Genomic DNA, 72,089 nt, shown 5'->3' on the forward strand with positions numbered 1-72,089 from the left:
CGTGCGATAGAACCGAGTCATAGAAAGTGAAATTCCTTATAACTAACCTCTGATTTTAGCAGAAGGACAACATGGATAGAAGAAAGTGACTGACAACATTGGAAGTTACAAAGCACACAGGTAAGCCAAGGCACAAAATATATGTGTTAGGTAAGGTATTGAAATACGATTGACATGTAAAGTCAAAAATTAAAAGGAAAAGTACACGGAAAGTCTGACAGATGCAGTTCAAGCTAGACACACGAGGTAAGTCTATTATTTTATACTATTGTTAATATTGAAAGCCCTGTGTGGCTGTGGTATGATATGATATAAATATATTTGTTGGCCCTGTGAGGCCTTGTTGGCATTTTCTGCGTGCAAGGTTTGAGATAGTTAGAAATACAGAGAAAACTCTGCCCAAATTTTCCCAAGAATGATAAGTCTTGGAAGTTGATACCGATAGGGTGAACTTATTATGTTAAACTAAAGCTGAAAGATGTACTGTCCAGGTTATCAGTGAGGGGAACTACTTCTACTTGGGGAGTATTATTTCGTACAAAGCCTATGTGAGCAGCAAAGTTCAGAATTTATTTGAGCAGAACCAAGATATTTTCCAGCCGTATTTTGGCCTTAGGAAAAACTCATGTTGAAGGGAAAAATGTCCAGCAGTTGAGTTTCACTTCCATGTAAAAGTACAAAGCCCTCAACCCCTAGTTGTGAACTTGATAATTTGTTCACAACTCAAGAGTGAACCTAGAGGGAGACAATGTGAGTCAAGCACTAAAGAGTACTATGGTTCTTATTGGATTCTAGTTCCCTTCAAGCGGTGGTTGGAGAATGCTTCATGGCAACATCTTACTAGCTCTTCGTCCACTAATTGGAGATGTAACTGCGAACTGAAAACATAAATTTGTGGGCTATTCAAGGTCATGTGTTGGTGATAAGATGCTAAAGTAATTTATAAGGGATTGTGATACTAGGGGATGATTTAGACAAAGTTTAAGAACATTTACCTCCCCTAATGTAAATAACCCATAATAGAAATTGTGGAAAAGGTTAAGAAGTGTTATACTATGGGATTGAATGTGAATAGGGTATCATGTGAATATAACGGGGATCATTATGAGGATAAGTAAAGCCCAGAAAGGAAGCACTCAAGATAGACGTGATTAATTAAGTATGAGTATTGGACAAGAAGGGAAATAGACAACTATGAACTAAAGGTATAGTGCGATGAAAAGGTGATAAGACAAGGCCACTATTAGAACGAAGTTAATATGGTTTTAAGTAAGATTAGAAATTAACAGCAGGTGCATGATGAGGATGAAAGCTCTTGAGTCATAAAGAAGTAAGGAATATTTATGACTATACCGTGGGAAAATAGTAAGATCCTTAACAAATAAGGAAAGCAGGATTGCAAAATAACTGATGCATTACAAATTTACTAAAGAAACAAGTAGTATTCACTAGGGTAAAGATAGTGTAAGAAAAAGTTTGAGACATGTGTCATCAGAAAATAAGTGCTCCTGAATGGAGAATCCGAAATGACTAAACACACTGTCTGATTACTGATTGGGATAAATAGAAGGTGGATTTTAATAAATTTCTACATGACCCGAGTACCAACAAGTAGACTAGATCAGCACCTTACGATTCTGTTAAGGTTTCATACATTGGTAACCAAAAGCATAGGTGTACTAAATACGTTGAAAAAGACTCATATGCGGTTGGAAAGTTGAAACTAAGTGGACAATGACATAAATGTACCCTAAAGGGGGAAGTGGATAAGAGAAATACCAGTGTAAGATGAAATTAACTGACATTACAGCATGTCAATGTGAATACTTAAGTTCCAAGTGAGATCCCATACTGGAACGAGTCAGTAAGATCTCAAAAGTCGGTAACGGACAGATGAAAGTCATGATATCTGAGATAGTGGTGGGAACTATTGGTAAAGACCTCAAATGGTATGACATCATAGAATGGGTGCATACAAAAGAGAGAAATACAATGACAAAATTATAATGAGAACTTGAATATATTGTAAGGGGTAGCCAGACTATAGTTGACTAAAAGGTAAGATGTTGGTAACAGAGTTACTAACTACTGGTGTTGTGATGTACAAGCAGCCAAAGAGATTATAAGTGTAGGTTAGTACACTGACCTATGTAAAGCACAGTAAGCCAAGAGAAGGACAGACTATGATTGGAATTAAACGCATGTTGTGCGAATTGTACAAGAATAGTTATGCAACCTACGAATATTGGTATGCTAAGGGTGAGATCAAGTGATTACTTGATAAAGATAATAAGAAGTCAGTAATAGCAAGGTGACTGCCATAGTTCGAATACATTAAAGAAAAGTGTAAGATGGTTTGAGGAAAAACCCTTAAAGTATAATCAAAGGACAAAAGCTATAGTGAAGCCCTGACATCAACTGAAGAAAGCAAGAAATGATACGGGTTGACCTAAAGACCAGCATGGCGATTATAAGGTATCTTTCGGGCTGCGGTAAGCACCCACATATATTCGTGTAAAGATTATAATATGAGGTACGGTAAAAGAACTGGAAAGAAGACTCGAGCAAAAAGTGCAGTAGAACACGCCTAAAGCGTTATAAGATGGAATAAAAGAAATAGGATGATATCCAACCCTAGGGATTGGGTTTAGAAGTTGTAGAGCAGAAGGATAGTTAAAAAAATTTAAAAGGAATTAAGAACATAATACAGCATTACACCCCCAGACTAATGGACGGCCGAGCGCTCTATGCAAAGGCAAGAAAATAGGTTGCGGGCCTGTAGTATTAACTTCAGAAGTAGCTGAAGTGATCACCTATTACCTATTGAAGCTGCGTATAATAGTATCCAAATGGCATCATAGAAAGCTTTGTATGACATAGCACCCATTGGTTGGTTTAAGGTTGATGAAGGTGTACTAATGGGCCCGGACAAGAGCTAACAAGCTATTGATAAAGTGCAGCTCATTCAGGAGAACCTATTAACAGTCCAAAATCGACATAAGTCATACTCAGATGATTGACATCGACCTTTCAAGGTTGAAGTTGAGGATTGGGTACTCGTAAAAGCATCACCAGTGAAAGATGTAATGGGACTCGATAGAAAAGAAAAACTTAGCCCTTATCAAATTAGTCGTAGAATAGGCAAAGTTGCCTACGAGTTGAACCTACCATCCAATTTGAAATGATACATTCAGTTTTCACAGATTAATACTCTACAAATGTATAAGGGACTCTCCCAAAATGTTCCTTATGGATGAGGTCCACATAATAGGGAAATTATTCTATAAGGAGTAACCTATCTCCATCATTGGATCGGCAGATTAGAAGGTTACGAACTAAGGGCTTGGCTTCCATCAAATTATGGTGACGAAATGAGAATACAGAAGAGATGGCCTAGGAAGCCGAAGAAGAAATGGAGGGAAAATGCCCGTACCTATTCCCTATGCCTACAGGTAATCTACCCTCTTAAAATGATTATATGAGTTAATATGAGGCTTATGAACGGCAACTAGTATAGAGGAATCCTGAAGCACTCGTAAGACCTTATGAGACTAGTTGACATTCGAGGACGAATGTTCTAAAGGGGGAAAGAATGTTACACCCCACACTTTTGAACCCTGAAACATGTTCTTAATTTTCTTGAAATTGGCCATGTGACCCCTACTCTCCACACACATCAAATACCACTAAGGAAGGGAGGATGTGATGCTCCATAGTAGGGAAGATTGGAAATAAGGTTCTAAGAATTTGAAAGGAGTTGGAGGCCAAGAAATGATTCATAGGACTCGATTTACCTATGTAAGGTACCAACTTAGAAGTTTTGCATACTTGAATTACTTGAGTACATACCAAGCTTACGTATCAAGGAGTACATGGGTTCTTAAAATAAGACGAGATTACGAACCCACGAGGAAGAAGAGAGAATAACATGTGGCAGTAAGAGAAGGTGCCACATGGCAGCATGGAAAGGTGACACATGGCAGAAAATGACCCACCTGCTTGGGTTCAAGTAGGTGACCCACCTTCTTGGAAGGGAGGTAGACCCCTATTGCCACATGGCAGCCCTTAATTGGCTGTATGGATGTGTTGGCCCAATGGGGGTTGGACACATGGCACCTCTTAAGGAGACATATATATACATGTGGGATGACTCTTAAGTAATTACTTATATAATTCATGATAAAATTTGGAGAGAACAAAGGAAAAGAAACCCTAAGCTAGAGAAGGAGGGAGCTAAGGATTTGGAAGAGGAAAAAGGGTAAGTCCTCCAATTTTTCTCCATGAATTAATTATCTAAGGTATTCCTCAATCACGTGGAGGTATATATATGTATATTATTATGACTCAGGAGTCATTTCTTCAGTCCTACACTTAGAAACTTGAAGAGAAAAATGCTAGCAGCAAGAAGAGGAGGGCTACGGGTTTGCTCCCAAAAAGGTAAGCCTCCGACTTTCGTTCCGTGAACTAATTATTTAAGGTACCCCACGGTTACATAAAAGTTTTTAATAGCATAAAATCACAATTTGGGGCAGCGAAGAAGTGACACAAATAGTCCACTTCATTTCAGCACGTCAAGCGGTTTCCGAGGAAAGTTTTGGCGAGTTTTGGCCAATTTCAGGTAAGGTAAGGTCTTTCCTTTCAATTTGGAGTTTATGGAGTTGTTATTGAGTGTATTACACATCTTGTATGTGGCTGTAAATATGATAAATTCATAAGGATGCTTGACGTTAGAAATAATCTAAATTGAAGTTATTATAGTTAAATTAAAATTGAATACGGTGTTTTTCTATGGTGATACGGTTGTAGGTGGTGTGGTGGTGTGTTGCATGGCTAAAAAGTATTCTAAAATAGGTGTGGGAGCTATTGTTTGCATTCATATGACCCTCCACTTTGTACGGTTAAAGGTTTTACAAAATAGAGACTAGAAATCCTATTTTGGATATCGTAATCTAGGGAAATGATTCCTATGGATGCTTAGTTATGGTTTGAGAAGATGGAAAGTTGAAGGTTATTAATGTTATTATTAACTTTGTGTTAAATAGGTTCAGAAAGAGATGAAGCAAGAGTAGTTACGATTACTCTATAAAAGGTATGTAAAGCTTAGGAAGTGATGAGTATGTAAAGCCATCCTTCCTTTCTCTTGGCGTGTCTTAGTCTTAAGTATGATGTACATATGAAATGTGGAGACAAATCTACTCATGAAGATCTGAATATGATTCATAACTCCTACCTACTTCTTGAAGTGAGAGCTCCTGTGCCAATTGAGTTAGTATCTCTCACTGTCTCCTAGATGATGAAAAGCAGAGGGTATGTAAAGCTTAACTCTTCTTTTCTCTTGGCATATCTTAGCCATAAGTGGATGGCATATGTAATGTGGGGATAATTCCATTCATAGAACCCAGAGTATGGTTCATAAATCTTGTTCACTTCCCCATGTTAGAACTTCTACGATAGTTGAGTTATGGTCTTGTAAGTCTTCTACATGACAAAAAGTATTACACGTGAAGCCTACCCCTCCCTTCTCTTGAAATGGCTTAATGTGAGTGAAACGATATGTGATATGATTTAGAGATAGTTCCATTTATAGATTCTGGATATAACTCATGACTTGTACTTATTTTTGAATGATAAGGGTCTTAGTGTAGTTGAACTACGATCCTTGAGCCTTTTATATGTTGAATAGTGATTGACTGCGTAAGCTCTTATACCTAAGGGCTCTTGAACATAGTTTATGGTAATATCTGAGGGATGTTTGATATGCTATAGAGTTTTACGTGCATGTATATGCATATTTTGCTATGTAAGGATCGGGTCATATGTTCCTCGGCATATTACATTATATATGGATCGGGTCGTACATTCCTCGGCATTACTATACGATATACGGATTGGGCCTTCGTACCTCGGTATTATCATATGATATACGGATTGGGCCATCGTACCTCTGCATTATTACATGATATGTGGATTGGGCTATCATTCCTTGGCATGTACTTGCTATATACATGGATCGGGTCGTACGTTCCACAGCGTTAATGGCATATATATGCCTATCATGATAGATGATGCATCTGTAATACTGAATCCCTGAGCAGGCCGGATACAGTAGGTGATAATGGTATACATGACCTTATTTTGTGAGGTGCAGGTATAGTACCCTAGTAAATATTATACTTGGTTTCCCACATCCCTATTTCAGTTGTTATCTCAGTTATGTTATGCTTATATACTCAGTACATAGATCATACTGGCCCCATTCTCTGGAGGGCTTCGTTTCATGCCCGCAAATACAGATGTTCATTATGGAGGATCCACCGGCGTAGGATTTCCACTCAGCTATGTTGGAAGTGCTCCACTATTCTGGAGCCTAACTTTTAACACTGGTCTTTTGATATATATATTTGTTTATTCAGGGGTATGGTGGGGGCCCTGTCCCGCCATATGATACAGTTAATACTCTTAGAGGTCTGTAGACACTGTATATGGGTTGTTGATGAGTTTGTTTCAGCTATGCCTGTATGTCATGTTATAAATATTATCATGTTATGATAGCCTTATCGGCTTGCATTCCTTTTCATGTTATGATACTGGTGAAAGAGGGTACAAGTATATAAAAAAGGTTTTGATCCATAGGGGTTATTTTTTATAATATCACATCACAAACGGTTCAACTTGACTATAGCTGATAGATACGTATACAGGGGTCAAGGTCGGGCTCCATTTGCGGCCTCTGGGGTTGGGTCGTGACATTCATCTTATAGCATATTATTCACATTTCATTACTTATTCATGCATGTACCACATACTGAGTACCTTCCATGTACTTACTCATATTTACCCTATATTTTCTCAAAATGTAGGGATGGACGACACTTACAACCATCCTATTCGTGGCTAAAGTTGCTTAGGTATCAAGAGTTGGTGAGTCCTCATCTGATCGACGGAAAAGACTTTGTTTTATGTTGATAATATTTTGAATTCTTCATATGTTCGAGTGATATAGGAGCTTGTCCTAAGCCCCCATTAAAGAATAGACTAGAGGCATGTTTAGATGTTTTGTTATGTAGTCCAGATTGGACATCTATTGAATCCCTTAGACCCATTCCCCTAAGTATTTACTTCTCCTTATTTCATCATGTTTCTTTACCTTATGAATGTATGCTAATATGGCTCGGTTGCCGTCCCTCGCATTCCGATCGCCATGTCGTGGCTTGACCCTAGTTCAGGTCATGATAGTAACACTTCCTATGGGTCATAAGTCGAACTCGTGGGAACTTTTCTACCCATCTAAAAATTTTCTAATTGTTCAGGGACTCTACGAGCCCTACCTACAACTCATAAAATCTCCTACGAGGTTGTAAGTCCTATTTGTGGGCCACTGGTCAGTTTATACTTATTATTTCTCTTAGGTTTCTCTTGATTCTCGAACTTTATCTATGCTAGAATGGTATGGGGTGTTATAATTCTGAGCTAGGTGAATGGCATGAGTTCGAGAGTGCATTCTTGGACCCTTTCTTTCCCTGAGAACAAAAAGAGGCAAAGGTGTAAGAGTTTGTGAATCTGAAGCAAGAGGAGTTAACCGTAAAAGGGTAAAGTCTTAAGTTTATTCAGCTGTCTAGTTATGCTCTAGATATGGTTCTGAATGTGAGGTCCAAGATGATAAAGTTTGTCTCTAGTTCAGGCAAATATATGAAAAAGGAATGCAAGGCTACTTTGTTGATCTCTAACATGGACATCTCAAGACTTATGATGTATGTGCAATAGGTTGAGATGGATAAGGTAAAGGATAGAGAGGAGCACCACAGTAAGAAGTCAAAGTCAGCAAGACATGAGCCTAATCAACAGAAGAATGGTAATAGCAATCGAAAATTCTTCTTAAAGATGTCATCTGGCTATACACCATCATCACCAGGTGCATCGGCATCGAACAACAGGAATGATCAGAGGTTGCAAAGTAATCAAAATTTTCAGAGTTTAGGGTTCTCATTCCTAAGGAAGTCTGGCCACAGATTCTTTACAAAAGCCATCTTGTGGTAAGTGTGGTAGACTTCATTTGGGTGAATTTCATGATAGCACTAGTGGTTGTTAGAAGTATGGTCAAATGGGTCATTATATAAGGGACTTTCCCACAAAAAAACAAGGTAATGGGGGCAACAATGCCTAGTCTTCATCAACAACACTATCAGGTAGAGCTGCCTAATAGAGTACTCCTCAGGGATAGGCAGAGGTTCAAACCGTCTGTATACCATGGCTAGTTTCCAAGATCAAGAAAACTCGTCGATGTTATCACTTGTATGCTTAAAGTCTTTTCTCTTGATATTTATGCCTTACTTCATCCAAGTGTCAATTTATCCTTTGTTACTCCATATATAGCCGTGAGGTTTGGGATCTATCGTGTACGTCTTCTAGAGCCCTTCAGCATTTCTACTCCTGTTAGTGTGTCTATTCTAGCTAAAAGAGTATGTAGAGAGTGTACAGTTTCCATCTATCATAAATACACCACAGCCAACTTAGTTGAGTTGGAAATAGTAGATTTCAATGTCATTCTAGGTATGGACTGGTGTCATGGTCCAAACTAGGGCCAAGCCGTGACATGGTGATTAGAATTCTGAGGGACCCCAACCAAGCCTCTTAGCATATCATCCGTAAGCATGCATAAGGCAAAAAAATAAGCAAAGATCAAAGATACGGAAGCAAAATCTCAATATATAACATAAGTCTCGAAATGAGAAAGTGAAAACATAGACTCCTGCTATCTAACATGCCTCTATTATTAGATGGGGGTGTAAGAAAATCTCCCAACTCACCCAATATAAAAGGTAAAATAAAGTCATAGACTCATAAGCAAGTAAATTATCTCATCCTTGGAACATGAAGACTAACCAACATCATAATAGTAAGCACTAACCACGAGCGGGAGGAGAGTGAGCGTGAACGTCAGAGCATATATTATGATACAATGTACGCAAAAATTATGTGTTAGCACATAAAATGCACTAAGTATGTGAGAAGTATGTATGATTAATAAATGTAGGACATAGTTAATATGAATCATGGCATGCAAGACCAATATCTTTAAAAAATGAGTAAAGTCATGAAAATATTAAAACATTAAACTCATTGGTCAATGCATCAAAATCTAATAATCATCATAAGGACTCCTAAGTTTACCTTAAATAGTGTGGGATAAAACATTTAACCGACATATAAGACCATTCCAGTTAATACATGGAATTCGATCTCCCATATTCAGATGGAGGAGGCTACCTTGCCAGAGCATACTCTATTAATAACTCTTTTAACTTTGCTACGTGGATCTATTAGCTTCGCCCTATTGGATTATTTCAACGCACTCGGGCAATGTAGTTTGGGACTAAAGGTTGCTACTAGGATTTCCTTGGATAGCTACAATGGCATACCAGGATGAACCCCACCTTAAAGTCCTCTCGGTGCTTAGTCATTATCCCATAAGAACTTTCATGAAAATATAGTTAATAACATAATAAGGAAAGATAATAATAGTATCAACCCATCTTTATAAAGGTAACATAAGAGTAGCTCATCTATCATCATCATAGTAAAATCATAAGAATAGCTCATCTATGATGTGATTTATGTAATGTGGGTGTAGACCTTCCAACATTACAAATCTTTATTTATACAACATCTTTAGGGTCTTAGTTGACCCTATCATTAACTTGCTTGAAAGATCATAGAATCATCATTCAAAACTTTTCATAAATAATTCATAAACCTTGAAGATCATTAAATAAAGCTTTGATTGTTATTTAAATTGTAAAATTTAAAACCATGAAATGACGGAACCCTAGTTTGCCTAGCTACCGGATATTTTGATCATCACCACCACTTATGGCCGGATCGGACACTGTTAGCCACTTTCTGTGATTGACTAGAGAAACCTCTCATAATTTCCTCTTCTTGGTCACCCTAACAAGCCTACTAGTTCCAACTCTCTCATCAAGCCTAATTTGTCCTCATGTTCTAATGAATTGCCTAACGTTAATACTGGTAATTCACAAGTCATGGAACAATATGCAAACATTGTTCAGGAAAATAAATCACCAATCCTTGCTATGCCTCTTGTTGAACCCATTCAATAAAGAAGATATGATATAACAATGGAATTCCCAGAGTTACATGGATAGAAAAAGAAGTTGATCGAATGAATACCATCAAGAATTTACAATATGTGGTGGTTGGTAAATTCTCATATGGATGGACGGAATTAGATGACCTTCGGACTCAAATACCCAAGCAATGTAATGTAAAAGGTGATTGTAAGATTAGTTTATTGAGGAATAGACATATATTAATGAGATTTAATCTTCAAGAAGATTTTATTAATGTAATGTCAAAACCAAGCTACTATATTCTTACTAAAGATGGATTTCATATCTGATCAGGCTGTTGATATATGATGAAAAGTTTAATATAGAGGAGGAGACTATTCAAGCTATGGCATGGATTTCTTTTTTGGATTTGAAACCTATGTATTTTGTTCAAGAATCCATATTTTCAGTAGCCTATGCAATTGGAAAACATTTGCACCTAGACTTAGCCACGATCAACAAGACTAGACCTAGTTGTGCTAGGGTAAAAGTGCAGGTGTATTTACTGGCTGATTTCTCTAAATTTGTAGAATTAGAAGTGTAAATGAGAAGGAAGGAACCTCTAGAGTTGAGAAAGTGAAGGTGCAAATGATATGGTTCCTAAATTTTGTAAAGAATGTAACCTTCAAGGTCATGATAAATGAGAATGTAGAGTGTTACATCCAGAACTAAGGATTAATATGGAGGTCGATGGGAAAGGGAAGCAAATAGAAGAAGGAGAGAAAGATAAATCTAATGCAAACCCTGTAGTTAGAATGGAAAATCAATTCAAAAGATGGAATCCTACTAGTAGGAGGTTCCCTGTGAATAAGAATGGGCAAATTGGGAGTGCGAACAAAGTTGCTGGAGGGAAGGAAAGGATTACTATGGCTAATACCTTTGATGTATTAGCATATCACAATAATGACAAGGAAATTCTACAACAAAGTTGTATAGTAGTTACAAGAGAAAGTGAGAAAACTGAGAAAGACAAATACAATAATCACAAATGTAGAAAGGAATGAGAAGGAAAGTACTATTAAGATGGGAAGCAGAAATGAGAGCAATGAGCAACAAATATCTACAAAAGAGTGGATATCAAAGTCCTTTTGTAAGAAAGAGAATAAAGAGCATCAGAAAGCAGCTACTATTGTTGATCAGGAGCATAAATCCGATGCTCTTGATTGTTAAGCCTGTGAAGTAGAGAATGAAAGGAGGAAATCAGTTGAGGGAAAAAATCATATATCAGCTGATACAAAGACTGGTGCTACAGAAGAATATAATACAGAGGGAAATAAGGAGCAGAAAATAGAGATATATAGAGGGCAAGAAAATAAAAAAGATCTTACTATTTCAAAGGAGATGGCAAATAGGATGGATCAACAACCACTTTAAGTTATTACAGCGGGGGAGGGGAGGTTTCCACCTGATTATGTACAACACCAGGTTTGGCAAATTAAAAGAGATACAGGGTAAGAAACCAAGGAGGTTGCAGTCCCAGGTGGCTAGAAATCCCCTCCCATGAGTAGCCTGCACGCAATTGTGTCACATCATAGCCATCATAAAGAGTATATAGGCACTCTTGCATTATCAAATACTAAAAGATATTATGATGATGATGATGAAGAAGAAGAAGAAGAAAACAACAACAACAATATCAACAAAGTAGGCACAGAAGCAGGTTTATCTCCAAGAGTTATGGCTAAAGCCAAGAAAGGTAGGAGCAAGGGAGAAGCTACAAGCAATACCATACCAACAAGGATTCAGGATAAATGGGGGGGCGAAAGTAGTTACTAAATGACTTTGAAAGCTCTTTTTTGGAATATTAGATCTGTTAACATTCAACATGCATTTCATAGGGTTCAAATGTTAAACAAACACCATAAATTTGCTTTAATTGCTCTGATGGAACCTTTTTAGAATACTAGTCATATTCAAAGATACAAAAGAAGGTTGGAAATGAATTATGTGAACTATAACCGTAATGGTCAGATTTGGATCATTATCAGAGATCACATATAGGTAGGACTTACATCAGACACTGAGAAATAATTGACTTTACAACTGACACTAGAGGATGGTAATCAAAAACTCACAATAATTAATTATCTAAATGCAATTCTAGTGAGAGGATGAGACTTTGGGATGATATTTATTCTATTACACATAATATCTCAGTTCCTTGGGTTGTGGGTGGAGACTTTAATGTAATTATAGGTGTAGAAGAAAAGATTGGAGGCTTACCTATTTATCCTCAACATTATGAAGATTTTTCCTTTTATATTAACTCTTGTGAGTTACTTGATGTACACTTCTTTGGAAGCCTTTTACTTGGTGAAATGGGAGAGTAACTAATGAGTGCATTTTCAAGAGGCTAGTCAGAGTGGTGGTTAATTAAAGTTAATCAAATTTGTATGGAGATACCAATTTGCATCATCTGGCCAGAACCGGTTCTGAACATGCACCATTATTACTGACTTGTAGGAGTAGAATCAAAACAATGTTAAACCTTTCAATTTTTTGAAGTTATGAATGGAGAGAGAGGACTTTAAAGAGATGGTTGAACAAAACTGGGTAGCTGAAGATATGGGAGATATATTTATTCAATTAAAGATTAAGCAGAAGAGGACAAAGCAAGTTTTGTCTAAATGGAGTAAGAAGAAGTTTGAAGACATTTTCAATGAGTTGATAATAAGGGAGGAAATTATGAAAGTGAAAGAGAAATATTTTGAAGAATATCCTTCTTCTAAAAATAGAGCAATTTTGCAACTGGCCCAAGCTGAAGTAAAATTATATCTACATTATGAAGAAGAATATTGGAGACAAAAGGCTAGTATGTAATGGTTTGAGGAAGGGGATAGAAATACCAGATTTTTCCACAGTTTAGTCAAGAGAAGAAGAAAGAGATTGGCTATTAACAAGATGAAAAGGGATGATGGGACATGGGCTGAAGGGGATAAGGAGATTGCAGAGGAGGCAGTATGTTTTTTTAAGGATCAGTTCACTGGGGTGTTAGTAACTCTGATTTCTCTTTGTCGCAGCATATTGTTCCCCAAATAGATCAAGATGATAATGAGAAGCTGAATGCTCTACCTCTAGAAGCTGAAATCAAGAAAGTTGTATTTGAACTGAGTGCAGAGAGTGCTTGTGGGCCAGAAGGGTTCATAGGACATTTCTATCAAGTTTGCTGGGATATTGTTGGTTCAGACATTGTCAAGGTGGTTCATGAGTTCTTTTAGGGTTCATCTTTACCTAAGTCTATTAATCATACTATTTTTTTTTATTACCTAAAAAAGATATCATCCAATCTTTAACTAACCTTAGACTAATTAGTTTGAGTAATTTTCTTAATAAAATTATCTCAAGGCTGCTTCATGATAGATTGGAAGGGCTGCATCCAAGACTGATTTCCCCTAATTAGTCAGGTTTTGTAAAAGGGAGAAATATCACTGAAAATATGCTTTTAGCAAAAGAAAAAGTCTCAGAAATTAGAAAGATAGGGAAGCCTGCAATGTGGTTATCAAGCTAGACATGGCTAAAGCTTATGACAAGGTGGATTGGAAGTTCCTAATTAGAGTGTTGGAGAATATGGGTTTCAATAATAGGATGTTGGACATGATCTGGAGGTTGGTGGCCAATAACTGGTGTTCTATATTGATTAATGGCAAGTTCATAGTTTCTTTCACTCTACTAGAGGGGTAAAGCAAGGGGGTCCTCTATCTCCATCCCATTTGATATTGACAGTAGAAGTACTATCCAAGGCCCTTAATTCTTTGTTTAACAACTATGAATTTAAGAGCTTTGGATTACCAAAATGGAGTGATGAGTTAAAGCATCTTGCATATGCAAATGATACTATTATATTTATATCTTCTGATAAAATATCTTTACAGTTAATCATAGATACTCTACAATTGTATGAAGCTCAGTCAGGTCAACTTATTAATAAGGGGAAGAGTTTCTTTTACATATTCAACAAGAAAGCATCAGCAATTGTTCAAGAAGTGGAAGATATCACAGGTTTGAATAGGGAAAAGTTTCCTTTGACATATTTAGGGTGTCCTATTGGACATGCTAAAATGAAGAAGGTTCACTTTATTGAGCTAATCAAGAAGGTCCAAAATAAATTGCAACTATGGAAAGGAAGGTTTCTTTCATTTGGAGGAAAATCAATATTGATCAATTATGTTTTACAGAGCATCCCTATACATTTGTTATCTGTTATTTGTCCTTCAAAATGTATTATTCAAGATATTCATAAGATTTTTGCTAAATTCTTATGGAATTTTAAATAGGAGGGCAGGACTAAACACTGGATTGCTTGGGATGACATATATTTGCCAAAGAATGAAGGAGGACTTGGTGTCAAATCTCTATTTGATGTCTCAAAAGCACTCTATGCTAAATTATAGTGGAATTTAAGGACCACTAACATTTTATGGTCTAAATTTATGTGGAACAAGTATTTTAAAAGACATACGCCACAAGTGGTAGTATGGACAAGAGGCTCTCAGGTATGGAAACTCATGTTACAGGCAAGAGACTCTATAGATCAGGATATTTAGTGGGAACCAAGAAATGGGAAATATAGTGTGTGGTTTGACAACTGGACATAATTGGGGGCTTTACATTATTATTTTCTTATTAATCATAATCAAGGAAGTATAGAAGAAGTACAACAGATTATGTTAGAGGAAGAATGGAACAACAATGCTTTGGAAGAGAATTTTCCTATAGATGTCAGTAATCACATTATGTCTAACATGAGCAATATATTGAGACTAGATGAGAGAGATAAACCATGGTTGATGCCTACTGGAACTGGTAAGTTTTCTATGGGTAGTGCTTGGGATATTCTGAGGAACAGAAAGGATAAACAGGAGAAGATCATAATTATTTGGGAGAAAGGTTTATCATTTAAAATCTCCTTTATGTTACGGAGATTATGGCATATGAGAATTCGTATAGGGGAGGTGTTGGTGAGAATGAGGATCATTAAATCAGTTAAATATTATATTTGCAACTCTAATGTAGAGGAGACATGTGATCATCTTTTTCTATATTGCCCTACAGCTTGTACATTATGGGAAACCTTTGTAGATGCAGCAGGAATTCAAGGAACAATGGTACAACTTAGACAAGAAATAGAACTATGGTGGACTGCTAATTGTGGTAGCAAATTAAAACCAATGCTTAATCTAGTCCCCAGTTTTATAATTTGTAAACTATGGAAAAGAAGGAATATTGTCAAGAATGGAGGAAGTATGTCTTACCACACTATGATTTTGGAGGTCAACAAAAATTTATCTTTTTGCTAAAAACAGATACTCATGGCTGAGAAACCTCCCTAATATATGGCCCTTGATTATTAAATTATTGGAGGATTATTCTCATCTAATCAGAAGCAGGGTGGTATATTGGAACCACCCACCTTTGGGGAGTTTGAAATGCAATTTTGATGGAGCCAGTAAAGGGAATCCTGGTCCTAGTTCTATAGCCTTTTATGTTCATAATGAGGAAGGAAGTTTACTATTTGCAGAAGATAAAGAAATAGACAATGGTATAGCTATTATGGCAGAAATGAAGGCATTCAAAGCAGGATTGAAATATTGTCTTGATAATGGAACAATACCTTTAATCATAGAAACAGATTCATTGAAAGTTGAAAAGGTGTTAGATAAAGTGTGGGAAGTCCCATTGGTAATATTAATGGATGTTCAATATATTAAATTGTGGATGGTGAATGCAGATGTGGAAGTGGTTCATACTGTCAGAGAAGGAAATACATTGGCAGATTTTTTAGCTAACTATGTTGTTCCTTTTGCAGGTACACCAAGGAAGAAGTTCTATAACATGCAGGAGTTACTTCAACAAGGAAGAAAAATTATAGAGATGAAACAAAAAAGGATTACGAATCTAAGGATCGAGAAAATACAAAATAAGGCATTCAACACACAAGAAGGCATGCGATAATAAGGATGAGTTCAATGTCAGAAGAAAACACATTTAGAAGCAGAAATTGATACTACTATACACTGAATACAAAACAGAGGATCATTTATCAGGTGCAGTATGGTTATCATCAGAGGGTCAATGAAAGCCAAACATACCTATTAGAGAAGGATCTCTTCACGCTGGTATTAGTTCTTCGAACTCATTCTGTGTAGAAGGAAGGAGCCATGGGGGTTTGGTGGAATTTGACTGATTCACCGATTTGAGATGCAGTTTTTACCCCGATGTTTCAAGTTTTTTGGTTCGAATCTAAAACCTACGTCTTGAGCTAAAGAAATCATCACCGATGTCAATTCCATGTCATTTGTTAGAGGTTAAGTATCTATGTGGAATTCACTCAAGATCATCAAAAATGGTTCAGCAAAAATGAATGATTTAAAGCTAAGGTAGAAGTCTCCTGAGGATGTAGATGGAGGAAGACGATGGGGTCGACATTTTCTAGACCTTTCTCTATTTGTCCTTAATCTAGTTTTTTTTATGTCTTTCTTTTTAGATTTTTGTTTCTTTTTTGTGACATTTACATACTCAGGTAATTGGACTTGGGTTTGTATATGGTTATTTTATCCTTTTTGTTTATCAAAAATGGGCTTGGCCCAATTTTGAATTAAAAAAACCTTCATTGAATATAACTTGAAAATCATGATCATAACTCATAAATCACATTAAGAATTAGCATATATCATGAATCATTGAAATTTATCTTAAAATCATCAAATATAATGTGAATTATACATAAGGAGGCTACTATCATTGAAATATATCATAATTAAGAAGAACCAATGCAACACCATAGAATTTGGACTTTTTGAAGAAGTAAACATAAGAGAATTTGTGAGAAATCTTGGGATTCCATGGGTGAAAGGTACCCATATATGAAGTCCCACATACCTTGACCATTGGAATCCCTAGATTAAAGAGAATTTAAGCTTGACCTAAAGATTTCCCTTGAATTTGCTTGTGTAAGAAGAAAACTCTTCAGAGGGAATTTAGAAGGGATGATTTTGTGATTTGGGAGTTATGGTGAGAATGAGAGGGTTAAGGATGCTTAGGTTAGTTAATAGGTGAGAATATAGTCTGAAAAATTATCCACATTCATTAATGAAATATGGGGAATGCCCAAAATACCCCCAACCTAAAACTCAATTCGAGCACCTGGACGGGACCTCTCCACGGAATGTGTTGGGCAATATGGTCCGTTTTCACCATCATGCTGAGGGACTTGACTTTTGAGAAAAGTTCCTTGAAAGGGGTACCCACCATGACACCCACCACAGTCCATGAAGGGAAATACGACCTGTGGTGGAGAGGATGTAATGGCGGTGTCAACACGAACTGTAGGAGGATCCACCACGGGAGGCACCACGACTCGTGGTATACTCCAGCGATCGTGATCCCTTCTCTGCAAACCTGATTGTCTAGATTTTAACCAAGATAGCCCACTATAAGAGGTGGTGAGAAATATGGTTCGTGATAGTCTTCGTGGTCATCACCTGGTGCCAAAAACCTGAGTTTTCTGGAAAATCGTCCTTTGAACCTCATTTTCTATCTTTTCAACTTTTGAGGTCTTACCATATCCCTCTCCCCCCTTGAAGACATTCTTCCTTGAATGGGACTCAAACTAGCTTTGATACAATATGAAAGGAACATAGCAACCCAATATGAATGCAAAACATCTCAAAAATGCATAAAACATAAAAAAAATTATCTCAAGCTAAAACATGAGTTTAAAACTTATATCATGACTATGAATGCATAAGAAAACATGAGACCAACTGAAACAGATTTGGGCAGATTGGTTAATGAAGGAACCAAATACCTAACCTAGGCACAAAAGAAAAGAGATAAGGATATCAGAACATCATATCGGCTTCGGCTTCCCATATAGAACCCTCTACCTCTTGGTTCCTCCATAACACTTTAACAGAAGCTATTTCCTTGTTTCTCAAATTTCTAGCTTGTCGGTCTAAGATCTAAACTGGAACCTCCTTATATCAAAGACTCTCTTTCATCTCAATGTTGTCCAATAGCAAAAAAGAGCTAGGATCACCAATAGACTTCCTCAATAAGGACACATGAAGCACCGGATGCAGTGATGTCAAGACTGAAGGTAAGTCCAACTCATAAGCCACTTTACCAATCCATCTCAAAATCTGATATAAGTCAACATAGCAGAGAATTAGCTTTACTATATTACCAAAATGCATCACACTCTTTATGGGTGAAATTTTCAAATAAACCCAATAATTAACCCAAATTCAAGCTATCTTCTCCTCACATCCAAATAGGACTTTTATCGGCTTTAGGTTGTCTTCAATCTTTATATAATAAGTCTAACCTTCTCCTTAGCCTCAAATATCAAATCTGGTCCTATCAAAGCAACTTCACCTACCTCGAACCAGCCGATCGGAGTGCTACACCTCCTACCATACAGCCTTCAAGGGAGTCATCTCAATGCTAGAGTGATAATTATTATTATAGGCAAACTTTATCAATGGAAAATGATCATCCCAATTTCCTTTAAAAACAATGATGTATGCTTTGAACATGTCCACTAGAGTCTAAATGGTACGCTTGCCCTGACCATCTTTTGAGGGTGAAAAGTTGTACTAAGCTTCACTTGAGTTCCAAGACCCTTTTCAATAGATCTTCAAAACTGGGATGTGAACTGAGTACCTCAATCTGAAATGATATAAAATGGAACACCATAAAGCTTAAACAACTCTTAAATATACAATCTAGCATAGTCATTGGTCGTATATGAAGCCTTAACCGGAAGAAAATGTGCCGACTTACTCATTCAATCCACAATCACTTAAATAGACTCATGTTTCCTATGAGTATAAGGAAAACTAGTAATGAAGTCCATATTCAAGGATTCCCACTTTCAAGTAGGAATCTCAATGTCTTGAGCCAAACCTCTATGTTTTTGATGCTCAACTTTCACCTATTGACAATTTAGACATAACCACAAATTCCACAACATCCTTTTTTCATGCCATTCCACCAATATACTTTCCTCAAATCTAGGTACATTTTTGTGGAACCTAGATGAATAGAGTACTGCAAACTATGAGCTTTGCACAATATCATATCTCTCAGCCATCAATAATGGGAACACACAATCGACCTTTATATCTCAAAATACTATCTCTCCCTTGGGAGAAAGCCTCAATGGATTTTTCGGCAACCGCAATCAAAGAAGGATAACTATCATGTTTGGCCTTAACATCTGCCACAAGATATGATTTGGAATCATCTTGCACAATAACACCACTATCCTCGGAATCAACCAATCGAACTCCCAAATGGAACAATCTATACACATCCAGCGCTAGCTCTTTCTTTTCATCCTCAATATAGGCAACACTGTTCATAAAAAATCTACTAAGAGCATTGGCAACCACATTTTCCTTACTCGGATAATATAGCACACTTATATCATAGTCTTTAAAAAATTGAAGCCATCTTCTTTGTCAAAGGTTCAAGTTCTTTTGGGTGAACACTTATTGTAAAATTTTGTGATCAATGAAATATCCACATGCAAACCATACAAGTAGTGTCTCCACAACTTTAAATCAAATAGTGCTTCCACTAACTCCAAATTATGGGTTAGGTAGTTCTTTTCATGTACCTTGAGTTGCCTAGAAGCATAGGCTATCACGTTACCATTTTGCATTAGAAAACAATCAAGACCAATTTGTGAAGCATCATAATATAAAACTAATCCATCGGATCCTTTTGGTAAAGTCAACACTGGAGTAGAGATAATCCTATCCTTCAACTCGTGGATGTTTTTCTCACATGCCTCGAACCATTGGAATTTCACCTTCTTTTGAGTCAAAGTAGTCAAAAGAGACGCAATAAAAGAGAAACCTTCCACAAACCGTCTATAATAACTAGCTAAGCCCAAGAAACTCTGAATATTAGAAGGACACAATGGTGTAGGACAATTCTTAACCGCCTAGGTCTTCTTTGGATTAACCATAATTCCTTTACCGGAGATAATATGGCCAAGGAAAGGAACTGACTATAACCAAAATTCACACTTACTAAACTTTGGATACAATTGTCGGTCCTTGAGAATTTGCAACTCAATCCTCAAATGATCAACATGATTTTCTTCACTTCTAGAATAGATCAAAATGTCATCAGTGAATATAATCACAAACATATCCAAGTACTGTTTAAACACCTTATTCATCAAATTCATAAAAGTCGCAGAGGAATTCGTAAGACCAAAAGACATAACGATGAATTCAAAGTGACCATACTAAGTTTTAGAAGTCATCTTTGGAATGTCACATTCGCTTACTCGGAGTTGATGATAACTCGATCAAAGATTAATCTTTGAGAAGTGGTTCGCTCTTTGAAGTTTATATAACAAGTCATCAATCCTTGGAATGGGATACATATTCTCAATTCTGACCTGGTTCAATTACCGATAATTAATACACATACGGAGAGAGCCATCTTTCTTTCTAACAAAGAGAACTGGAGCACCGCATGGAGAGATACTCAGTCTAATAAAATTCTTATCCAATAAATCCTTCAACTGATTATTTAACTCTTTTAATTCTTCATGGGCCATTCAATAAAGAGGAATAGAGATAGGCTGAGTATCAGAAAAGAGATCGCTACCAAAGTCTATTTCCCTTTCGGGAGGAATGCCTAGGAGATCATCTGGAAAAACTTTTGAAAACACATTAATAATTAGAACTGACTCAAGAGTAGGAGTTTAGAAATTAGTATCTCTAACCAAACTAGATGGTAGATGCAAACCTTAGAAATCATTTTTCGAGTTTTAAGGCATGAGATAAATTGACCCTTAAACACGGAATCACTACCTTTCCATTCTAGGACTGGCTCATTTGGAAACTAAAACTTGACCACACGGGTTCTACAACATATGGAAGCATAACATGCATAAAGCCAATCTATATCGAGAATAACATCAAAATCGATCATATCAAGCTCTTCAAGATTAACTAAGGTGATTTTATGAAAAACTTAAACTGTGCAATTTCTATAAACTTTCTTAGCCACAATTGAATCACCAACGGGAGTATAGACTGAAAAAGGCTCTAGCAAGACCTCGGTACTAACAATCAATCTCATAGCAAGATAAATAGTAACAAATGATAGAGTAGCACCCAGGTCTAACAATGAATAAACATTAAGGTCAAAGACTTTCTACTTACCAATCACAACATTGAGGAAATCTTTTAACTCCTAACGAGTCTGAAGGGCATAATTACTGTTTTGGTGCTGATCGCTACCCAAAGTAGTAGTATGCTGATCTGGATGATTGGAAGCCTAAATCTAGGCCTTGGGTTTAGCCCCAATCCTACACTCTTTTACATGATGACCTAGTTTCCCACACTTGTAGTAAACATCTAATCCCTCTAAGCACTCTCCCCTATGGTGTTTCCCACACTTATTGCATAGAGGGATGACTTGACCACCCAGAGCTTCTCCTTATGCCTTAGGATTAGGTACCTTATCCTTCTCAAATTTTGGAGCTAGAGTGTTTTAAAAACCTTGGCCTTGAAACTTTTAGCCTTGTCGGAAACGACCATTTCCACCAGCAGATTTAGATTGAGAAAACCCACCTTCAAATGGAGACCTCTTGGTCTCCTTACTTTCTTCTCCTTAAGTTTCTCCCCTTCAATTTTTTTGGCATAAGTCGTGAGCCTAGAAATATCCATTTTCTTGATGGGTATAATAGTTCGGCATTCTTTCATCACCAAGTCCGACAAACCCAAAGAAAACCTACTCATTCAGGCACGTGAGTTGGTTACCAAAAAAAAGGAGCATGCATGGAAAACTTTATGAACTTAAGGACATATTCCCTCACACTCATGCTTCCTTGCTTGAGGTTGATAAACTCCAACACCTTTACCTCTTTCGACTCAAGTAGGAAGAAGTGGTCAAGAAATGCAACTTTGAAATTTTCCCAATCTATGGAACCCTCTTCCACCCTTTCATTTTCCATTGGTTGTACCATAATTGAGAAACACCTTTGAGTTGGTAAGCCACCAAATCTGCCTTCTCCTCTGAAGACACTCCCATAATATCAACAATCTTATACAATTCATCAATAAATTCATGGGGATCCTCATTAACCTTTGACCCATGAAACTCAAAAGGATTCATCCTCATAAAGTCTCTAACCCTTGAAGCTTGTATAGACACATTAGGAGGAGCGACTAATCCTCGATTAACTTGAGTAGTCACGGCTTGGCTAAGAATTTGAAAAGTGGCCCGAAACTCCATATTAGGCACTTGTTCATTTAATGGGTCATTTAGATCCCATTTCTCTTCTCCCTCAACATTGCTTCGAATAGGGTATCTTTATGGAGGCATGAATGTCACGACCCAACCTCGTAGGCCGTGACTGGTGCCCGAGTTGGGCACCCAAACGTACCCTTATCCTAAATTAGCTTTTTAACCGAATAAACATAGGTAGTGATTAGGAAAGATTGCTAAATAGATCACAAAAATAGATGTAGGCACGAGGGTTGATAGGCCATCACGAAACACACTCAACCCAAAACATATATACAAAACCCACAACATAACTCTGTCTACAAACCTCTACAGATGATAGCATAGTCATATGATGGGACAGGGCCCCATCGTACCCCTGACCAAAATGTCCAAATATACAAAGATAAAGTCAGTACCAAAATACAAGCTCCGAACAAAGAAGCACTGTCAACGACGCAACAAATATCCTAAACAGGTGGATCAGCAAATCAAACTTCGGTACCTGCGGGCATGTAACGCAGCCCCAGAAGAAAGGGGGTCAGTACGAAAAATATACCGAATATGTAAAGCATAAATTATAATAAATTAAAATCATAATCTGAATAGTATGTACAGAAAACGAAATAAATGTTCAGAATTTCAAAATGCTTATCATAATCACAAATCATATATGCAAAGACATATGTCATATCCGGCTCCATGTCATGGGACTCGGTGAACAAAACGTGGTCTCCCTCCCGTCATTGGCGCCACAACACATCATAACACCAGAGTAGGGAATATCTCCGTAACAAATCATATCATATCAGATGGCTATATCAAATCATATCATACCATATCATAAGCATATATGTACATGGCACAACATAACTCCGTGGCATAACATACACCACAACTCATGTACATGTCATATTTTCCCCCTCACGTTAGGGCACAGCAAAAAATGCAGAGTAGTACGCTTGATAACATATCCTGGCCCAGGCTCAGTGAAAGAATGGTTACAGTATGCACGAATAGAGTAGTGAGAAACTAAATGCAATTTAAAATATAAAAACATTTATAGAGACTCAATAGCTTAATCCTGATGACAAGTCATATAAAAGAAACTGAGATATAATCATAGTGTACTTCTTTCCGATGTCACAATGGTCTAGGTCAAAACAGTCTTTCAGAAATCATTTTCCATATTTCGAAACATAATATGGGGATCAATTGAATAATTGAAATAACTATCATTTAAAAATCAAGATAATAGTTATTTCAAGTAACCTTCGATTGCCATTATGAATTATACTAAAGCATGAATTATATCAAAAGATGAATTATACCAAAATAGAATGGCTGGAATCAAACTCATGTATCAAAATATAATGATATAATTTCTAGGAATTTACGAACATTAGCCATCCTAGTGTCTCTAAGAATAGGAGCTTCTTTGGAATTTATACCTTCGTCCGTTTGTTTCATATAAATCATGCCAAAAGAAAGAAAGTTAGCTTTACATACCTTTAGTGTTTATCCACACACAACATGTATATGCTGCCTCATACCTATATTAATACGTTAAGCGTTATGGTTAAGATATGGAAAGGAATAAAACGTTTTTATCGTTAGTAGATTATTTCGAACAAAAAAAACTGGACAACACCTCCCCTTAACTTCATCACCCTTTTTCGAGTATATAAAAGTAAAACTGGGTTTTAGAGTCTAAATGAAAGTTTTAGCTCTATCAAATAGCTTTCCAAAACATCTTTAATCAACCGAAACGGATCTTTACACAAGGAGTTATGCTAAATTTACTAACAGCAGTCCCATCCAAAAACGGGTTTGCAAAACACAAAATTCTGGACAGCAACTCCCTTATATTTCTCACTTTTTTTCCACTTTCAAATCAGTTATAAAATCCCCAAGCAACATCAATAATCACACCTTCAAATGCCATGTCAAGACAAGCCAAGACGATATTCAAAAATACTCTAAATTTGTCCATTTTAATACCAACACTAATCATGGGATTTTCTTGCTTCCAAGTCCATTTAATACAAGTTAATATCTTCATTATAACCTTATTGGTAAGTTAAGTCAGCCCACATTCATAACACTCAACAACAATTCCAATCCACATACAACTACTACATCTTCCAATTATCCTTAATGATCCATAGTGTTAACGTTTTATTGAAACAATCCTAAAATAGCCCAACCAACATATAATGCAATATATAACCTTAATTATTATTAATATTCCAATCTCAACAAGAACAATAACAACCTATCAAAATAGCCCTTAACTAACAACATAAAGATGCTCAAAAACCTCATGAACACATACCACAAGCCAAGCAAACCACCTATAATTTTTACACCTTATTTCATACTACTTTTCATCAAATTTTCCTGACCTATAACAGCAGCCCCTCAACATAAACATCACTCATTTAAATTCAAGAAAGCCATGTTAATATCACCACAAGTCCTACCATAGCCCACAAACGAATTTCAACCTCAACTTTAACCATTTAATCCCTTCATTCTCATCCCAAAATCCATAACAATAATAATCAAATACTAAGCAAAATTAATTCATTATTTTCTATACCAAAACAGCCCCAAACGTCTCCTACCATGCCTCAACATTAACACCCAGAATTTCATACATTCATCAACTCACACAAGCTTCAATTACCTTCAAGATGGGGGAAAACGAAAAAGGAGATGAAATCTTACCTTAGGCTTTTATGAAACAATTTGCTTGAAAATTTGAGGGCTTGGTCAAAAACGTTTTTTTGCTTCTCTAATGGATCCATTCTTGCTTCCATAACCTTGAATAATCACCACACTTAATCCCTCAATTTCTTCCTCACTCTCAAGCTTGTCCGCCTCTCTCTCTCTCGTTACTTCTCTCTATTCTTTCTTTCTCAAAAGCTTAGGAAATTTGGAGAAGATGAGGGCTTCTCTCTCTTTCTTGAACATTCTGGAGTTGGGACACGTTTTTGGCTGCTATTTTGGTCAAAATGAAGACCATGTGTGCTGCCCAAGGTGACTAGATGTCCCATACTAAAGCATGGGCTAATTAGAATTGGCAATGTGGTAGTGGGGACCACTTTTCATCCCACTATTTAATTTAATTCATCTCAATTAATCTCAAATTACCACTTAATAATTCAACCATGGTTAATTAATCCCTAATCTCGATTAATATTTCTATATCAGTAGAAATTTGAAAACCGGTCGAGCCATTTTTTAGAATTCGGAATTAAAATTCGCAGCCAGCACCTTTGTTCAGTAAAATAGTCATATCTCTTGATACCTATATCGAATAAATTCCTACAACCTATGGTTGGAAAGATAATCCAATTATCTACAACTTTTATTTTATAAGGTTTCCCAAATTCCTGAGCCATGATGGCGTTATGGTCTCTCCAAGTCAAATTGCCCAAAAACATAACTTAAAAACATCTTTTTGGAGGGCTCACACTTGGATCTGGCTCAAGGGTCCTCCTTGAGTTGTGTTTAACTTCACATACATTATTCATATAAATTATCATATGTCCTTTTTATAAAAATCCATTAAGTGGGCTCCACCTCAGCTCACGGTTAAGCCATCTATAGCCATAGTAAGACAAAATATTTCTAGAGTGTAACAATGATTCTATAATTGTAAAGAGAAAGCATTAGAGGAGGAACTCTTAAAGTTCAACTCTATAGCACGATAAGAACATGAAAGAAGTGAAGTATTTCCTAAGATGCCTCATAGCCTCCTATTCATAGATGTGGCGCACTTCACACCGATAAACAAGGCTCTACTTGACGTGCCACATTAAACTCCCTAGGACATTTGAACCTTGTACTCTGATACCAATATTGTCATGACCCGATCTAGGGCTAATCCATGACACGGTGATTAGAATATTGAGGGACCCCAACTAATCCTCTTAGTATATCATCTGTAAGCATGCATAAGGTAAACGAAGAAAATAAGCAAAGATCAAAGATACAGAAGCAAAATCTCAATATAGAACATAAGTCTCAAAATGAAAAAGCGACAACATAGACTCTTGATATATAACATGCCTCAACTAGTAGATGGTGGCATAAGAAAATCTCTTAACTAACTCAATATAAAAGGTAAAAGAAAGTCATAGACTCATAAGCAAGTAAAATGTCTCGTCCTCGAAATATGAGAACTCACCAATAGCACAATAGTAAGTACTAGCCAAGAGCGGAAGAAGGATGAATGTAAATGACGAATCCTATATTATGATTTAATATAGGCAAAAAATATATGTTAGTACATAAAATGCACTAAGTATGTGCGAAGTATGCATGATCAATAAATATAGGACGTAGTCAATATGAATTGTGGGATACAATACCAATATCTTTAAAATATGAGTAAAGTCATGAAAACATTAAAATTTAAACTCATTGATCAATGCATCAAAATATCATAATTATCATAAAAACTCCTAACTTTACCTTAACTAGTGTGGAATAAGATTTTTAACCGACATATAAGACTATGTGAGCTAATACATGAAATTCGATGTCTCCCATATTGAGATGGGGAGGCTACCTTGATAGGCCATACTCCATTAATAACTCTTTTAACTTTGCTATATGGATCCACTAGCTTCATTATATTTTCATCTTTGAACCTACTTAGGTAATATAGTTTGGGACTAAAGGTTGCTAATAGGATTTTCTTGGGTAACTACAATGGCATATTGGACTAAACCCCACCTTAAAGTCCTCTCGGTGCTTAGACATTATCGCAACAAAAATTTCATGAAAATATAGTTAATAACATCATAATGAAAGATAATAATAGTATCAATCCATCTTTATAAAGGTAACATAAGAGTAGTTCATCTATCATCATCATAGTAAAATTATAATAATAGCTCATCCATCATAGGATTTATGTAATGTGGGTGTAGACCTTCCATTATTACGAATCATTATTCATCCAACATCTTTAGGTTCTTAGGTCACCCTATCATTAACTTTCTTGAAATATCAAAGAATAATCATTCAACACTTTTCATAAATCATTCATAAACCTTGAAGATCATTCAATAAATTTTTCATTAAATATAACTTAAAAATCATGATCATAACTCATAAGTGATATTAGAAATTAGCATATATCATGAATCATTGAAATTCATCTTAAAATCATACAATATGATGTGAATTATACATAAGGAGGCTAATAGCATTAAAATATATCATAATTAAGAAGACTCAATGCAACACTATATAATTTGGGCTTTTAGATGAACAAATCATAAGATAAATTGAGAGAAAACTTGGGATTCCATGGGTTAAAGGTACCCATAGATGAAGTCTCATATACCTTGACCCGTGTAATCCCTTGATTGAAGTGAATTGAATCTTGACCTAAATATTTCCCTTGAAATTGATTTAGAAAGAAGAAAACTCTTGAGAGGGAATTTAAAAGGGATTATTTTGTGATTTGGGAGTTATGATGAGAATGAGAGAGTTAAGAGTACTTAGATTAGTTAATAGGTAAGAATATAGTCCATAAACCATCCACATTCAATAAAGAAAATGGGGGATGACTAAAATACCCCCAACATAAAACTCAATTTAGGCACTTGGATGGGACTTATCCATGGACCGTGTTGGAAAATATAGTCTGTGGTCACCATCGTGTTGAGGGAATTGACTTCAGAGAAAAGTTCGTTGAAAGGGGTACCCACCACGGTCCGTGAAAGACGATACGGCCCATGTTAGGGAGGATATAATGGGGATGTCAAAAGGATCCACCACAAGAGACACCACGACTTGTGGTACACTCCACACATCATGGTCCCCCATCGTGATCCTTTCTCTGCAGACTTGAGTGTCTGGACTTTTACAACGGTAGCACACCACGAGAAGTGGTGAGGAACACGGCTTATGATGGCCTTCGTGGTCATCACCTAGTGTCAAAAAGTTGAGTTTTCTGAGAAATTATCCTTTGAACCTCGTTTTCTATCTTTTCAACTTCCAGGGTCTTACAACTAGCTTTATACTTGTTATGCCTCAATTGATTGTAGAACTTGAGTTATCAAATTTCATTTTTCTAATAAGCCAGTTATTGAGTGGAAGGGTAGTCTAGTAGTGCCTAAGGGTCATTTCATTTCATACCTTAAGGCCAGAAAGTTAGTTTCTAAGAGGAGTATCTACCCCATTGTTTGAGTTAGAAATACTAATATGGAGACACTATCCTTTTAGTTTCCAATCATGAATGAGTTTCCAAAATTCTTTCATAATGATCTACTTGGAGTTCCTACTGATGGGGAGATAGAATTTGGGATAGATGTCCTTCCTGATACACAACCTGTCTCTATTCCTTTATATAGGATGGCTCTAGTCGAGTTGAAAGAGTTAAAAAAGTAATTGAAAGATATCTTAGATAAGTGTTTTATCAAGATGAGTGTCTCACCTTGGGACACTCCTGTCCTATTCGTGTAAAAGAAAAATGACTCCCTTAGAATGTTTATCGACTACTGTCAGTTGAACAAGGTCATCATAAAGAATAACTACCCTCCTCTGATAATTAATGACTTGGTCGACCAACTTTAGGGTAACACTTGTTTCTCTAAGATAGACCTCAAATCTTGTTGTCATCAATTTAAAGTGAGAAAAAGTGGCATCCTGAAGACAACCGTCAGGACCCATTATGATCATTATAAGTTTTTTGTTATGCTTTTTGGTTTGACTAAACGCTTCTATGAGATTCATGAATCTCATGAATAGAGTGTTTAAGCAATACTTAGACATGTCATGTTCTTCAATAACATCTTGATTTACTTTAGAAATGAGGAGGATCATGTCAACTATCTCAGAATTATTCTTCATAATCTTAAGGATAGAGAGTTATATGCTAAATTTTATAATTTTGTGTTTTGATTTTCATCTATGCATTCGTAGGCCATATTATATTTGGTGAAGGCATCCGAGTTGATTCGCAGAAGATTAAAGCAATAAAAATGACTCATACCCATATCCCCAACTGATAGAAGGAGTTTCTTGGATTTGGTAGGTTACTACAAAATATTTGTAGGAGGATTCTAATTCATATCATCTCCATGGACTAAGTTGGCCTAGAAAAAGACTAAGTTCCAATGGTTTGAAGCTTGTGAGAAAAGTTTTCAGGAGTTAAAAACTAGATTGACTAATACTCCAGTGTTTTCATACCCAAGGAAACAAATAGTTTTGTTGTTTATTCTGATGCGTCGAGAGTTGGACTATATTTTGTATATATGAAGAAAGGTAAGGTGATAGATTATTCCTCCAAACAACTTAAAATCCATGAGAGAAATTACCCGACTCATGATCTTGAGTTTGTAGCAAGGGTATTTTCACTAAAGATATGGTGCCACTACCTTTATGGCATGCACGTGGTTGTATTTACTGATCACAAGAGTCTTCAGTATGTCTTTAGTCAGAAAGAGATAAACATGAGGCAGAGAAGATGGTTTGAGTTACTCAAGGACTATGATAAGAGCATCTTCTACCACCCATGTAAAGCTAATGTTGTTGATTCTCTTAGCAGGTTATTCATGGGGAGTGCTCCTCATGTTGAGGAAGGGAAGAAGGAGTTGGCTAAGGAAGTGCATAGACTTGCACATTTGGGAGTCGCCTTATAGACTCAGATGAAGGTTATGTTATTGTTTATATGGGTATGAATCATCACTGGTTATAGAAGTGAAGTAGAAGTAAAACTAAGACCCCGTCCTACTTTAATTAAAGGAAAATGGATGTTTATAAGTAGAAGGTGATGGTTTTTGCACAAGAGGGAGATGGTGGGTTGAGGTAACAAGTCAAAGTTGAGCATCAAAGGTCTTGTGGAATTAGGATATAGAGTGGCCATAATAAAAATGGGAGATGATCAAAATGGATTTTATCATAGACTTACCTTGATCTCGTCGACAACATGATTTGATTTCGGTGATTGTTGATTGGATGACTAAAAAACACATTTCTTATCAGTTAAGACTACAAATTCAAAAGAGGACTACATCATATTGTACATTTGTGAGATAGTCATACTTCATGGAGTTCCCTTGTCCATTATTTCAGATAGAGGAGCTCAATTGACCTTTTAGTTTTGGAAGTCCTTTCTGAAAGGTCTAGGTTAGATGGTGAATCTTAGTACCACATTCCATCTTCAGAAAAAAAAGCGCATGATTAAAACTCTAGAGGACATGTTGAGAGCTTGCGTCATTGATGTCAAAGGAAATTGGGATAACTGCTTGCCTCTTATAGAGTTTGTGTACAACAATAGTTATCACTCAAGTATTTAGATGGATCCTTATGAGGCTCTTTATGGCTAGAGATGTAGATTACCGATTAGTTAGTTCAAAATTGGTGAAGCAGAGTTAATAAGGCCAGACTTAGTGTATGATTGGGCCTTTAGACGAGTCGTAGGAAGGTATATGGACCATAGGTCGATACGTAGGTCAAAGTCAAAGTGATGGTCGATAAGTAGGTCAAAGTCAAAGTCCTAAGACCCTTTCCCTAATATTCTCTTACGAGAAAGGTTTATAATCCGTAAGAGGGTCTACTACCTATAAAGGGACATGTAGACCTACCCTTGCAATTCCAGTGAGCTCTAATTTGTGCACCCAGTTTCTACTTGAGGGATCCTACGGTCCATAGAAACTTTTATGGACCATAGGAGGCACCCGTAGACGGCTTCTATCAGTTTTAATGAGGGTAATTCCATCTTTTCCCCATCCTTTTCGAGTATAAACTTAGAAATTTTAGGGTTAATTTGAGTCCCTTATCAGTTTCATACAACCCTTTTCTCTCATAATCACGTCTACGACTTAGAGCAAGGTTTCAAGAGGAGAAAAGTTAAGGTTCAAGCGTCTTCATCGAATTCTTTGAGTTTCATCAAGAACATCATTCTTCCAAGTATGTAAGGCTACCCGCAGTGTCGGACTAAGTCCATCCGCATACCCTACATCTAAATTCAATCTATTGAAGATTAACCTAAGGATGTGATCCAAGTTTCCTGGAGTTCTTGAATTGAATTTCATTCATTCTATTGAATTTGAGTATTATTATTATTGAGTATATGTTCTTCAGGGGTAATTTTTTTTCCTTGGATTATAGTTCATAATTATCCCTTACATGAATCCTACATTAGTTGAAAAGTTGAAATAGTCGCATTGATGTAAAATATGCAAGATTTCAGATTTTGAGTATACTAAAGTATTCATGCGTTATTTTATCTTGAGAACGAGTTTGAGAAAGATGAGTGATTTTTATGCATTTACTGAAATTGAGAAAGTAAGTTAATTTAAAAGAGAACTATAATGAGTTTGAGAAAGAGTTGTGTCAGACTGAGTTATTTTCAATGAGACTTAAGAGATGTATTTTGAGTGTTTTACTCACAATATTATATGAGCATTAATGCGTGTTTTTAGTATTGAGCACCAATTTGGGTAAAAGTTTAGAAAACTCAAACATCATACACTATGTATCCAGCATAGGATAGGATTGTAGTGTTGGTTAGGATGACTCCGCAGTTCAGTCCTTGATACGAACTTTATATGGATCCATGAGTTGAGTTTGCATCCCTTATTTTGGCAAGGTAATGGACGACTCTGGTAATGTGAGAAGTACATTGTATCATCACGAGTATCATAGTAATGGTTGTCGGTTAGAGAAACTCTCCAAAAAAGAGAAAATAATACTTTTATTTTGCGTTGCATTTACTATCTTATATTTTGTAAAGCCTTGACAGTTTTGCATACTTGCATGCTTTACTTGAGTCGAGCTACTTTCAATATTTATTCATTAGTATTCAATTTAGTTTATTTCCATTCAGCCAATTTACGTACTGTACATTGCACGTACTGATGTCTTTCGATTTTGTGTCATTTTATGATGCAAATACAAGTGTTAGAGATCATCAACTGACGATTGGTTGAAGATCACATTTTCCCAGCTTTTGGTGAGACCTTCTTGCATTCAGAAGAACTCTTTTCTAGTTTATTTATTTAGTATTTTTAGTTCATTTAAGTTGTCATGGACATGTCTTAGGACCTATTCTGATTACTTCAAGGCTTTATAGACAAAGTAGAGAGTCGGCCTAGTATTTCGTTATTGATATTTTAAAACTTGATTCATTTCATATATTTCAGAGTATTTTAGACATATACATGAGAAGTGTTATTTTTACACTTTGCATGCCTATCTTGTTAAACTATTGTATCTGAGATTAAGTCTTCCACTGATAGTTATCTAGGCCAAGGGTTTTCTTGGGACCAATAATGATTTTTGAATGCCGGGTACGCCTTTAGTGTAGACTCGGGGCGTGACATTACATTCTTCAAGCATTGCACATAGTTCTACACATCCTCGTTATTTTCAATCATGTTTGCTTGATTCTTTTTCTTTTCCTTCTTTGAAAAGCGAAAATCCATAGTTCTATGCCCAACCTTTCCGTAGTTGTGACAATTGACTTTGATATTGTTCTTAGGCAGGTAGCCTTTTGGTCTAACGACTTCTTTCTCTTTTTGAAGTTTGTCTATTCTTCAATTAATATTTGTCCCTGCTATTGTCGAACTTATGCTAGTATTTTTCTCTGCAACTTTGTTATCTTCTTCTATTGTTAGATGAACAATCAAGTCTTCGAGAGTCATTTTCTTTTGATTGTGCTTCAAATAATTTTTGAAGTGTCTCCATAGAGAAGGCAGTTTCTCAATAAATGTTGCTTCTTGAAATGCCTCATTTATGACCATACAAATAATGGATAATTTAAAGTCAATAATCCATTCAACAATTTCAATAATAAAAATATTGGATTGACTATACCTTCTAACAAGAGATCATGAATAATGTCTTGTAGTTTATGTCTTGAGACATGAAAGTCTTCATGTCAATCATATTAAAGACCAAAATATTTACAGCCACGAACTTCTTCAATCCTGCATCTTCAATTTTATTTTATTCTCAAGAGCATACCATAGTTCTCTAGAGGTTCTACAAACACTAAATACGTTGTATAATCCATCTTCTAATTCATTCATGCCTTAGTCACAATAACGTTTTCATTTTCAGGAGTTCCTTCTTTTAACGTAGAAACCTATTCATTGATGAAACGTTGTAGACTAAGAGTGGTCTGATAGAAGAATATTTTCTACTATCACCATATGAAACAAATATCACTGAACTTTCTCTGCTTGTTTGTAGTAGCCATTGTTGTAGCAAGTGGTGTTTGACTTGACGAAACAGTATTTGTTGAAGTAGCGATAACACCGTTAACAACAAAAATATTTTATTTTTCTGTATCAATAGTCATTTTTATTTTCTTGGTAAAGAATTGAAACAACCTTAGTAAACCAATGAAGTTTTTATATTCTTCAAATCAAATACAAATGACTGAATTTATTCGGTGAAGTCTTTATGTTCTTCAAATCGAATACAAACAAATAGATTTTACTTGTTGAAGTTCTTATATTCTTCGAATCGAGTAACAGATTGAGTAGAAAGTCTAAAACTTTAGTCTCAATAAGAAAGTTAAAAATCAAAAGATTTTAGTCCCCAATCCAACTTAAGACACAGTAAAACATAAAAATTTAAATTCCTTAGGCTTGCTATCTACTGTTAGAAAAGTAAACCACAAATATTTTTAAGATGGATAGAAAAATATTTGGGGCCACAAAATTTACTGTATGTCCTTAAGAAATTTAATCCTCTCACTTTATTCGAGATTGTGAATTGTTTCCTCCGACGATAAAATAGAGATACATGTTAAAGAAGTAGTGACATTTTAAACTTCAGTAACTTCAGCAAACTCAAAAGCCAGCAATGAAATCATATAAAGAATTGACTTTATTTATAAAAAAAAATGTATGTAGGAGAAGAAAAATATTAGATGCAAAAACTGAGAAAAAACCTCACTTTTTATAGCCAACAATTCGAGTTGAATAGTTGCTAATTTACCTTGTTTAGAATAGACTCACCCGTTCCGAACAAGTATGGTGCCTGTTGGGAGGAGATGTCTGTTCTGAAGGAATAAATCCTTTCAGAAACAATTCCGTAAATTTTATATTAATTCTGTGAATTAATTAATAAATAAATAATTATGCGAATCAATATTAGGAAAAAGCCAAAGCCAAAATCATAGCCGAGCCAAGTGAGCGACGACGATGACGGCGTTAGGGGACACTCTTTTTTTAATACTTTAAGAGCTAAAGGAAGGTTCTATAATATAAAGAAAAAACTTTTTTTCTATTCTACCAATGAGGGAGAAATGACTTTTTATTTTTCCGTCACTTAGTTCCCACACATTTCTCAATTCACACATTACTTAAACCCAACAACTACTTAAATATATTGCCCATGCCTTCTATATTTTTTCATTTTAAACATACGAGTAACTCACTTTTTCTCTTCCACAAAATTGAAAAACAAATATGTCATCTTAGTCAAGGCTTTAAAGGAAACATGTCGTTTCACACTTTGATAAACAACTTGGTTAACTTAAGTAGTAAAGAGATTCTTGCATACGATTTCAAGGTTAGAACTTCAAAGGAAACGAACCGTTTCGCACTTTGATAACCAACATGACTAATTTAAATAGAAAATCAGATTCAACCTTTTCTGGGCAAAACTTCAACCTTCTCAAAACAATCGTCATAGAAAAGATAGTGATTAAACAAAACCACAAAACTAAATCTTGACCTAATGAGATATTATCGTGTAAGTTATTGATCTTACACTTTTGGCAAACTCCAAATAATATAAACTCTCCCAATCTCTGTTTTCAAGATATTTATCTAGAATTTTAGAATATCGTACAGATAACATGTTATAAAATTATATAAAAAATATATATATTAGGAAAAAAGAGAAGTGAAAAGATTTTTTTATTTCTCTTGATAAATTAATTACAATAAAAAAAATCTCTTGATTCATAGAGAAAAGAACCAACTTGGCTCCTCTTTGTTGAAACCCTTTTTAGGAGCTTTCATCTTTTTGCTTTTATGATAATGCGAACTCGCAATCTTAAAATTAAAAATGAAGGCTGCTACCCATTTGAACAATTCCTTCTTGTTAAGACTAACTTGGTTCCAAAGTTAGATTGCAAACTTTTTCTTTAAAAAGAAATACAGATTAGATATTTATCGTAATACAAATATACGTATTTACTAACACAATTCAAATATTGAAGTGAATTTTAAAGATATTAGGTGATTGGTCAATGTAGTGCGTGGAGGAGAAGGGCCGGAGGGGGGGGGGGGGGATTGTCTGATGAGTGATCGGAACAGCAGCGCCGCGTCTTTCACTTTTTGGGTCAGAGAGCGCCTCCAATAAAGTTTGATTGGATAAATATCAATTAATCAGAAATTTTATCCACTTGCCTCGTTTTCTGCATTATCTCTTTTTTTTCTTTAAGATAGGATCTTTTTTCTCCTCTTAATTCTTCTGAAATAAAAGGAAAGAGAAACTTGGAACTTTACCAACATGATGAGAAGTCAACAGGATCAACAATCTAAGCTTCTTTACGAGCTTTCCTCTTTGATTTTTAACATTCTGCGTTCTCCAACGACGCCGTTCGAGTTTTCCGACCAGTCGCCTGTTATCCAACGCAGTACACAGACGCCGCCAGCGAGGCCGATGCAGCAGATTACTCCGGCGGGCTTTGCTTCCCTGCTTCTGGGTATTTCTATGGCTTTAATGCTCTGCGGATCTGTAACGTTCTTCATTGGGTTTTTCATGATGCCATGGATTCTTGCCTTCGTGTTGATTTTGTATCTAGCTGGAATTGTTTCTGTTTTGTCCATGATTGGACGAGCCATTTTCTGCCCTATGCCTTCATCACAATCACATGGTCAACGTAAGGATTGTTCTCCTTTGCAGTTTTTCGATTCTGAGTCTTCTCTTTCTTTGTAAAATTTGCACTTGTTAGTTAATGATTTGGGAATTCCTTTGATGTTTCCTTAGCTGTTCAGCTTGGAAACTCTATTCTTGGCCTTACTTCTTTTGTATGTCTTGCGCTTAATTGCCTTGTTACTGGCTCAGGATTATTGTGAACTCCCTTTTGAACTATTATTTTCATTCATATCTTCTTTTCGTTAGATTCATTAATAGTGTTGACTAGTTATAGAATATGGATCTAAGTTCAATTTAAAACTATTACTATCGTAGTCTAATGATTTAGCAGGTTATTTACATTATTTGCTAGGTATCAGCTCATATAAGTTCAACTCTTTAATGGTGAAATCAGGTCTTATTGTATAAGATGATTATATACTCGCTGACACCAGGTATGCACTTGTACTAATCGAATCAAAATGGAAACTATGAGATGGTTGATGATTTTAACTAATAATGCCTTCAGATTTACCAAAAATAAGTTAAAACTCTTACAAAGGCGCAGAGGTTTGGCCGGGGAGATTTGGGCACGAATGAATGTTTCCATGGAAGTGGATGTAAAAACTTTTTTTCTTGAAAGAATGAAAACTGGAAGGTGAGGTAAATCGGGTGAGTTCTGTGGGTAATGTTTTCTGGTAGCTCTGATAGTTCTTTTGTCAAGAACTCATAATTTGGAGTTGGACACCTTTATTTATCAGAGTTTTCCTCATTGTTCTCCTTGTACTTCACCTTTGTGATTTGTGAATCTGATTTCATTCTCTCTATGGTGTCCTAATTTACTGGCTTACCACATTTCTTATGCAAATTTGCTAAATATGTTAAAAACCAAATTGCCTCATTAATTTTGCGTGGTTTCCAAACTTAAGGATCGATTAGTAGGGGTTGGGATTTCTCTAGATAGGATTCAATTGGTTTCTTTGGGCTTTCCAATATAGTATTAGCAACTGTTTGGCCTGGGGTTATCATTCACATATATCAGATTAGCTTGATTTTTGTTACATTGTCAACTTGGCATCCATGTTTCTTAATATTTCCAGTAACGGAGTTAGTGGAAGTATAATGAAAATAGTCACAAGAAGATCCACTGCCAAGAGTGGGGAAGGGGACGGGACTATTTTTCACTTTGCTAAAGTTTGATTTACTGTATATCTAGAAAAACAAATAAAGTATATTAGTACAAAGTCTAACTGGACATAACAGAATTTTCTTCATTGAGAATGAGTAATTATTTATAATGTATTTTAAGGTATAAGAACTTATTTTGCTACACAGAGTTGTAATTTATTATGGTGAATTGATGATGATGATGCATGTCAGCAATGAAACTTGGGGAGGGCATGCATAAATTTTAAACTGCAATTTGTGGAGAATCTTGAAGTATGGGAGGCTTTGCGAACGTTTCTTGGCACCTGTAGTCGCAAATTCTTAGCATCTGCATTCTACCTATATGAGAAGACAACCTAATTTTAAGCTTCTCGTTGACAAGCTATGTAGTCAGTACAATCAGCTTATGATATCAGTAGTTACTGGGTGTAGAGATAACCAGTTATTTATGTGCTTAAGATTTAAAACTTATATCTAAATTTGTTAGGGGACTTCACTACAACTCATTAGCTTCTATGCTTTAAGGAAAATAGCATGGCACAGATATCAGCTTTGTTTACTCCTCCGCTGAATTCAATCAGTCTGCTGTTTCCCTTTTTGTGGGATGTTGAGATGCTGGTGTGGTGATAGTTCAGTTCTTGTGATATCTCGTGTTTCCTATCTCTGTTGACTCGTTTATTTGTATTTTCTATGTTTCCCTAGAATGATTGATGTGACAGTGTTGAGATTCTCATGTCGTGCAAGATGTATTCTCCAGTTTTATGTGATTTATCATGTTTCATATTGTCTTTTGGCTCATTTGTTTGTATTCTGTATTGCAGCCTGTAAAATATTATGAAGCAATTTAAACATTTGTACTGGGACAGAACAAGGGTGAGGAGCATGGTTGAACTCTTTAGTATGTGCAGTTTCTTGCAATGTTTCAAGAATGTATGCAGGATCTATACATTGCATGGTCCTTATTGCAGGAGGACAGCTTAGGCATTTGAAAGTGAAAATACTTGATTAGCAAACACTTACTGTATAGAAAGACTCAAAATGGATGTGCCACGTTCTTTTATCTTAGTGCACTATGTTGTATATCTTGTCCCATTAGAGATGTAGAAACAGTAACCCGAGTGATCAAAGCTTAATTAGTATTTAGCTGCGAGTATTTCCCTGATATAAAGGAAAATCTCCTTGTTCCAACAGCTCTTCAATTGTAAGCTTTGAATTTGAAAACTGACCATCTTCTTTGCATATTTTATTTTTCAGCAAAAGCCACGCATAACTATTGTGTATGTTATGCGTTTTATGAGGAAGAGGATACCCTAATACTCTTTTTCCTAGTAGATATATTTCGGAAGAAAGGCTCAAAATAATCCTTTATATTTGAGCCTGGGGGTGTGGGTGGATGAGGGGCAGGGGAAAAGTAGTGGGAGGCGTGTGTAAATTAAAAATGTAGGTTTTTGGAATTGTGTCATTATTATTATTAATTAAAAAATAGAGAAGGATTTAAAATATTCTTAAACTATTGAAATTGCTATAGAAATACTTTTCGTTAACTTATTAGTTACGAAATGTTCTTGGAGTTAACATTTATGGTCCTTTTATACCGTTTTCACAAAGAGTCTAATTAATTCATTTAATTACCATTCTCATTTAATGTGTGTCACTATTTGATTCGTTGTAAAAATCAGTTAACTAAAATTAAATTAATCCAACCCAAATCCAAATCCACCAAAATTAAAAATATCTGATATGCCGATCCAACTAAAAGCCAATTATTCTAAAGGGGAAAAACATAAAGCATTAGATTCTTATATAAAAGAACAAAAATTAAAATAACTCAAGTAGCTAATACCATAATTTCTCCTTTCTTTAAATAGTAATAGATTTAATTAAAATTCAGAAACATGAAGAAAGAAAAATAATTGTTTACCTAAACATTTATGTTAATTATGTTATCATGCAAAAAAAATTATTGCATAATTTAGCATACACGTGCAACGCACGTACCGAGAAAATAGTTAAGAGATAAATGTAAAAATATACCTAAATTATTTTTTATTTTGAGTTTTATACCTAAACTATTGAAAGTGTGAGTTTTATACCTAAACTATTACTTATTATTTTGAAAAACACACTTTAGTGGTGTTGTAATACACTCTCTACTCTCTCTATTTTTTTTTAAAAAACATTGCCATATAGCTTTCCCCATGGATAAAATGTTCCACCTTGAGAAAAATTAAACAATCTATTAATATTAGTTAAAAATTAAAGACTAAAATATTTTTATCCCCAAAAAAGAAATTATTTTTTATAAAAGAAATTACTTTTTTAAAAAAGAAATTATTTTTTAAAATATAAAATTTAAAATATTTTGCTCACGCATTCCACCATATTACTTTTTTAAAAAAGAAATTATTTTTTAAAATATAAAATTTAAAATATTTTGCCCATAACCTTATTACTGCTAAGGACGTATTTTCATTGACAAAATTTGAGTTTATGGAATTGCTAGATATGAATCTATATGTAGTAAATGACACACATCAGTAAGATTACATGCCCTCCATACCAAATTGCAATATCTTTATTGGAGCAGCTGGCGTGGTCAAAGTGAGAACATTGTTGTCCATCTTGCAACGTCTCTACAACGACTAGACAATGGAACTTAAGGTACTAATCATTAGATATTATATGTGATTATATATAGAATAGGTTTACAGGTTGTTTTCCTTGTTAATGTATTGGGCTTGTAATTTTGGTTAAGAGAAATTCTTGTGGGCTATCACATTATATTTTGATATTTTGGCATAATGAATTAGGTGATTAAATATTAGGTGTATTGTATTATGTGAATTCCACTAGAGTTATGATATTAGAAGAATTGAGGCTTAACCCTAGGCTTGAGTTTTAGAGAATTAATTATAGAGTTGGGCGAGTTGTTGAGTCTAGGTTAAACATATATATATATTATTGGTGTCTAAGGATTCATTTGGTTACGAATATTGTATACTTGATAGATTGGAAATGTGAGGCATTAAACAAAGGAAAGACATTGCTGAATTAGATTGCTTGACTTTTGGTTCTTCGATTGAGGTAGGTTATGGTTTATTCTATATCATAAATAAACTATTAATAGTGATTGACAGTCATTGAGTAATGTATGCAGTTTACTATGCATTTAACTATTATGGTTTGAATGGTTGACATATTGTTGTGATTGGTCTGAAATACAAAGACCGTGAAATTCATAATCTTGAACTTGCACTATCAAAAATGGTGCCTTAAATAAAGAAGGCTTGATGAAATATTATTAATGAAGTGAAATATAATAATAAAGATTAATAAACTAATTATATTTGAATTGGGTGTCATGAGTCAACATGGTATATCACATTCCTGCATGATATATTTGGATTGGGTGTCACGTTCTAGCATGGTAATATTAAAGAAAACCAAATTAAAATGACTTAATTCTACCCAATCTCCAATAATTTATTTCTCAAAAGAGCGTGATGTGGAGGCCTGAGTCCTTATGTTTGATCTTGATATTGTTGGCTGGTTATGTAATTGTTCATTGTGCTGTTACTTGATCTTGATCTTGTTGGTTGCCTCTTGTTAAGTGATATGGTTGATTTCCTGCTATTACTTTATGCATATTGATTTCTTTTTTGAGTCAGATGATGATACCTACTTAGTACATGTTGTCCTGTATTGACCCCTACTTGTATTTTTCTTTATTTTATTTTATAGAGTGTAGCGAGTGTTTCATCGACTTTGAATCGACGTCATATCTAGCCACTGTCTAGTACATCAGGTTCCAGGGTGAGCTATTTCTTTTTAGTCGTGTTAGATTCTCTCGAGCATGGCATGATGTTCTTAGTTTTTAGACACATTAAGTTATTTATTTATTCTGGTATTTGATATTTTCAGACTTAGTTTTTTTTTAATTAGATGTCCTTGAAGTGATGACTTTTATGTTTTGGGAAAACGTATCTAATATACTTTAGTGCTTTAATTACTTTTTATTTTCATAAATTGAGCTTTCGCGTTATTGTCATATTTTATAAGTTAGAGTTTATATCATTAGTTCTCCCACTTAAGAGGTTAAACGTGAGTGCCACTCATAGTCCATTTTGGATCGTGACAAACTTAGTATAATATCTTTAGGTTCGATGATCTCATCACACAAAGATAGGTCTAGTAGAGTCTTGCAGAACAATACGGGGCCGCCTTTATTTTATTCAAGAGGCTACGGGACCTTAGGAAAAATCCATTCCTTCTTTCTTTCATGCTATTACTTAAATCCAATTGGTATCTGTTTTTCTTAACTCTATCTTCGCAAATAATCGAAATTAGAGCAACAAAAATGACTGATCCATTCGTTAGAGATGGTACTAAAGTAGAGTACTGTAAGGAGCATGTGCAATTTGATAAATCGAGTATGTGAACGATTGTAATAGGCACCAGACTGGTTGATTGTGGGTGGTTAAAATCCTTAGAGATAGATTTAGATGAATAGATATATTTGATATGGGCACTATGAAAGGAGTATATTGTGTTATTCGACCTTGGTTATGTACATTCTTATGTTACCACCTACTTCATTTTAAATATGGCTTGGAGTAGGATTTGCTATATATGCCCCGGCGTATTTCCATATAGATAGGTGATTTCTTAGTATTGGAACAGGTGTACCGATACTGTGATTATCATCTAGGTAGGGTGACATCCTTGGGAAGAGTTGGTCATTTGAGTAATGGAAGATTGGGTGTTGTTTGGGATAGTTAAAGTATACCAATGGTTCTACACGAACCACTTTGCTTATAAGAATATATTGAAAAGCTACCATGAATACTTACAGTTGTCTGATGGTCTTAAGATTCATCTAGTTATTGTGTTCACATCCTGACTATGTGTGATTGAATGTAGGGACCATTGAGTCTAATCTGTCTCTCTTAAGGGTTGTTTACAATTACAGCTACTGATCTAATATTTTTGATAGTGTTGTTAGAGGTTCTGTATGACTTGGGCAGTATCTTCTAACTTTTTTATAGAGTAGTATCTCCCTCGGACTTTGAGGGACAAAAGGAGTCAGTCCTTGAATATAGGGCAAGGGAAGATATCTGTTGCAGCCTATAAAGCCATGTTTCGTGCCTTATCCAGATATGCTACTTAGCTTTGCTTTAGTCCAGAAGAGCTAATTTCACCACTTTGTGAAGAGATTGAGGTTAGAATCTCTCTATGATTTCATAGGTTGAATGTATATCAAAGATAATCATGATAGTGTATATCAAACGGGGTTATGATACGAGTATAACAATGACATTGATACTTACTGATTAGAGTTATGGGTTATGTTGCTTCTGCTATCGACCTGGCCTACGAAAGGGTTCATATCACTTTTGGCTGGGGATTGAAATACTTTAGTAATATATGGCAGTTACATAATGGGTAAAAAGGTGTAGACTATCTCGATACAATCTTTCTGATGGATATGATGTATTCTAATGGTTGATCTATCAGAATTTCATGGTGTGGTACTAGTGGCATATAGAAATGGATATATAGATTGTCAAATGAGAATACTAACTACTTAAGGATTTATCAGTTGTATCATATGATCGTATAATGAGATTCAATGTTGCATTCATAGTTGAGAAACCAACTAGTTTTTTACTACGGACGCTTGGGTTAAGATTATTTATAAGGAAGATTTTAGTGGTGGATATTTGATACGATTAATGCATTTAGGTTGTCGAGTGTATTCTAAGGATTCTAAATGAGGATCGATGATTTTATCATAAGCTCCAAGGGAGTAAATCGATATAGGAATGACAAGATTTTGGGTAACGTAAGTCCCAACAAGTAAACTGGGTAAAGATAATTTGAAGATTTTAGTAAGAAAGTGCATATAAAATTAGGTTAGTTCTTTGGATTTGATTGATATAGCTGGGTTTGAGGTGTCATGTCGATAATAAGGTTGACTTGTGGTGATAGAAAGGGCTATTGAGCATGATGGTAACAAAAGTTTGTGATAGATTGTGAATGGGATGCAACTATATGGTATCAATTTATGATTAAATAGTTTCAGTATTGTAATAACGACTTGCGAGTATCTAAATTTGTGGTTTGCTACTATTTGGTGAGTAGCATAGTGGTATGGAAAGTCATAGGATGTATTGAGATACTGCTCAATTAGAATTGAAATAAGCTAGAGTCATAAATGAAAAAAAATTAGTGGAATGTAGTTTAACCTTTAGAAAGAGCCGAGAATAAAAATAGTTACTTTGATTGCAATGCCAAAGATGTATCTTCAGAGAGAGTGGAGAATTAGATTCAAAGACACATGGTTTCATATATTTTTCTCTTGTTATGGTGATATTGGCATGTGCCATTTATATGGGTTAAAGTTGTTGGATAAGATTTGAGAAAGAAGTCTACAAACATTCGGCTCGAGAGTGGTGATAAGTTCTTTTGTGGTTCGAGTTTGTTAATTGGTACAATTGGATTTTTAATGAAGGATATATTAAGGTCGATGGAGAGATGATCAACAATAAGTTAAGATACATGAATTCATAAAGATCTTAAAGGTATGAGCTAATGTTGATAGATAAGGGAATTAGGTGACACTGTAGGAATCAGAATTCAAGTTTTTCATTGTGAGTCTACATTTGTGGTAGTATGTTTTGTCACAGTATGTGTTGATAATGTAATAAATGATCGACCACATTGGGAATTGATAATTTAGAAGGACTTATGCATGGCTTGGATTGTAAATTTTGTTACTATGGATTGTAAAAGGACCTAAGAAAGGGTTTCACTTAAATTTTTGGTTTAGACGATAATGTAAAATGTCATGGGTTTTTGTTCAAAGGATAAGATTGGTAAACGAGTTAGTGAAAGGAACAATAGTCTGGTATATTAAAGAGTTCAAGGTATGTAAAATTTGCGTCATGGGAAGAATCTAAGAAAGAGAAGAAATAGGACATCTCGCATAGACCCTTGGTTCTGAGTTTAAGGTTGTATGGATTTTTTCCTTTGAGTTCAAATATGATCATGTAATGTGAACTAGTTTGGAACAAACTTACTAAGAGTTTATCAACAACGTTTCTGAAATTTGGTTTTGATTCGAGTGACTAGTAGTGATGTGTGGAAGATGCTATATTTTTGTGTTGATTTGGATTGTTAAAATTGTCTTAGATGACTTATAGGGGAGCTACATTATGGACCTACAGTTCTATATGATTATTGAGAATTTTTTTAGGGGATTGAAACTACTCTATTGATGGGACTACACAAACTGTTGTGATATGTTACATAGACACTTGATGGTAAATAGATATTTTGTGTTCATAGTATACAAAATTATTAGGGTGTCCAAGAATCTCTCTATGTTTTGGCACAAGGTATATGATTATTTAATTTATATTATTCTTATAGAGGCTCACAGTTCGAGGTACTCTATATATCATGACCTGAAATAACATTATTGGTGAAGTAGAATGAAGCGTGACATTGTTGATTTTGTTGCTCATTGTCCAAATTGTCAACAAGTAAAATATGAGCACCCGAGGATAAAAAGGAAACTTCAGAGAATGTCCATTCCTAAATGGAAGTGGAAAAGGATTGCAATGCATTGTGTGGTTGGTCTTCTAAAGACAATGGTAAGTTTGATTCGATATGGTGATTGTTGATAGATTAACTAATTCTGCACACTTCATTCTAGTTAAGGTGACTTAGAATGAAGAAAAGTTAGCCAAAATTAGTATTCGCGAATGGTTTGATATCATGGAGTTCCAATTTCCATCATATCAGATAGAGGTATGCAATTTAATTCTAACTTTTGGAGGACCTTTCAAGCAAAGTTAGGTACTAGATTGGATTTTAGTACCACATTGCATCCTCAGACCGATGGAAAGTCTGAGCAGACAATTCAAGTAATAGAGGATATGTTTCGTGCATACATGATAGATTTTGATAGTCATTAGGATCAGTTCATACCCTTGGCAGAGTTTTCATACAATAATAGCAATTACTCAATTATTGATATGGCTCTGTTTGAGATATTATATGGTAGTAGATGTAGGTCCCTCTTTATCGAGGGCAAGTTATGAGTTTGATTTTTTCTAAAGACTTATGTTATATTCATGTTGAGGTGAGCTAGGGACATGTCTTAGCCCCCACCCTTCTTGATTAATAGAGGAATTTGTTGGACAAATTATGTAGAGTCTATGTTGTCTTACTCCTATTCTTTTATGATTCATATTTGAGACTCTTTGATTATGTCATTTCTTCTTTACTTTACCCTAGTTATGCTTATGATACGTCAAGAGGCTTGGTTGGAGTCCTTTGGGGTTTCAATTATTGTGTCACATCTAGGGTGTAGTCCGGGTCATACAAACTTGATATCAGAACATAAGGTTTAAGATTTCCTAGGAAGTCCAACATGCTGTGTCAAGTAAAGTCTTATTCATAGGTGTGAGGCATGCTACATCTATGAATAAGAGGCTATAATATATTTTAGGAAATCCTCACTTCTTTCATGATTTATGTCGTGCAATAGAGTATATGTTAAGACTTCCTCTCCCTAATAATTATTCTTTGCGATTTTCAAAACTTCCTCCAAGAAGAACACCTATGCAAAAAGGGCTCAATGCTAATGAATACCAAGATCCTCTGGTCCCTCAAGGCAATGGTCCCCTACTCGACCAATTGACTAAAGTAGAGTTTTGGACCGCTATTACCATGCTATCCCAAGTTGTGTCCAACCAAGGAGTTTTTGCTTTTCCTAATGCTTCTAATCCGACTTCTAAGGTGAGGGACTTTGCAAGGATGAACCCTCCTGAGTTCCATGGTTTAAAAATTGATGAGGACCCCTAATAGTTCATTGATTAGGTTTACAAGATAGTGTGTATTATGGGGATGACTTCGTAAGAGAAAGAGGAGTTGGCAGCGTACCAATTCAAGAGTGATGCACAAGTTTGGTATACTCAACGGATGTTAGAGAGAGAGGATGAAAGCCCTATTAATTGGGAAACCTTCAAGCTTGTTTTCCTTCATCGTTTCTTCACTCTTGAGTGAAGGGACGAAAATGTGTTGGAGTTCATCAATATTAGGCAAGGCAACATGGGTATCAGAGTCTATGCCCTCAAGATCACCAAGCTATCGAGTATGATCCTTCATTAGTAGCTGATCTACATGCCCAAATTAGCCAATTCATATCAGAGGTGTTCAACTTGGTTGCGAAGGAGTGTCGTACCGCTATGCTTGTCAAATAAATGGACATATCTTGGCTAATGACTTTTTCCAAACAAGTTGAAGAAGAAAAACTCAAGGAGATGAGGATGCGAGATTCTAAGAGGGCCCGGTATGAAGGTGGGTTCTCAAATCCTAGTATTAGTGGTAGTAGTTGTCGTTCTCAACAAGGCCAAGGTTCGTGAAAGAATTTTGTTAAAGATAGGGTGCCATATCCTAAGGGTCAAGGTGGAGGTGTGAGTACTAGTAGCCCTACTTTTCCGAAGTGTGCTAAGTGTGGAAAGAATCATGGAGCAAGGTGCTTGATGGAAATGGGTGCTTTTTATGGATGTGGAAAGATGGGCCACAAGCAATCCGAGTTCCCTAATGTTGCTAGCAAAGGAAGGGAAGGTCATCCTCAAGGCCATGTTGCTCAAGGAGGCCAAGTGCAATAAGATTCCTAAGATCAACAAAAGAGTGGCCAATGCAATAACTGATTCTATGCTCTTCATGCTAAGCAAGATATTGAGAAGTTTCCCGATGTGGTCACGGGTATATTGCGGGTCTTTTACTTTGATCTTTATGAATTGCTTGATCCGACTGCCAATTTGTATTTTGTTATTCCTTATCTTACTATGATATTTTATGTGTTCCCCGAAGTCTTGTTAGAGCCTTTTTCGGTTTATACTCCTGTTGGTGATTTGGTGTTAGCAAAGAGAGTTTATAGAAATTGTCCAATGTCGGTCTTGCATAAATCTATAATTGTGAGCTTATTGAACTAGACATGACCGATTTTGACATTATTCTTGGTATGGATTGGTTACATGCCTCTTATGCATCTATTGAATGTAGAACCTATAGGGTCCAGTTTCAATATCCTAATGAACCTATTCTTGAATAGAAGGGTAATGATTCAGTGATTAAGGGTCGATTCATCTCATATCTTAAGGCTCAAAAAATGATTTTCAAAGGGTGAATTTAGTACATAGTTTGAGTTAGCGAAGTTGATTCCAAAAGTTCTACTCTTGAGTCAGTCCCTATAGTTAATGAGTTTGCCGATGTATTTCCCATTGATTTGCCCGGTGTTTCTTCCGAAAGAAAAATTAAATTTGGTATAGATCTTCTTCCCGATACTCAACCTATTTCTTTCCTCCTTACCATATGGCTCCGGCAAAACTTAAGGAGTTAAAAGAGTAATTGTAGGATTTGTTGGATAAGGGTTTTATAAGGTCAAGTATTTGACCATGGGGTGCTCCCGTGTTGTTGTAATGACCTCTAAGGTCATTTTCATATTTTTGCATGTTTTACCATTTTACCCCTTCTCATAGCTTCTTTATATCTCATATGTGAATTAGGATAAGTCGTACGCTCCCCAAGGTGTTCCATCATGTTTTGAGGTGGTTTGGCCATTTTGAGGCTTAAGACTTAAAAGAGTTACCTTTAGTCAATATTTGGAGATTCATGCATCGTATGAGAATTTCGATGGTACCATTAACTATAGAAGGTCCATTTTGGTCTAGAAGGAAGGTTGGTTTAGATTGTAGAGTCTTCGTTTTGAGTTTGTGCGATTTGCCATTTTAACTTTAATGTTTTGGCCAAGTTTGACTTCTGCCAACATTTTTAGTAAACGCGCTCAGTTGAAAATTTTATTAGTGCAGTTAGCTCCAAAACATTGAGTTTGGTCTAGGACGTTTGTGCATTTTTAGTGTTTCCTTTGAAAGTTTGTTGACTTTGGTCAATATTTCGACGAGATGACTTTTGTAGGAAAATTCGTCGATTCCGTTGGGTCCAGAATGCCATTTTTAGTTGGGTAATTATCGTGACCCAATTTCTCAGGACGTGATAGCATCCTCTAACACCCACCAGCAGGTATGTCTAAAGCTCAACCCTTAGCCCGGGACTAGAGGCAATGGGCTATCAAGAAGAAGATTATAAGTAAAGTGGAAAATAAATGCTAATGAGAAGAGAAAGAACAACTGAAACAAATACAAGAAGCCACCCCAAGACTTTGCATTAGTCAGTAATAAAGTATCTAAATCAAAAATAGGAGTACAAGGCTCTTACAAATGCAATATGAGTACAAATAGTCTTTGAAAGCGAGTAAAGACTAGTCTTATTCTGGCATGGATGGAAATAGGCAACTCTGGATGCTAGGAGCTCACCAAATCTCCAAATCAGAAGCTGCTAAGCGCTAGTCCAAATCAACGAAGATAAATCGTACTATGATTTGGGGCAGAAGTGTAGTACGAGTACCAAATGAATAATACTCAGTAGGCATAGGCGGACTGAGCTCCACAGATAAAGCAAGTATAATTAACGTATAATCAAGTAAATACTTCACAAGTAACTAATCAAGAATTATCACAGTAATGACAGAAAATAAGGCAAAAAGATAGGAAACATAGATAAAGGAACAGAGTCAACGAACGCACCTAAAACGCAATCCAACAACCTATTAACAGGAAGAAGGCATCATAGGAGTCTATTAATGAAAATATAGTGCTAACTGGCAACTTTAACCACATAATCACGTGGAAACTATTCTGACTGGACCTAACAGGGAGTACCAACAACCATCCAACTCAAATACAACCCAAAGGTGCCAACTACAAGTATAATAGAGAAACGAATAGGTAAAATCAAAGAATAACCGATCGAACGCCCATACACCAGAAGGTACAATTAATGACAAGCATACCCCGGGCTCCTATAAAATTGGGAGAATACACCATACAATTATACTGGTGATAAGTAATGTTAATGAATGTTTGTTTGTAGTAAAAACCAGTGACATCATTGATGGCTCTTAGAGATTAACAACAACAAGTGTATAGACCCATCCCGACCTCGGCCTGCCAGGTGAGACGCATATAACTCCCTCATCTAATTCAGTGGTGCATTGGCTAGAGAGGTCCATAGGGGACACGAGAAGTCTATATACACTGCCTGGGATCGAACTAGGTATCACATATATAAATAGTATCCTTGTAGTGGTATCAGAGAGTAAGTAGCCAAGCCGATATAGAAAGAGAGATGCTACGCCGAATATCAATAAACTAGTAGCCTCAACTGTGAGCACCCTAAAAAGGGGCCGCCTACCCAGCCAGCAAACTCCTAGGGTGATGGCCCACCTAGATAGAGTAAACCCAGAGGCATTGGTGAGTTAAGAAAGGGTGTTGATGCACCGAATAGCCAAGTAAAAATCATTGACCAAGTATTCAGGTGGTACGACTCCCGTTAAAACCAGTTTAAAATAGTAAAAACGTGAGAAAGCCTTCTCAAAAGTAGTAGTGAAAATTCTAATGCCAATCTTGGGATTGTACCATAAAACAAGTGAATATGCTTAAACAATGTAAGCATGTCATCACTAGCATCCAAGAAAAATACACGCAACCATAAGAAAATACCAAGTCCTAGCAAATAAACAAGTCATGGGACTAACCTGGGATCCAATCTTTCTTCGGATATAGCCTTGGGTCCAATAATAGATAACAGGTGAGATCACATCATAAGCCTATCGCTAAATAAAAGCGAGATAATCGAGACATGGCTCAGAATCTAATAGGTAGAGAAATATCTCTAGGATCGATACCTTACCCCAAAATCTGCGACCTCATCTCCCAAAAAGCACATGTAAGCCAACTTACAGCTACGATGAGTCCTAGAGGTCTTAGGAACTAGCAAAAAGGGTTATCTTATCCATAATAAGCCCTATCGGAAGCAACACCTAAGTAAGAGGAAAATAAATAATTGATAAAGCACCTAAGGCTCAACCTAGCCTAAATACATCAATAACAATCCTAAACAAGATAATAATGCTAAGCCAACACCACAAACAAGGCCCACAACCTAATCTTGATTTCATGGGACTATTTTAGCCTAAATCTCACTCAGGAGAAAGAAAAAGAAATCGAATGAGGAGAATGCTAATATCGGTAACTACTCACCTAAGTGACATTTAAAATATACTACACGATATTTAATAGAGTTCAATCAAAAGGGGAGACCGTAGCCTACCTTAAAGTCGATCACGCATGCTCTAATTCTACCAAGATGAAGCTCTCAACCTTCGAATCACCTCCAATTTCTGCCACGCTAAAAAATGTTAATCACCTCAGCAATACGATCATTTTGGTGCTAAATTTATCGAATTTGTACATAGGCCAATATCAGAGTCAACTATAGGGAATTGTATGACCCGCTTCGTAACTTACGACATTGACTCTGAGAATAGGTCCTAGATGCTAAACGTAGCTTGTGCTCCAGAAGGAAACACATTTTAAACACTAAAACAGTTATAATACACACATGAACCAAACTAATAAGTTAGTCCAATAATACTAAAATCACGGGGAATAGGGAAAATTACCTCAAACGAAGTCTTTAGTCCTAATTCTAGACACAACACTGGATTCCCCTCGAAAAACCAAAATAGCCTTTTGAATTGCCCAAAACGTCCAAAAATTGTGAGAAAGATCAAGTCTCGAAGTTGGAATAATAACTGAAAATTGAACCTTAAAATGACCCTCAGGTGTCACTTAAATGTATTCCCACTCGTCTCTTTAGAGATCACCCCAAAGAAGTGGGACTCACTTAAGCGAGAGCCCAGTCGCTTTAGCAAGGGGTCACTTTAGCGATCTCTTGTCGCTTTAGCGACACCCGCCCTTGAGGGCCTGGTCGCTTTAGCGATCCCCTACCCACTTTAGCGGCACTCGCTTTACCAACTAGGAGTCGCTTTAGCGATGACACCAGACCCAACTGTTGCAAAATAGACTTTGGCATGTCCAATTCTCCGATGGAGTGCTTAGGACTCATTCAGAACCCCGTGCGCACAAACGAGATATGCTATCCCCCAAAATTCAATTTTTTGGAATAAATAATGCATTCAAAATTTCTATACGAGGTCATTTTTAAAAAAATTGGATCCAACACCCAAGTGTCATTTTGTAACATCCCTCAAAATACTCACACGTGCCCTAAGAATACCTTTGGAATAGGCCGCTTAAGTAATGCATTATCCTTAATCTTTTTGAAAAATCCTAGTTTGGAATATTAATCAGGGGGTTAAAACCTATGGGGAAATAGTCTCGATAGATTTTTAGGACCTGTAGATCGAAAGATATATTTCTCAAGGAACTGCGCAAACCAGTAAGGTTAGTGACAAGTCCGCATCACGGACTTGTTTGCCTTAGTTATTAATAAGGGAACTTTAGAATTTTCTCTAAGTTATTAACTAATGAACCTAGACATTTTTAGAACCTAATTCAACTCTATAAATTAACTTAAACCTATAATTTTGTTCATTCTTCTAAAATTTACCTACTCAAATATTTCTCCCTCTAAAAAGACTCTCAAGGACTCCATTGAAGACTTCAAGTAAATTTACTCAAGATCTCCATCAAAACTCTCAAGTTCTTCCAAATTATTTTGGAGTTCTCACTTAAGGTATATGGGTATTGATTCATCGTTCCTTAAATCCAAGAAGCCCAATCAATTTCTTAAGGTTTTTTTTATCAAATTAAAGTATGATATTTTATGGGTTTTATGATCTCTATTCCAATTGCATAAATTATGATTCAACGTATGATCATAAGTCTATTTTGATATAAATTGCTGGTTATTGCATTAAATTGAAGATCTTTTCCATGAATTCTTCTATTTTGATCTCTAGGGTTTATGATGAAAATTATGAATATTTTTATTTAAACTTCCTAATGATATTATCTATATGAATATGTATGGGCTGATATGAAGTTTATGATCATGCATGTTTTCAAGTTAATTTCATAATTTTCAAGTCAATTGACCATGCATTCATGTCGTACCCTAATTCCAAGTATAAGCTATGATCCTGAATTTCCAAGTATGAATTATAATTTTGTATTTTAATTATGATCATGGACTATAAGTATGTTTCGAAGGATGATTTTCATGCAAGTTATGAAGTAAGGTTATTTAGGGCCCTATGTGGTGACCTAAGGCCAAGCGATATGAATTATGCAAATATGATTGTAATCATGAAAGGACAATTCTCATATTACAAGTATGTTATGAAAATGAGTTACTCTATGATTTCAAATCTATAATAATGACTATGATCTATGAAATTACGATTTCTATGCTATGTATGTATTCTGTGGGATTTGACTTATCACCGAATGTGGACTTGAGGTGGGGGCCCAAAATACGGAATCCTTATACAAATTCTCTTTTCTCATAACTACGTGCCACCATAGGATTGCCTTCATGTCCTAGCTAGTGGATCCACATATAGCATATGCATGACCCACTTGCGGGGTAGAGTCTATCTTGGCAAGTACATTCCCCTTTTTCTTCATTGTATGGAAAGACATTGGGATTCGATGTTATAGATCGCAAGGTCTTATTATCGGTTATGGTTCCTTTACATATATGTATGATCTCTTTGGTATGCTATGATTTTAAATTTTTGCTCTTTAAAAGCTTTGGTCAATATAATTTTCTCATGTCTTTACTTACCTCATCTTACCATGTGATTTGTTTGACCATTGTATTCCATGATTTACATTGCATGTCACACCGACATACTTAGTATATTCCAATGTACTAATGCATACCTTTTGCCTACATTATCTCATAATGTAGGGGTTGAGGTTGAAGATCACTCTCATCTATGTGGCTAGTTAAGCTTTCCTATCCAGCGGTTGTGGTGAGTCCTCATTTATTGGGAACTAGTTATCGAGTTAGTTATTATTTTCAAAGTCTTTTGCTATGTTTCATAATGAGGGTGAGCTAGGGACATGTCTTATGCCCCTCCCATATTCATGAATAGAGGCATCTAGTTGGATAAATGTTTCGAGTTTATGTTGTCATGTGTCATTATTAAATTTGTATTCATGATTTTGACTCTCTTATGATGTTTCCACTTTTTCTTTACCTTATGAATACTTATGATATGTACAAGAGTCTTGATTGGAGCCCTTCGGGGTCGTGAAAAACTTGGTATTAGAGGACAAGGTTCTTTTTTTAAGTATCCTAGGGTGTCCAATATGCCGCATCAAGTAGATTGTTATTCATGGGTATGAAGTGCGCCATATTTATGAGTAGGAGACTATGAGGCGTTTTAGGAATTTTCACTTCCTTAATGATCTATGTCATGCTATAGAGTTTATTGTAAGAATTGTTTTCCCTAACAGTCTTTCTTTGCGATTTTTAGAAAGATGGCTCCAAGAAGACCACCATTTCCAAGGGGAGATAATGTTAATGAAGCCCAAGATTCCTCGGTTACTCAAGATAATGGTCCTCTACCGGACCAAGTGACTAATACAGAGTTTCGAACCACTATTACTATGCTAGCCGAGTGGTGACAAACCAAGGTGTTGTGACTCCTCCTAATGTTCTTACTCTAGCCTCAACAGTAAGGGACTTTATACAAATGAATTCTCCAGATTTTCATGGCTCAAACGTTGATGAGGAACCTCAAGAGTTCATTGATGAGGTCTACAAAATAGTGAGTATTATGGGGGTGATTTCAGAAGAAAAAGCAGAGTTAGCATCTTACCAACTTAAAGGTGTTGCTCAAATATGGCACACTCAATGAAAGTTAGAAAGGGTGGATGAAGGTCCTATTGAATGGGAATCTTTTAAACTTGCTTTCCTTGATCACTTTTTCCCTTTTGAATTAAGGGAGGCTAAAGTGTTGGAGTTCATAAATCTTTGAAAAGGAAATATATGGATAAGGGACTATGCCCTCAAGTTTACTAAGCAATCCAAGTTCAATGGTTACCGATCCACATGCCCGAATGAGTAAATTCATATCGGGGTTGTCCGACTTAGTTGCTAAAGAATGTCGCACCTCTATGCTTGATAAGGAAATGGACATATCTCAGCTCATGACTTTTTCCTAATAAATTGAAGGAGAAAAGCTCAAGGAAATGAGGACAAAGGATTCTAAGAGGGATCGGTATGAAGGTGGGTTCTCCAATGCTAGGACTGTTGATAGTAATGGATGCTCTAATCAAGGCCAAAGCTCAGGGAAGAAGTTTGATAAGGATAGGGTACCATACCCTAAATCTCAAGGAGAAGGAGGTGTAACTGCTAGTAACCCTTCTTTTCCTAATTGTGCAAAGTGTGGAAAACATTATGGAGGAAAATGCTTGATGGGTACAGATGCTTGTTATGGATGTGGAAAGATGGGTCATAAGCTATTTGAGTGCCCTGTTGTTGCCAAAAAGGGTGGAGACGGTCTTCCTCTAGGAGGCCAAGTTTAAGAAGGCGCCCAATCTCAACCTAAGGGTGGCCAACGCAACAAATGATTCTATGCTCTTCATGCTAGACAAGAGGTTGATGAGGCTCCCAATGTGGTCACGGGTATGTTACGAGTCTTTAACTTTGATGTTTATGAATTGGTTAATTCGGGTGACAACTTGTCTTTTGTTACTCCTTACATTGCTATGAGATTTGATGTGTGCCCCGAGGTGTTAATAGAACCCTTTTTGGTTTATACTCCCCTTGGTAATTCGGTATTAGCCAAGAGAACTTATAAAAATTATCCCATATGGGTTTTGCACAAAGTTATTCGATGTGACCTTGTTGAACTTGATATGAATGATTTTGACATCATTATTTGTATGGATTGGTTATACGCTGCTTACACATCCATATTTTATAGGACTCATGTGGTTAAGTTTCACTTTCCTAATGAGCCTATTATTAAATAGAAGGGAAATGATTCTGTGGTTAAGGGTCAATTCATCTCATGCATTAAGGCCCGAAAAATTATTTCCAAAGGGTGAATTTATCATATTGTGTGAGTTAGGGACATCGATTCTAAAACTCCTACTCTTGAGTTTGTCCCTACAGTTATTGATTTCTTCGATGTGTGTCCCAATTATTTGCCGAAATTCCTCCTGAAAGGGAAATTGATTTTGGCATAGATATCCTTCCCGATACCCAACCCATTTCTATTTCTCATTACTGTATGGCTCCGGCGGAACTTAAGGATTTGAAGGAACAGTTGAATGATTTGTTAGATAAGGGTTCTATAAGACCAAGTATTTCACCATGGGGTGCTTCTGTGTTATTTTTTCAAAAGAAGGATGGGTCACTCCGAATGTATAGATTACCGACAATTGAATAAGGTCACCCTAAAGAAAAAATATCCAATTCCAAGGATAAATGACTTGTTTGATCAATTACAATGAGCAAGCTACTTTTCCAAGATTGACCTCTGTTTTGGTTATCATCAATTGAGGATAAGGGAGTGTGATATTCCCAAAATGGCTTTTCGGACAAGTTATAGTCATTATGAATTTATAGTAATGTAATTTGGTTTGACTAATGCTCCCTCTATATTCATGGATTTGATGAATCGTATTTTTAATCCATATTTGAACATATTTGTAGTGGTGTTCATTAAATAATATCTTAATTTATTCTCGAAATGAGAAAGATCATATGGGTCACTTGAGGATTGTGTTGCAAACATTGAGAGACAAGCAATTATTCGATACATTTAGTAAGTGCAAATTTTGGCTAAGGGAGGTTGCATTTCTTGGACATGTGGTATCCGGTGATAGGATTAAAGTAGATCCAAAAATAATGGAGGCGGTTAAGAATTGGCTAGACCATTATCTCCTTCGGAAATTAGAATCTTTTTGGGCTTAGCCGGATACTAAAGAAGATTTATTGAAGGGTTCTCATCTATTGCTTCACCTTTAAATAAGTTGCCACAAAAGAAGGCAAAATTCCAATAGTAGGAAGAATGTGTGAAAAGTTTTCAAATATTGAAGGATCGTCTTACATTGGCTTCTAGTTTGACATTGCATGAAGGTGTGGATGGGTTTGTTGTTTATTGTGATGCTTCGCGTGTTGGTTTGGGTTGTGTCTTGATGCAACATGGTAAGGTTATATCCTATGCCTCTAGATAACTTAATGTGCATGAAAGGAACTATCCAACCCATGATCTTGAACTTGTGGCGGTTGTGTTTGCATTGAAAATTTGGCGCCATTACCTTTATGGGGTGCATGTTGAATTGTTTACCGACCACAGAAGCTTGCAATATATGTTTAGTCAAAGGGACTTGAACCTTAGGCAAATAAGGTGGCTTGAACTCCTAAAAGACTATGACATGAGCGTATTGTACCATCCAGGTAAGGCAAATGTTATAGCCGATGCCCTTAGTTGGTTATCTATGGGTAATGTTGCACATATTGAGGAAGATAAAGAGAATTGGTTAAAGAGGTCCATAGATTGACACATTTAGGTATGCATTTGGTTGATTCCAATGATTCAGGCGTTCTTATACATAATGGTTCGAAATCATCTCTTGCGGTAGACGTTAAGGCCAAACAAGACAATGATTTGATTTTGATCGAATTGAAGAAGTCGGTTGCCGAAAAATCCATTGAGGCTTTCTCCCTAGGGGAAGATGGGGTACTACATTACCAAGGTCGTTTGTGTGTTCCAAATATTGATGGATTAAGAGAGTTGATATTTAATAAGGCCCACAGTTCTCGATATTCTATTTATCCAGGATTCACCAAGATATATCGTGACTTGAGGGAAATGTATTGGTGGAATGACATGATGAAGGAAATAGCAAAGTTTGTGGCTAAGTGTCCAAATTGTCAACAAGTAAAAGTTGAGCATCAAAGGCCGGAAAGTCTAGCTTAAGAAATCAAAATTCCTACATGAAAGTGGGATGATGTGAATATGGACTTTTTCATGGGTTTTCCTCATAATAAAAGGCAACATGATTCTATTTGGGTCATTATGGACCGAATGACCAAATCGACACATTTTCTACCGATCAAAACTTCTTATGGTGCCGAAGACTATGCTAAGTTGTACATTTGTAAACTTGTGAAACTTCATAGTGTTCTTTGTCGATTATATCAGATAGAGGTACTCAATTTATTTCACATTTTTGGAAGTCATTTCAAAAAGTTCTTGGTACTAAAGTCAAGCTAAGTACCGCTTTCCATCCTCAAACGGATGGACAAGCCGAAAGAACAATTCAAACCTTGGAGGATATATTAAGGGCATGTGTGATTGATCTTAGAGGAAGTTGGGATGACCATTTGCCATTGATTGAGTTTGCCTGCAGTAATAGTTATCACTCTAGCATCCAAATGGCTCCTTTTGAAGCCTTATACGGGAGAAGATGTAGGTCTCCATTGGGGTGGTTTGAAGTCGGTGAGATGGCATTAATGGTCCAGATTTGGTAGTTGATGCAATGGAGAAAGTAAGGCTCATAAGAGAAAGATTGAAAATGGCTCAAAGTAGTCAAAAGTCTTATTCGGACACTAGGAAGAGAGAGCTTGAATTTGATGTAGATGATATGGTGTATTTGATGATTTCACCTGTGAAAAGGGTAATGCGGTTTGGTAAGAAAGGAAAGTTGAGCCCTAGATATATATGACCCTATAGGATATTGAAGCGCATTGGCAAAGTAGCATATGAGTTAGACTTGCAACTTGAGATGTCTTAGGTTCATCCTGTATTTCACGTGTCAATATTGAGGAAGTTTATGGGTGATCCAAATTCTATTGTGCCAATGGAGAATGTAAGTATTGAAGAGAATTTGACTTATGAGGATGTCCCAATTGAGATTTTAGACCGGCAAGTGAAGAGGTTAAGAAATAAATACACTGCATCCGTTAAACTGTTATAGAGGAATCAACAAGTAGAGAGTGCTACGTGGGAAGTGGAATCAGACATGATGAAGCATTATCTGTATCTCTTTCTTCCACTCGAGTCTAAAGGTACTAAGTGTTCATGATCAAATCGATTAAACTTCTACGTTTCAGTTCGATATGTCATTCATATGCATGCACGATTTATAAAAATGATTTTTCTCAAAGACTATATTTTATGTTAAGTATGAATTTACATATTCTATGCATTTTTTGAAGTGTCCTCATAATCATATTAGGTTGTTAGTCCTTTTTCCTTGTCCTTCCCATATTAGTTGAATCTCATTAGAGGAAGAATGTTCCCAAAAGGGATATATTGTAATATTCCTCAAAATGCTCACAAGTGCCTTAAGAATGCCTTGGGAATAGGCCGCTCAAGTAATGTATTATCCTTATTCTTTTAATAAAATCAGAGTTTAAAATATCGATCACGGGGTCAAAACCTGTAGAAAATAGTCTCGATGGATTTTTAGAACCCGTATATTAAAAGATATATTTCTCAAGGAACTACGCAAACCAGTAAGGTCCACGACAAGTCCGCATCGCGGACTTGTTTGCCTCCACGTCGTGGACCTAGTAGTGTGGTTTTGGCCGAATTTAGTTTTTAGTAAGGGAACTTTAGACTTTTCCCTAAATTGTTAGCTAATGAACCTAGATGGTTTTAGGACCTAATTCAACTCTATAAATTAACCAACATCTCTAATTCTATTCATTCTTCTACAATTCACCTACTCAAATATTTCTCTCTCTACAAAAGACTCTCAAGGACTCCATTGAAGACTTTAAGTAAATTCACTCAAGCTCTCCATTAAAACTCTACAGTTCTTCCAAATTATTTGGTTTTCTCACTTAAGGTATGTGGGTATTAATTCATGGATTCTTTCATCCATGAAGCACAATCAATTTTTCAAGGTTTTCTATTAAATTAAAGTATGGCATTTTATGGATTTTATAATCTCTATTCCAATTGCATGAATTATGATTCAAATTATGATCATGAGTCTATTTTGATATAAATTTATGGTTATTGTATTAAATTAAAAAGCTTTTTCATGAATTCTCCTATTTTGATATCTAGGGTTCATGATAAAAATTATGAATATTTTCATTTATACTTCCTAATGATGTTATCTATATGAATTATGTATGAGTTGATATAAGGTTTATGATCATGCATGTTGTCAAGTTAATTTCATAATTTTCAAGTCAATTAATCATGCATTCATGTCTTACCCTAATTCTAAGTATAAGCAATGATCATGAATTTCCAAGTATGAATTATGATTGTGTATTTCAATTATAATCATGGACTATAAGTATATTTCGAAGGATGATTTTCATGCAAGTTATGAAGTAAGGTGATGACCCAATGTTGTGACCTAAGGCTAAACGATATAAATTATGAAAATATGATTGTAATGATGAAAGAATAATTCTCACATTACAAGTGTGTTATAAAAATGGGCACTTCATGATTTCAAACCTATGATAATGACTATGATATATGAAATTATGATTTCTATGCTATGTATGTATTCTGTGGAATTTGACTTAGCAGTGAATGTGGACTTGAGGTGGGGATCAAAATATGGGGTCCTTATATAAAGTCTCTTGTCTCATAACTACGTGCCACCGTAGGATTGCCTTCATGTCCTAGCTAGTGGATCCACATATAGCATATGCATGACCCGCTTAGTGGGGTAGAGTCTACTTTGGAAAGTAGATTCCTCTTTTTTTTCATTGTATGGGGAGATAACGAAATTTTATGTTATAGCTCGCATGATCTTATTGTCAGTTATGGTTCCTATCCCACATGTGTATGATCTGTTAGATGTCTATGATTTTAAATTTTTGCTTTTTTAATAATTTGGTCAATATGATTTTCTCATTTCTTTACTTACCTAATCTTACCATGTGATTTGCTTGACCATTGCATTTCATGGTTTACGTTGCATTTCACGCCCACATACTTAGTTCATTCTAATGTACTAATGCATACTTTTTTCCTTCATTGTCTCATAATGTAGGGGTTGAGGTTGAAGATCACACTCATCTACGTGGCTAGTTAAGCTTTCCTATCCAGCAGTTGTGGTGAGTCCTCATTTATTGGGGATGAGTTATCGAGTTAGTTATTATTTTCAAAGACTTTGGCTATGTTTCATAATGAGGGTAAGCTAGGGACATGACTTAGCCCCCGCCCATATTCATGAATAGAGTCATCTAGTTGGACTAATATTTCGAGTTTATGTTGTCATGTGTCATTCTTAAATTTCTATTCATGATTTAGACTCTCTTATGATGTTTTTGCTTTTGCTTTACCTTATAAATGCTTATGATATGTACAAGAGTCTTGGTTGGAGCCCTTCCAGTTTTAATCATCGTGTTATGACTAGGCCCTAGTTCGGGTTGTGACACACTTTAAGATTATTCCACAACAGTTCTCAAGATTAGATCGGAAGCCTCGGGAAGCGAATAAAGTATTGTTCTAGACCAAACTCGACATTCCAAAACTAAATCCACCGTCAGAATTTCAATCCAGGTGCGTTTTCCATGGATGTTGACCAAAGTCAACCATAAGCCAAATTAAGAAGGCAAAAGCACCATGTGGTCCTAAACTCATACTAATTGCTTTGATACTCGTGCCGACCATGCTACTAGCCTAGTTTGGCCATTTTGGAGCTAATGGAATTGTTAGAATTTTGTTCTGGGTTGTTTACTTGAAGTTATTAACGAAGTCTACTTTTTAAGTTATAAAAGATCCAGAATAGAGAAACGGGCATAAAACCCAAATGAGCGACCAAGCGACTGAAATGTCAGTGCCAACAAGTCACCCAAGTTATTTGGGTCGCTGTAGGAAAGCTCTAAATAATGAAAAGATCAGAAAATGAAGAAAATGACTTAGAAGGTCATTATAACATCCACTACTAAAAGAATTTTTGTCTTCAAAAGTAAACCTATAGTCATTACCTAGAGGAACGAAAGGATGAGGGTACCAGAACGGCATGCTCTGCCAGACCCTCGAACACCCTCTTGGATTGAACAACATCATCACAAAACTAGGGCTGAGAGGAAAATACTCAAATTCTATTCGAACTCCCAAAACACCTCTAAATCCCTTTATGGGCTCCCACTCTCGCTCGCTTAGCCCAAACTTAAAAAAACATCAAGTTTCAACTGAGAATGACAAAACTAAACCAAAACAATCAAGATAAGTAATGCAGGATCTGTCACGACCCAAACCCGTGGGCCATGACTAGTGCCCGAACTGGAAACCCATACACATATCTGTTATCTATAACCAATTCACAACTAAACATGATATGGGACTTAAGGAAATATAATATCATCTCAAACTGTCCCATATTTATATATACGCAAGCTGACAAGGCTGCCTCTACAAAAAGGAATGTCCCTAACCACATAAATCGTTAATGTAGCTGGATAATGTCTATATATAACCCACATATATGTCCAGAGACCTCTAAGAATAGCAATAGTAATATATGATGGGACAAGGCCCCGTCGTACCCCTGGATGAACAACTATATACATCAAAAATCTATACCAAAAGTCTAGGCTCTAGGACGATGGAGCACTCCCAAAACTGCTGAGTGGAAATCCTAAGCTGGTGGATCCCCAAAATGAATATATGTATCTGTGAGCATGAAACACAGCCCCCCAAAGAAAAGAGCTCAGTACAAAATATGTACCGAGTATATAAATCATAACATACCATAAATGAGATCACATCTAAAGTAGATATTTAGGAGACAAGCATGTAAATCAAGAAATCACTATACCTATATTTTATAACGAAGTTATACCTATTATTGTCATATGCCCTACCCCGCCCTTTATGGAACTTGGTGAATAAAGTCGTGTCATCATAATATCATATCATCGCATCATTATGTTATCATATACATATACCGTACTCGGCCCTCTAGTAGACTCGGTGAATAAAGTTATGTACATATATATCATACTCGGCCTGTCGTGGGACTCGGTGCCATAATTATATCATTTTATCATCATATACCGTACCCGGCCCTAGTGAGGGACTCGGTGAATAATGTAGTAAAATATACATACCCAGCCCTAGCAAGGGACTCGATGGATAATGTAGTGGAACCATACATGATAACATACCCGGCCTTCTAATAAAGGACTCGGTGGATCATACCATAACAATATGCATGAATAGGGTATCATTAGAAACCATGTGTAACCATCATCTGAGACTCAATAGAACGAGTAAAATAATCTAACACTCGAATATCAAAATGATAGCTATGTTAATTTATCTCTAACTATCATCATGAACTATGTAAGTAAAGTCTTAGGGATCATAGACATATATCAAATTAATATGAGACAACTTATGATAGTTAAGGACATTAGTCATCATAGAGCCTTCTTTTTAAAAAAACAATAGGAGCTTTTTCGTATCAATCACTATCCAATCATATAAAATACTTGAGGGCGGTAACTCAATTATTCTAAGAGTTCCAACATTAAGGAGTGAATAAAAATCTTGAATTATAACAAATTAGGATGGCTAAAATCATACACATGTATCAAGACATAATGATATAAGTTCTAGTTATTCAAGAACATTAGCCATCCTAGTATATCTATGAATAAGAGCTACTTTGGAATTTATACATTTGTCATTCGATTGTTTTATATGGATCATGCCAAAAGAAAGAAAAGTTAGCTTTACATACCTTTAGTGTTTATACGTATATGCTGCCCAATATTGTCTCAACCTATATTAAAACGTTAAGTACTATGGTTAAGCTATGGATAGGAATAAAACGTACTTTATCGTTAGTAGGTTATTTCTAAAAACATTGGACAACACCTCCCCTATACCGCTCACTTTCCCCACTTCCAAACCAGCCATATAATCATCAAGTAATATCAAAAATCCAAAATATTAACATAAAACAAGATTTATTATGGACAATAAGCCTAGAATGTTGCCACCCGAATTATGTTACCAAAATAGTAATTTCAGAAATCTGAGTACCTCAAGTTGTTTCTAAATTTTGAAATTGAAAACTGCAAAACTGGACTTGATGACCTGCATGAAACATTTAGATCTCTGTCTTAATCTTTCAATCCAAAAGGAATCAATTAAAAACTCATTTTGTAAAAAACAATATCATCAAAACACTAACAGCTATACATGAGGAATTTTTCAATCAAGAATCTGGACAGAACTTGCCTTATGTTTCATCCTCTTTTTTCGACATAATAACAGCAGATATAGGCTTTGACATAACCATAAGAGTTGTAGGTACGTGTATTATCTTTTCAAAACATATTTATTTTCTAAAATCAAAGGTCTAAATAATGAGATATTCAAGAATTACTACAAGCTACACAATTCCAAAAATGGATTTGAACACTTACAATCTCCATACACCTTATTCCTCCGAATTCAAGAACCACTGCTAATCAAAAACATCAAAAAAATATCAACCATTATTATAAATAATCACAAAGCTAATTCCATCCATTTAATCCACCCAAAATATCCCCTTAACCCATAAATCTCAACAAATCACCAAATGAGTTTATAACACTATTTTCTCCGTTCTAATCTGTTAGAACTCTAAATAAACTTGTGAACAATGAAAAAAGGACTTTAATATTACCTCAAGTTTGAACCAACCATCACTCTCCTTCTTGACTAATCTTTAGCTCAAATTGAAGGCAACACGACGTACAACACGTTTCTCTTCATGAGCTTCAGATTTTGGGACTCGGATTTTGGTCAGATTTGGTGTTTCTCTCTAAGATATTCCTCTCTCTCTCTTTAGAAATTTCTGGATATTTCTTTGTTTGATAATGAAGAAGGAAGTTGAAAATATCCCTTAAATGATGTGGGTATTGGGCCTGACCCGAGTTGGAATCGAGTTGGGCCGAATCCACTATTCAGCTTGACCCTTCTACCTTAAAATATCTATATCTCCTTATTCCGATGTCTCCTCCAAACCTGCGACTTATGGTTGGAAAGATATTTTAAGTTTGTACAACTTTCATTTTGTAAGGTTTCCCAAATTACCAAATGCTAAAGGAGTTATGGACTCTCGAAGTCAGCTTACCCGAAAATGTGACTTTAAGAAAATTATTTGATGGCTTCTACTTTGATTTGGCTCAAAGGTCCTTCTTGAGATGTATTTTAATTCACATATATTATCCATATAAATTTTCATTTACAACAAATCATATTATTTTAAAATTCAAAATTAAAAGTCCTTGAATTTATATATCTGTTAGCTCACGAATAGTCCAAGAAGCAAAAATACGGAATATAACATTCTTACCCCTTTTAGAACATTCATCCTCGAATATTAAACCCGCCTCATAAAGTCTTATAAGGAACTTGGAGGAATATTTTTTTGTTAATGCAACAACATATAGTTTCATCTATCAATCAATATAATTAGTCTAGAGGTTTAGATTACCTATAGGCATAGAGAACAAGTTAGGATACTTATCCTTCATCTCCTCCTCGGCTTCCCAGGTCATCTCTTCTCTATTTTTATTTTGCCACAATACTTTGACAGAAGCCACATCCTTAGTACGTAACCTTCTGACTTGGCAATTAAGTATAGCTATAGGGTTTTTCTCACAAGGCAGCTTCTCCTTCACCTGGATATCATCCACGGGGAATACTTTAAAAAGATCACCAATACATTTGCGAAGCATCGACTCGTGAAAGACAGGGTGCACTGCTTCCAAATTAGATGGTGGGTCCAACTCATAGGCAACCTTGCCTATTCTAAGAATAACCTGATAAGGGCCACTATATGGCAGACTAAGCTTCCCTTTCTTACCGAATCTCATTACCCCCTTCATGGGTGACACTTTCAAAAACACCCAATCACTAACCTGAAACTCTAAGGTTGACGTCGATTATCTACATATGATTTCTATCGACTCTGGGCTTCTAATAACCTTTTCCGAATAAGCTTCACCTTATCAACAGCTTGTTGAATCATATCGGGTTCGATTAACTTAGCCTCACCAATATTAAATTAGCCAATAGGTGACCTGCACTTCCTGCCATATAAAGCCTCATACAGTATCATCTGAATGCTAGAATGGTAGCTATTATTATAGGCAAACTCAATAAGTGGCAAATGATCATCCCAACTACCTCCAAAGCTAATAATATAGGCCCTAACATATCTTCTAGCGTCTAAATAGTACGTTCAGCCTGTCCATCAGTCTGAGGGTGAAATATTGGACTAAGATTTATTTGTGTTCCCAATCTCTTTTGAAATGATCTCTAAAAGCTAGCTGTAAATTGAGCCCCTCTGTCTGAGATAATAAATGTGGAAATCCTATGAATTCTTGCTATCTCTTTGATATATAACCTCGTATAGTCGTCCGCTGAATATGTAGTTCTAATTGGAAGAAAGTGGGCTAATTTTGTCAGCCTATCTACAATCACCCATATGGTATCATACTACATGTTGCCGTAGCCCTACAATCTATCCCTATACCTTAGCACTCCGTCAAGTATGATATCGAATGGGGTCTTTTCCTTTTGAAGGGTTGCATTCCGGTACTGTGCCATAATAGGGTCTTCATACTGGCGTTACTTCACCTCTTCCATGATAGAGGATTCAACAACTCTTCAAATAAAAACTCCACCATTACTAGAATCAACCTAGAAAATACCTTAGCATCTCCATACTAGTCTTTATGCAGACCCTATTATTTTCTCTTACCTCCTTTAGTTGATATCAGGGCTCAACTATGGCTTTTTCCCTCAATGCTAATTATATCTCAATAGTTTTGCCTCAAATCATCTTACACTTTTCTTTAATGTATTCAAAATATTGCAATCATATTGCTATTACTGACTTCTTATTATTTTAATCAAGTAATCACTTAATCTCACCCTTAACATATCAATATTCGTAGGTTGCATAACTATTCTTGTACAATTTGTATATAGTGCGTTCAATTCTAATCATAGTCTTTCCTTCTCTTGGCTTATTCTTCTCTACATATTTCATTGGACTAACACGCACTTGAAGTCTATTTTTTCATACTTGTTTCACTTTCTTTACTCACCATTAAATTTTCTCATATTCTACCATAGGAGAGATTTCTTATCCTTTCTCTTTTGCTACTTGTATGTCACAATATAAGTAGTTAATAACTCTGTTGCCAACATCTTAACCTTTAATCCAGTATAGCCTTGCTATCCTTTACAATATCTTTAAGTTACTCATTATTATTCTCTTGCCGTATTCATCCCTTATTATATGCACCCATCCTTGGATATCATACTGTTCAAGGTCTTTACCAATTATTCTCAGCACTGTCTCAAATATCATCTTGGCTTTTATCCGTTTATTGTTGGCTTTTAGATCTTGCTAACCGTTCCAGCATGGGATCTCACTTGAAGTTGAAGTGTCACATTAACATGTTGTAGTGTCGGTTGATTTCATCTTACACTTGTATTTCTCTTATCCACTTCCCTCCTTTAGGATGTACCCATGTCATTATCTGTTTACATTCTACTCTATGCCCCCATTTTAAATTTTCAAATGCATATAATTCTTTTCCAATACATATGGTATACTGCACCATATCCATATCTTCTTTTATATCATCTATAACTTAGATTACCCATGTAAGAAACCTTAACACAACTATGAGGTGCTGAGAACTCCCAATATATAGTACAAAATCTTGTCTAATGATTGGTACTCCAGTAATATAATTAATGTCACAATTTATCCAAATGCACATTTCATTCATTCCAATCAATAATTAGCTAGTGCTTATAATCATTTCAAATTCTCCATTCGGTAGCATTTATATTCTAGTGATAAGTGTTTCAAGCTTTCTTATAATACTATCTTTATCCCAATAGATATCACTTGTTACTCTAATAGGTTCACAATGCATCAGTTGTTTCGAAAATCTATAATCTTTGTCCTTTAAGGATCTCACTATTTTTCTGAGGTGAAGTCATATATACACAATACTACTTTAGGCTTTATGCGCTTTCACTCTTGTCGTGTATCCAATGCTAACTTCTAATCTTACTCAAAATCATATCAAATTTATTCTAATAGTGGTTTTGTCTTATCACGTTTCTGTCGTACTACGCCTTCAGTTCGTAGCTATCTATTTCCCTTTTTTTCCTATACTCATACTTAATTAATATCTATATTGGGTGCTTCCTTTAGTATTCCTTTCATTTCTATAACAATCCTTATGGTATTCATATTACATCACGTTCGTATTCTGTCCTATGACGTAACACTTCTTAACCTTAATATCTCACAAACTGCCTTATCAATTCATTCATCTCTATCACAATTCTTTTTCCTGTATACTCTTATCTTAATCACACTATTACTTCTTTTAACTATAACTCATCACAATTTATCCCATCTTATCAATTCAGTCGATGCCTTAATATATCACTCTATCAAGATCTACAATTTTTTTTCTAAATAATCTCTTAGTATCACAAGCCCTTCCAAATCATCTTAGCACTTCATCAACAACATATGAAATACATAATCCTAAATAGCACACAAGTTTATGTTTTCCTTTCGCAATTTCCATCTCCAACTAGTTGGTTAAGAACTAATGAAATGTTATCCATAAGCATTTTTCAACGACCACCAGAAGAAAACTAGAATCCGATTAGCACCACAGGACTTCTTAGTACTTAATGCACCTCGTTTACCTTCAGGCTTATTCTTGAATCGTGAATAAATTATTTAATTCATAAAGTACTTGCTTCATGCTTTGTACTTTTCAACAAAAGTGAAACTTAATTATCGGATATGTTTTCCCTTCAACATAAGTTTTTTAAGACAAAATTATGGATGGAAAGTATCTTGGTCCGTTCAAATGAATTTTAAACTTTGCTGCTCATATAGGCTCTTTCAAAATAAAATTTCCCAAGTAAGAATAGTACCCCTTACGGATGACATGGAGGGTATTTGTTAACTATTTACTCCAACATAATAAATTTACCTTTCCGGTATCAATCTTCAAAATATATTATGAACTTATGTCCCATTTTCTCTTTATTTCTAGAAATATTTTGGCAGAGTTTCCTCTGTATTTCTTACTATCTCAAAATCTGCATGCAGAAAATAACAACAATGCCTCACAGTGACAATATGTATATATATATATTCATATCACAGCCACACAAGGTGCCCAACATCAACAACAGTATAAAAATAATGGACTTACCTCATATATCCAACTTGAACTGCACCTGTTACACTTTCCTATCTACATTTCCTTTTATTTTTCAACTTTACATTTCAATTATATTTCAATATTCTTATCTTATCCAGCATACCTCATTTGCCCTATTACATACCTGTATACTGTGTAGCTTCCAATATCATCAATTGCTTTCTTCTATCGATGTCGTTCTTGAGCTGAAATCAAAGGTTAGAAAAAGAAATTTCATGTCCTATGGCTGGGCTCTATCGCACGATCTTAGATATAAAAGAAAAGACAATATCCTAAATGTCCTGTAGCTTTCAGTTTATAGATGTGGTGCACAACATACCGATAAACAAGACTCTACTAGACACGATCTGTAGAAATTTCAAGGATGAACTGCTCTGATACCAGTTTTGTCATGACCCAACCCCGTAGGCTATGACTAGTGCCCAAACTGGACACCCATACACATATCTGTTATCTATAACCAATTCACAACTAAACATGATATGGGACTTAAGAAAATATAATATCATCTCAAACTGTCCCATATTTATATATACGCAAGCTGACAAGGCCGCCCTGTACAAAAAGGAATGTCCCTAACCACATAAATCGTTAATGTAGCTGGACAATATCTATATATAACCCACGTATATGTCCAGAGACCTCTAAGAATAGCAATAGTAATATATGATGGGACAAGGCCCCGCCGTACCCCTGGATGAATAACTATATATATCAAAAGATCTATACCAAAAGTCTAGGCTCCGGGATGATGGAGCACTCCCAAAACTGCTGAGTGGAAATCCTAACCTGGCGGATCCATAAAATGAATATATGTACCTACGGGTATGAAACGCAGCCCCCTGAAGAGAGGGGATTAGTACAAAATATGTACCGAGTATATAAAGCATAACATACCATAAATGAGATCACATATAAAGTAGAGATTTAGGAGAAAAGCTTGTAAATCAAGAAATCACTATACCTATATTTTATAACGAAGTTATACCTATCGTTGTCATATGCCATACCCGGCCCATCATGGGACTTGGTGAATAAAGTTGTGTCATCATAATATCATATCATCACATCATCATGTCATCATATACATATATCGTACCCGGCTATTTAGTAAGGGACTCGGTGAACAAAGTTGTGTACACATATACCGTACCCGGTCTATCGTGGGACTCGGTACCATATTCATATTATTTCATCATCATATACTGTACCCGGCCCTAGTGAGGGACTCGGTGAATAATGTAGTAAAATATGCATACCGGCCCTAACAAGGGACTCGGTAGATAATATAGTGGAACCATACATGATAACGTACCCGTCCCTCTAATAAGGGACTCGCTGGATCATACCATAACAATATGCACGAATAGGGTATCATTAGCAACCATGTGTTACCATCATCTGAGACTCAATAGAATGAGTAAAATAATCTAACACTCGAATATCAAAATGATAGCTATGTTAATTTATCTCTAACTATCATCATGAACTATGTAAGTAAAGTCTTAGGGATCATAGACATATATCAAATTAATATGAGACAACTTATGATAGTTAAGGACATTAGTCATCATAGAGCCTTCTTTTTAAAAAAAGAATAGGAGCTTTTTCGTATCAATCACTATCCAATCATAAAGAAGACTCGAGGGCGGTAACTCAATTATTCCAAGAGTTCCAATATTAAGGAGTTAATAAGAATCATGAATTATACCAAATTAGGATGGCTGAAATAATACACATGTATTAAGACATAATTATATAAGTTCTAGGAAATCAAGAACATTAGCCATCCTAGTATATCTACGAATAAGAGCTTCTTTGGAATTTATACATTTGTCGTTCGATTATTTCATATGGATCATGCCAAAAGAAAGAAAGATTAGCTTTACATACCTTTAGCATTTATACATATATGCTGCCCAATATTGTCTCAACCTATATTAAAACGTTAAGTACTATGGTTAAGCTATGGATAGGAATAAAACGTACTTTATCGTTAGTAGGTTATTTCTAAAAACATTGGACAACACCTCCCCTATACCGCTCACTTTCCCCACTTCCAAACCAGCCATATAATCATCAAGTAATATCAAAAATCCAAAATATTAACATAAAACAAGATTTATTATGGACAATAAGCCTAGAATGTTGCCACCCGAATTATGTTACCAAAACAGTAATTTCGGAAAGCCGAGTACCTCAAGTTGTATCTAAATTTTAAATTTGAAAATGGCAAAACTGGACTTGATGACCTGCATGAAACATTTAGATCTCTATCTTAATCTTTCAATCCAAAAGGAATCAATTAAAAACTCATTTTGTAAAAAACGATATCATCAAAACACTAACAGCTATACATGAGGAATTTTTCAATCAAGAATCTGGACAGAACTTGCCTTATGTTTCATCCTCTTTTTTCAACATAATAACAGCAGATATAGGCTTTGACATAACCATAAGAGTTGTAGGTACGTGTATTATCTTTTCAAAACATATTTATTTTCTAAAATCAAAGGTCTAAATAATGAGATATTCAAGAATTACTACAAGCTACACAATTCCAAAAATGGATTTGAACACTTACAATCTCCATACACCTTATTCCTCCGAATTCAAGAACCACTGCTAATCAAAAACATCAAAAAAATATCAACCATTATTATAAATAATCACAAAGCTAATTCCATCCATTTAATCCACCCAAAATATCCCCTTAACCCATAAATCTCAACAAATCACCAAATGAGTTTATAACACTATTTTCTCTGTTCTAATCTGTTAGAACTCTAAATAAACTTGTTAACAATGAAAAAGGGACTTTAATATTACCTCAAGTATGCAGCAACCATATTAACACTCTCCTTTGTGGCTGATTTTTAGCTCAAATTGAAGGCAACACGACGTACAATACTTTTTCTCTTCATGAGCTTAGGATTTCGGGACTCAGATTTGGTGTTTCTCTCTAAGATCTTCCCTTCTCTCTCTATGGAAATTTCTAGATATTTCTTTGTTTGATAATGAAGAAGGAAGCTGAAAATATCCCTTAAATGATGTGGGTATTTGGCCTGACCCGAGTTGGAATTGGGTTGGGCCGAATCCACTATTTAGCTTGACCCTTCTACCTTAAAACATTCATATATCCTTATTTCGATATTGTCTCTAGACCCACGACCTATGGTTGGAAATATATTTTAATTTTCTACAACTTTTATTTTGTAAGGTTTCCCAAATTACCAAATTCTAAAGGGGTTATGGCCTCCCGAAGTTAGCTTACCCGAAAACATGACTTTAAGAAAATTATTTGATGGCTTCTACTTTGGTTAGGCTCAAAGTTCCTTCTTAAGATGTCTTCTACTTCACATATATTATCCATATAACTTCTCATTTACAACAAATCATGCCATTTTAAAATTCAAAATTAAAAGTCCTTGAATTTATATCTGTTAGCTCACGAATAGTCCAAGATGCAAAATTATGGAATATAACAGGACCATAGCAGATGCAACTCACTCCAAAATTCCAAATGCTTGT

The 72,089-nt window shown here is 35.6% G+C and overlaps 1 protein-coding gene and 2 long non-coding RNA genes across 3 annotated transcripts; 1 reads left to right on the top strand and 2 right to left on the bottom strand.

Moving 5' to 3' along the window:
- Positions 1–9,849: 9,849 nt before the first annotated feature.
- Positions 9,850–16,616, bottom strand: LOC129880568 (uncharacterized). The gene is made up of 3 exons (XR_008765433.1): positions 16,220–16,616; positions 11,459–11,639; positions 9,850–11,302 (listed from the first exon to the last, which is right to left on the bottom strand). It is a non-coding gene; the product is annotated as an uncharacterized LOC129880568 (long non-coding RNA).
- A 6,060-nt stretch (positions 16,617–22,676) lies between these two features.
- On the bottom strand, positions 22,677–25,432 carry LOC129876170 (uncharacterized). The gene is made up of 3 exons (XR_008763329.1): positions 25,116–25,432; positions 23,895–23,938; positions 22,677–22,890 (listed from the first exon to the last, which is right to left on the bottom strand). It is a non-coding gene; the product is annotated as an uncharacterized LOC129876170 (long non-coding RNA).
- Positions 25,433–35,673: 10,241 nt separating this feature from the next.
- On the top strand, positions 35,674–38,585 carry LOC129880569 (uncharacterized). Its single transcript, XM_055954656.1, has 2 exons — positions 35,674–36,255; positions 38,219–38,585. Exons 1-2 carry the CDS (start codon positions 35,883–35,885, stop codon positions 38,233–38,235), a joined length of 390 nt encoding a protein of 129 aa, XP_055810631.1. The 5' UTR covers positions 35,674–35,882; the 3' UTR covers positions 38,236–38,585.
- The last annotated feature ends 33,504 nt before the right edge of the window (positions 38,586–72,089 follow it).

Source organism: Solanum dulcamara, chromosome 2, assembly GCF_947179165.1.
Source record: "Solanum dulcamara chromosome 2, daSolDulc1.2, whole genome shotgun sequence".
Classification (NCBI taxonomy): Eukaryota; Viridiplantae; Streptophyta; class Magnoliopsida; order Solanales; family Solanaceae; genus Solanum; species Solanum dulcamara.

Coding starts and splice junctions, on each gene's coding strand:
- LOC129880569 (XM_055954656.1), top strand. CDS start 35,883: ATGATGAGAAGTCAACAGGATCAACAATCTAAGCTTCTTTACGAGCTT.